The sequence below is a fragment of the Uloborus diversus genome, unplaced genomic scaffold (assembly GCF_026930045.1).
Source record: "Uloborus diversus isolate 005 unplaced genomic scaffold, Udiv.v.3.1 scaffold_12, whole genome shotgun sequence".
Classification (NCBI taxonomy): Eukaryota; Metazoa; Arthropoda; class Arachnida; order Araneae; family Uloboridae; genus Uloborus; species Uloborus diversus.
Genome location: NW_026557876.1, coordinates 789807 through 861895, shown reverse-complemented (window position 1 = coordinate 861895; position 72089 = coordinate 789807). Strand labels below are relative to the sequence as shown.

The following is a 72089-nucleotide window of genomic DNA, read 5'->3' as shown; positions in this document are numbered from 1 at the left end:
GCGGGAGTGGGTGGGGTTGCAAAAGGATTTTTGGTGCCCCGTTTCTTCAAAAATCTTAGTCGGGCTCTAGGGGAGGGGGTCCTGAATTAGAAATTTGCCCTCTCGTCCAATATCAGAATGATCGGGCTGTGTTTGTTGATAGTTTGATGTCGGCAAAATGACTTTTATGCCCTTATGCAGTAAACTTTGTACTTAAAATTTGGTATTTTCTGAAAGTCGAAGTCCCATTATCTGTGTCATTTGGCACTTGTCCCTTGCCGTAAAACCAAAACTTACTATGTTTCTGAAACCGGTCATTTTTTACTGTTTGCATTCACATTTATTACTTGATATGTAGCTACACAATTATTTAGTTTCGTTGACCTTTTTAGTTTCCATTACTTGGAAAGAATTTTCATTTTGTGCAAGTCCTTCACGGAAATGTAAGAACCTTTTTTTAATTAATTTTCAATTTTCTGTGTTTTATCTACGATAAATCTTTACTTTTGATACTGAAACGAACATTGCTTATTTGTTTTATTTGTATTTGTGGAATAAAACCTGCTGACAAAACTATTCTGAATGTAACGTTTCTTCCCACGGAAAGGACTTTTAATCAGTGATATTCCCACCAATTTTTCTGAGGGTATACTTCCAGTAATCCATTACGCACAATTTGTGTATGTGATCATATACATAGTATGTCATAATATGAAAGTTTATGAAGTTTCAGGGTGTACGCCGTGTCTAAAAAATGTTTGAGAGTATCCAGCGTTTATGGAGATGGGAACACCACTGCTTTTAATATCAATTTGTGAGCAAAATTTTGAAAAGATCGTAAGGTATGACTCTTTCCCAGGACCCCAGATAAAACGACTTGCCGATCATAGTTCATAGACGAATGAATGATGCCCTCAAAGATTCATCTTAATTCATAGGGTATAGCACTGTTCAGAATAAATTTAAGACCTTACTTATTTTATTTTTACTTCTGATTGTAAAATAAAATCAAAGGCTACAAAGTTAAAAAAGTGGATTCTTTTCATTTAAAAAAATCAACTCTTCTATTTAGCATTTTTGTGCTTCACAGTAATGTTAAAAGAGCTCTTTTTTATATGCACCGTCCGATTTTTTTAGTATAAAACTAAAAGGAAAAGTATATGACTCAAAGAAAAAATTTTTTTTTCTATGGGGCTTAAAAAAACTGACACAGGTTTTACATGAAATGTCATGTTTTTTTGTCACAGTGAATCTTCAAACTGACATAGATAAACGAATCAAAACATTTGAGCTAAGTATAAACATAAACAATGTTGGAAAATGTAAATGACTGCATATATGTGAATGAACGTACATCGTTGCATTGTGTGGAGGAAACTGCTTCCCAATGCATAAAAATGTGAGCCTATGGACGAAGAGACACCCGACAAACGCTCTTCTGTGCCGTCAAGTCTTCACAGCCATTTACCCACATTTTTGCATTCAACAGATTCTTAGCAGCTCCGAAACAGTTTCCTTTTCGGCTAAATGGATGCATGCTTTTCAACACATTGTTTACATACATTAGTAAGATAACTAATGCATTAAATTATAAGCTTTTTTTTTGTCATATCAGGCACTGCCCAATAATAAACAGACTTCGGTTGCAAAAGCTGCAAGTACAAATACCCAAAATTTTTAGTAGTAATTTTAAATCTGTACCTCAGAGCAAGACCGACGTAAGTCCAAAAAATGCGATTTTCAATTTTTTTGGTGAATTGCACGCAGAAGCATATTCTGGGGAAGATTTCAACACTTGGGGATCTGGCGATCTTTCTGCATTGGCGTCCATTTTTTGGCTCCAGTGCCAGAGGTATTTTACCGAAATAAAAATATTTACCCCAAAAAATGAGACGGCCGAGACAGATTCCCAATTATCGAAATATTCCCCGATGACGCATCGAGCCATGTGAACGTCATTCTCAGTTTTTTTTAGCAGGGTCAACATTTTCGGCTCACTCTACTTCTTTCGTGCCAATAGGGTACAATAAAAGAGATTTTATCAATGGCTTGAATATTCCTTTTATTACGTGATTGATACACACAAAGCATTTTGCACACGATAGACAAAGCCATTTGAAAGGTGTCTCAGAATAATTCTTGACAAGACAAACGAGTTCGTTCACGGAAACAACAGCAGATAAAGTTCAGTCAACTATCTCGGGCACTTTCTACATTCATAAACAATAGGTTCATTCAGTTCGAGCAAAGTCCTGTGATCTCTATTTTCCCATTCCCATCGCGAGGCACCCGAACGGAATCTCGGGGACTAGAGCTCCGCGGCCCGGGCGAAGTGCCTCAGGTCGTCGTCCGCCAGGCACGCGAGGAGGACGTCGGTGCAGGTGGGGGGCAGCGGCGGGCAAAGGAGGGGGAAGCAGCGCAGGAAGCGGTCCTCCAGGGCCCTCCTCTCCCGGACCTCCCCCAGCCGGACGAGGAGGAGGTCGCCGAAGAGCGGGAAGTCCCGCGCCAGGAGGTCCCGGTCCGAGAGCCGCCGGATCGCCTCGTCGGAGAGGCACCGGGCGAGGCGGGAGGGGGGTCGGCGGGCGAGGTCGCGGAGGGAGAGGCGGGACCCCTCCACCCGAGCCTCCCTCATCTCGGCCTCGCACTCGGAGAGAAGTCGGACGCCGCGCTCCTCGCCATCCTTCGAGAGCCGCATCTCCTCCCAATGTATCTCGCTGTCCCTCCACGCGTAGGTCGCCAGGAGCACTCTCGCCACACCGTCGTATCGTTCCGTTAAGGCTAAATACAGGGGACAATGTCCATCTCTATCTTTAAGCTTCAAACGCGCACCCCTCGACAGCAAAGATTGAACAATCCGCGGGAGACCTGCTCTCGCAGCGTAGTGCAGGGGGGTGCGGCCCCGACGGTCCGGCCCGTCGCATTCGGGGGCGGCCTCCAGCAGTACCTCCGCCGCGGCCTCCTTCCCCCAGGACAAGGCAACATGGAGGGGCGTCCATCCATCTCTGTCTTTCGCACTTCCGTCTGCTCCCCCCGCGAGCAGCATACGGATGACATTCACGCACCCACTCCCGGCAGCGTGATGCAGAGGGGTGCGACTGTAGTTATCCACGAGATCCGTGATGCAGTCCGCATTCACCAGCAGCTCTGCCGCGGCCTCCTTCTCATACAACAGGGCCAGGTGGAGGGGCGTCCCTCCATACACATCCCTCGCCCTCGTGTCCATTGCTCCGTCCAGCAACGCTCTAATCCTCTCCGTGTCTCCGCACCTTGCCGCACGATGCAACGCGGTCCGCCCGTTGTCGTCCGTCTCCGACGCAGCTCCGTCCTCCGGATGGCGTCTCCTGGAAGAGAGAGAGAGAGAGATTCACGTTCCGTTCAAACTGAAAGCGGGAGGAATTTCGATCACTTTCCCACTTCTGATCCCATGAAATCTTTTTGAATGAAATCTGGACTAGAAAACCTCCAAAGTGAAAGATAACTGTCAAATCTAAGCATATTTAGCTTGATGCAGGTACGGGACATTTGGATTGATTCAATGTCCGAAATTCTTACTCCATCATGAATTTGACTGGATTGGAGTTTGAGAGACAGCACTCGATTTCCACCAAACTAGATTTATTACTAGTGGTACCCGCACGGCTTTGCCCGTAATAGAAAAATTGAAAGGTCCTTTGGTTCGCCTGTATATTTACAAACAATGTATGGTGAATTTTCTCGCCAATTGGCTCGTGCCCGTGTTACGGTTCCACGTTATGATCATTTCGCATCTCGCCCATTGGCTTGTGCCCATGTGACGGTTCCACGTTATGATAATTTCACGTCCATCTTCTGATAATTTTGTTCTTAAAATTGGAATAAAAAAAGAATCACATCGAATTTTCGAAATATCGCTTCGAGGTGCACACCCCCATGCTGCAAACTAATTTTGTGTCAAATTTTATGAAAATCGGCCGAACGGTTTAGGCGCTATGCGCGTCACAGACATCCTACAGACATCCAGACATCCTCCGGACAGAGAGACTTTCAGCTTTATTATTAGTAAAGATGAGCATATTGAAAACATCGTTACAGTTTACACGTGCTTGAGTGGGAAAGTGAAGCAAAAGTCCCTGACCGCCACAACAGCTTTACACATTGGACAACACTCTGTGGCCACACCAAGAGCAATGGGGGTAAAAAATGAAAACAAGGTTCATTTGCATAAACATCAATGATTTAACAACGTCGGTCATTAAACATGAACACAAAACATGGAGAATATTCTATTTAAATTACCTACTTTCAGTTTCAACAACAACATTGATTTATAAGTTGAAACTAGGGTTGTTTATACGCAGAAATATTTTACGTTTAAAGTTTGTGCCCTACGATGTGATCTGGGGCTCCTCTCTTTTAGTGTTTCATTGAATGTGCAGAACGACTCGTACACACCCTACATGAAAATAGAAAGGTTTCTAAAATTACATTTAAATGCATTTAATTTGTTTTTGAGGAAATGAGTTGTGAAAAAGCTCAATTCCTTATTCTGAAACAGCATTTCGTAAAAATGAATAAAGATGCAATGTTAATAAAAAGAAATGCAGAGCCAGATATCCGAATCCGGCAGACAATTGATTCAGGCAGACAATTGACTTATATTGATTCTGGGCCTCTGAGCCTATTGGTCTAGCCCCCCCCCCCCAGTAAGATATCAGAGGTCGTTGGCCAAACACTTTCTCCGGGCCCTCTTATAGCCATACGTTGCAATTTTTGCCACTTGCTAAAACAGTTTTCGCCATTTGGGGGCCCCCCCCCGAATGGCCGGGGTTCTAGGTCATGGCCTAGCTGGCCTATTCAGTAAAGAGTGTCCCTGACATTAGGTGGGAAAATCGAATCAACTCTTGACCTCCTAACTTAAAGAAAAGAAATGGAATAGCTACTTTGTTTTAAGATTACTTTTTTTGCAGGCAATTGTTAATATATTACCTACTAAGTTTTCTCATTTTTTTCCCTCAAAACAAATAAAAGATACGGACTTTACCAAGAAAGTTAGGAGGAAGAGATCCTCTAAATAATTTCCTTTAATTCACCAAAAACAGCCTATTGTGTTTTTAAACTTCAATTTCGGAAACATTCCGGAAGAGAGTCCAAAAAAACCTCTTTCTTCGCAATATGTTCAAAAATTGCTTAAAACTACATTTTTTGGAACTTATATTTCGAAAAATTCCGGGGCCAAGTTCCGAAACCTTCCCAAAAATTTGTGATTTTTAAACTTTGATTTTCAAAAAAACTGGAGCAGTCCCGGAACCTTATCTCTTATCGTCAGGTCATCAAAGGTGCCCTAGAATCGCGGTTCAGGAGTTTAAATTCGGAAAATTTCCGGGAGCGAGCCTCCGAACCCTCAACCTTTTTGAATTACCGAAGATGATCTAAAATTGCGTTTCGGGAACTTTAATATCAAAACCGTTTTCCGGAAGTCTCATCTTTGAACAACTTCTCCTTACATCTTACATAAAATCCTCTAAACGCATTCGTGGACCACTTTGGATGAAGTTAGGGGAAGGGATGAGGGGGTTTGGAACTTTTCCTCAGAAATCGAAGTTGCAAAAAGGCAATTTAAGAATGGCTTACAATCGCAATTTTAAAACTTCAATTTCGCAAAATTTAGAAAGAAGGCCAACAAAATCGAAAAATTGTGCTTCAAATATACAGTAATACGATTTTTAGTAGGGGACCTTAAAATCAGATTTGCTGGGGATCAGAAAATTTGAAGGTACACAACTAACCAGTGGCATGGCTAACCGATGGTTTTTTAAAATTGGGCGGGGGGATTCGGCGGGCATTTAATTTTTCACTTTATATACATACTAGCTGTACCTTCACGGCGATACCCGTGCAAAGAATTTAAAGCTTAAACTAATGCTCCATAACATTAAACTATGTCAACAGTTGCTCCGAAGCATAAAATAATCCCCCAATTGTGTTATTTAACTTCACTAGAAAGTCGCCCGTCATGGTATGGGGGTTGGTAATTTGCTTCCATGTACATTTGAAAGCAGCGACTGCCTGTTTGGGGATATTTTGGTAGTTTTAAGTTTTAACCCAAACTCCAGTTGATGGACCCTTAACTCTGGTAGATAACAAATAACGATGATAGATAATGATGCAGTGGCTAATAAACATTTTTTTTTGTTTTTGTTTTACAAAATGATGTTTTCGTGTTTCACTTTAAAAAATGTAGCACTTCAGCGACTATTCGTTTTCAACAGGGAACATATTAAAAGCCTGGATATTCACCGTGGGGTGCAAAAATGTCAGTTTATGATTTGACTTATAAGAAAACCCTTAAAATATTCAAATGGAAAGCAAAAATGAAATTGACGCAAGAATGGCATCGACAGGGAGAGGAGATGAAGCACTCAGGGATGGTAAAAAAACCGGTTTTTTTTCCAAAAAAAACCGTTTTTTTTTTGGTTTTAACACTATTTGCGAGAAAAACAATTAATTTTCAGAAGGTAATTAAGGTTCCATGTAACTTACAGTTATTTAGTAGTCACATTATACCTAATTTCTTGATTAATTAAAGAGATAAGAACAAAATCTTGTAACTAAATTAAATAATTAAAATAGCTTTCTGCGGGGAAATGATGATTGAAATGTTTGACTTGATTAACATATTAGTATGCATGTATATATAGACCCTTTATGATACTTCAAGAAGTGGTTGTGATGCGGGTTAAGATAAAATATAATGAAGATCCAAGAAAAAAACTTCATAAAACCAACATAATATGAATAATTATCGAATAAAGGTAAAAGTTATATTTTTAAGCATCATCTTTTCAAAAGAACAATTTTCCTATTTTTTCTTTCTGATCTTACATAACGCTGATTTTTATATACACAGTGTCGCAAATATTGAAGTAAAGCAAAATGTACAACAGTACATGATAGAACAGTCAAAAAATCGATTGTTGTTGTACTGACAAAGTTTAAAAAAAAAAGTGCTGCCCTATATTCGACTCCTTTCTTGTTTTGGAAAGACTCGGGAAAAGATATCGACTATCGCTGAAACAAAGAACCGAATCAAAAATACAAAAATTGGTGTAACATGGCTTAAATGACAGCTTATTAACTGGCATACATGTTGCATCCAGCATTGAAGTTTAAAAAATATTAAATGCAAACTCTTTAGAACAAATAAATGTGTAGCAAATTCTATTTCAAGAAAATTTGTTTTGCCAAAAACATTATATCTTCTGCAACAGTGACTGAGTGGTGAAAAAGCCAGGAAAAAGAATTTGAAAAATGCAATGCAACCGTTTTTAAAAGTCTTCAACATTACTAAAACCAGCTTCAGAAGAGTGCAGTGCATATATTTTCGTCATTTAGATATCATTCATAACTCAAAAATTGATTAGGCTCTGGAAAAGCTTCAAAACTTGCTTTTTGTTCAAAGTACTAAATAACATAAAAATAATAATTTATAACGTAAAAGTTGCTATGTATTTATGCATATGTTATTGTGGTGTAAAGTTGATTTTATGTAATTGTAAAAAGATTTATACACATATATCTGAAATGAGTTGAATACATTACATATACAGGGTGTCCAAAAAGTCCTCGATACATAACAATGGTATTTTAGGTTAAATGTGTCAAGGACTTTTCGGACACCCTGTATATTTATTTATAAATGTATTTTTACAGTTTTTGTTTGTAACTGATTAAAAATATTTTGCTTTAAACCAAAGAACCGTTGTTTTCTCCAACAGTCTTTAGAAAAAATTCATTTAGTTGATTGTCTTGAACAAAAAGACAAGCTTTGAAGCTTTTTCCAATCCTAATTTGTTTCTTATTCAATATGTGTGAGGAAATCAATGTAAACTTGTAAAATGGATTTTTTTTTTTTTTTGGCCTTTAAAAAAAAAACATTTTTTTAAAAAACCGCATGGTTTTTTTTTAAAAAACCAATTGGTTTAAACCACGGTTTAAACCAAACAACCCTGGAAGCACTAAATAACAATTTGGATTGAGGAAAGCCTTGGAAATTTCAAAACCATCTGATAATTAAACTAATTAATCCATTAGAATGTGACACATTATTTGACAAAAAATTCTATTTTTCTATTTCCCCCCAAATTTCCCCCGAATTTTTTTTCCTTACCAACACTTTAAATTTTCCATAATTTTTACATCTCCAAATGTGACACAATAGGGAAGACTTCCCTTCCCGTTCTGAATGAACGACAGCACAATGTCACTTCATCCACGGACAACTTACTTGGGAGGTTTTCCTTCGCCATCTTGGGATTGACGCTTGGACGTCGATGGCAGCTCCCCATCTGCTCCTCGGCCACTCCGCTGGAACAGAGAGAACACAGGGCTCTTAGGATGGACAGCGGAATCGCGACTCGCTGACAGAGAAAACAACACTTCCAAAAGACAGTGGGAAAAGGACGGTTCCTTTTCCTGCGACAATTTTACAGAAAAAAAGTCAAAGGCTGTTTTCTTTTTTTTTTCTGGGAGGTTTTCATTGAAATGGGCCTATTTTGATGGATGTTCACTTTATGATGATACTAAATGGCTTCTCAAGTAATGACTCCCTTAGGAACCAGGAGATGAAATAGACTTTCTCTCTGTCTTGGTGGTGGCTCCAGAAGGGGGGCATGGCCCCCTACGAGAGCCGAGGAAGATTTTCAAAAGATTTCCATTGTGATTCTTTGCAAGTATCCCTTTTACCGCTATTTTCTTGATTCAAGAAATGAAGGACAAAGATCGAGTGTCGATGTATTTTAGCCTACGTTTTATCGACGGAATCATGACAAAATTTAGACACACGGCAGTGTGCGAGCAGAGTTCGGAAATCAGGCAACGCATCTGCCAGGGTGTGTTTTACCTTGCGTGGATCATTTCGAGCTTTGAGATCAATAATCCTAAATGTTATGAATTCACCCCTTATAGTTATAACGCAATTAAGATCTGAAAAGTATACTTTTTATGCTGACTGACTGACTCATGGCGCAATTTTGAAATGTTTCCTCAAATAAATCGAAACAAAACTGTTTGTCAAACGTTGCAAAAACAAGGATGCTAATGTTTAAAATTAAATGTGTAATTTTCTAACAGAACGGAGTTTGTAGCAATAGTTAAAGTTTCATTAAAGTGAAAAATGATCCATCAAGTAATTTAATTCGCAAATCTAAAGCTTGAATTCGCCACCTTGAGATGATTATAAGACAAATAGTTGAAACATTGAGTTCACTATTTTTTTTCAATTGTCCCTAAATTTGTGGACTAGAAAAAAAATAATAAATAAAAAAATAAAGACTGTTAAGTGAAAATAAAGACTATAGCTTTTGATTAGCTTTCAAAAAACAAATGATCCCAACAAAACAGACATGTGAACAATTTTTTACTTTCCTTCATAATGGATTAAAGACGTGGCAAATTGCTTTATAGTTGGAGTACACAAAGGTTTTCAAAATAGTTTATTGACGATTAAAACTCGCCGGAAGTTTAAGATCCGGTATCAAAGAAAGTTAAAAATTGTTTTCAAAATGACTCGACGAAAGTAGAACAATCTGGCATTCCTCGAAGAACTGCTGTGGAACTCGATACCCCTTAATTCTTTTATCGGTGACACCCTCTACACAGAACCTCACTTTGACTGATCTTGGCTCATTTTTTCATTTTTATAACCTGTTAGTTTGAGCTGTCTGTGTATCTGCGTATCTGTCTGTGGCACTCTAGCGCCTTAACAGATTTACTGAGTTTGAAAAAAAAAAAGTGTTCGAAAGGAGAGAGTTGATTGAGCGTTCTTAGCTAGGTTACTTCTTCGGATGACATTAATTAACGAAGATATTGATTAAAAACGTTTTTTTTTTTTTTTTTTTTTTTTTTTGCACTTGATAGAATGTGTTTGCAACTTCCAGGTAGTATAGAATTCCAATTATACCATTGTTATAATTTGTGTATTTCATATAGGTTGTTAAAAAGACGCTTCCCAAAATATTAACTAAAACAACTGACTTGAACTTTCACTACTTTTTACGGTGGAAGTGAAGCTCGGCATTTTCGTACATTTTGTGTTTTTAATGGGATTACAATTTACAAGTTGAAAAATGATTTAAAAGCATCTTCAGTGTGTCGGTCAATAGAGATTCCATTTTGCCAATAAAATCATATGAAATTAAGAACAGTTTAATTTTGTGTGATGAAACGATGTCTGGAACTCAACTGATTTATTCTATTACACACGGATACGTACCTTTGAACCTTATTACTCACGTGACGGAAGGGAGTTAGACAAAAACAAATAACTATGTATCAAGTTTTGGTTTATTGTTTGCATCATCCCAATACCAAAGTTGAGAACTTCGAACATGACTTTTGTCCACCCAGCCAGCACTAATCGAAGCACTGTGAGTTGTTAGCGTCCTCGAGAGAACAATGGACAGTTTGTTGTCGGAAGAGAACCAGAAGCCCTTTCGAATCTTTCGAATCTGTACTGCGTGTGGATTGTAAATAGTAGTTCCCTTAGCTCTTAACCAAAAAATTAAAACTGAACCACCCCAAACGCGTTGATTAGTCTCGACAGAATCTGAGAATCGGAAGGAATTCGAGGGGGCCTGCCAACAGAGGAGGAGAAGGAAGAAAAGAGAAGAAGAAAGGAAATGGGGTGAAGTTAAAAAAAAAAAAACTTAATGAGAGGAGCAGACACTGCGCAAGTTAGCATAAGAGCTGTTTACCAATAAAGGGCAGGTATCACAAAGACAAAAAACTTCCTCCAGAAACTCATGATCACTGTTCACATTTCGCAAACTAAGCCTTTCTAAACTGGACTTCTGTCATGAATCACAAGTTGTATTGGACGACAAAAAGATATTCACAAATCACAATCAGTACCTGCAGTTCCTTGCCAGTCTCCGCTTTTAGGAGGCCTGCATTCGTGGCCTGGGATCGTAATTTTGCCCCCGATTCCTTGCATCTCGTGCTGCAATTTTCAAGGTCACGCTGGGCCTGAAAGAGATTTGTAAAGAATCAGAACGAAATATGGAACACACAGCAGAATTCATGGCTGCACCCCCATCACTGCTATCAATCAAAGAAAGTTAAACACTTAAGTTGCGTTCTTTGAAAGTATATAAAATAGTTACGTTTAATCCAACTCCCGAACAGGGTTGAATTAAAACAATATTTAACTTATGAAAATTTATGAATGGCATCAATATCATGGGTCGATACAGATACAAATTGGGTTTGTTTTGCGGCCCCTTCACAAAATTTCATACTTCAAAACGAGAGCCGAATTTAGCTCTATGCCACCCCAAGAGATTTTAATTATTTTTTTATTTATCTTTTGAAAAATGGCTTACAAGTTTAATTAAAATATCAAGTTCAAAAATTATTAGCAAACACATTTCCACATCAACATTTGGAAATGAATAACACAACATTAAAAAAAAAGTAACAAACTAGTATGAATCCGTATCTTTGAGTGCTATGTGAGATGCTTAGATATTGCAGGAGAGCAAAAAAAAAATTATTTAATGCTACGTACTTGGCTGTTTGTATTTTTCAATTTTAGAATTTCTTAAAATTTACCTTACATTTTTAAAAATATATATAGAAAGAAAAATCCATTCTTTGAAGAAAATTATAAATTTTAGACCTGGTGTCAGATACCTAAATGTTTTTTAATTTAAATAAATGTTTTCTTTTGGTAAAAGTACATTTCGAGTTTCTAAAGAAAATTTTCTTCTGATTCGGACAATTGTACAAGTGCCGGTTCACACTTTCGGATGCAAGTCGGCAACAACCGTCGTTGTTCAAATTATATGAAACTGTTTCCCACAATTGTTTTGACGTAAAAGGGAAAATATAAGAGGGAGTGCGACTCGAATCAAAGTTGCCATAAACCGGCAACTTTGCTATCTACGACGTGTGCCTCTATTCCAAATAACAGATCCATTTATTTAAACTGTATTATCAGTTGAAAATCTTATTTTCTGTCTTTTTTGAGTCGTGTCACTATTTTTCTCAAGCGAGGAAATATTGTTTTGGCTCACAACTCAAAGAGAAATTACTTGCAAGAAGGAACTAAACGTTTTTTAAAGTTAAAAAGGGTTTCCATATTTTGTGTTTGTGATCATTTTCATGAGTTGCAACATTTTGAACAAAAAATTGCTTAAATTTCTTTACATAATGGAAATTCATTTCTGCAATCGGATTATGAGTACTTTAAAATATCGGGATAATAAGAAAACTGCTGGATATAAGTCTATTGCCTATTGAGGCTTTAAGATAAGAGAAATTAATTTTTTTCGCACCCCGATATTACGAACAACCCCGATTCAACGCATAAAAGTTTTGGTCCCGATTAATTCATTAAATCAGGGTCCGACTGTACTTCAGAGTCTAAATAGTGTACTCTATTCAATTTCATTACTTGTGGCGGTAACAAAAAATACTTCCAGGGAAAAAGCAACACATCACAATATGCAATGTGGCAAATGTACAATATGATGATATTTTTCGTGGAATAATGATCAGAATTCGGGCAGAACCGGTACAAATAAAATGCTTCGTACCAACAAAAATAAACGACATGCTTTAATGAAAACCTGAAGATCCTGCTGTCTGGTATGAGATACAACAAATATCAGCAATTGTTACTGCTTCCACTCTATTTGATCATACATAATCTCTAAGTTGTAGTGAAAGAAAAAGAGAGTGATATTTAAAGAATAAATAGTTAAGTTTATATAAAATTGCACATTAGGATGGTCACAAAAAATCTATTTCCGAATTTCTTCCGCGGCACCCCCTAAAATGTGCCAATGGACTAGAAAACACGATTTGCAAAGTTTCAGCTCAATCCGATAATATTAACATGTGCCGCAAAGAGGCCAAAGTTGAGAAAAACAGTGATTTTTAGCAAAAAATCGTAGTTTTTCTTCTTTAAAACCAAAACGTTTCATCCTAAAAACTTCGTTCTGGTCTCATTTTATGGGAAATTTTATTCTCTCGTGATGAGAAATCTTATCCATTTCTTAAACAAAATTTATAGAATGGTACTGGACATTTCCCAGGTTAGGTCACGGAAGATACCATCAATAAGGAATTTTCATACAAAGATCTAAAGCATTACAATTTTCAATTACATTTATTTGCTCATTGTCGATTTTAATTTATCCATTAAAAAAGGCTTCGTTTGGAGGTACTTTAAATATTAAATGCAACAAATTGTTGGTTTAAAATAAAATAACTAAGCAGTTTAGAAGAGAAGGCAGAGTTAAAAAATTACAAAAAGAAAAGAAAAAATCTAATATGTTTTATTGCTTACACTTAAATTATACATCATTATGTTATTACTTTTCATTGAGAAGTTAAAGTGGTAATGGCTTCGATATGACAGATTTTGATGAATGTGGAAAAATGTGCCTGCATTCGGACATAGCTTGTAATAGAAACTATCGTTAGTTAGAAATTAGTTTTACACTTGTTTCAGCTGTGACATTGACAACCCTTAAACTGTTTACTATCTTTTTAGCTTTAATATAATATTGGTTTTCACACTATTCATTCATCGAGGTCAGTATTTAAAAACTTTGTATCGATTTCGAATCTCTGTAAAAAATTGTATCTCTTAAAACGTTTGAGAAGAAATGAAAAAATCTACTTCTTTGTCCAGTAAACTAAGCTTCTTTCAGATTGAGTTGTGCTTTTGAATCCCTATCATCACAATCATCTTCATCATCTCCTACTTCGGATTTTAATTTTGCGGCCGTCTTTGTTTCGATCTCTTTTTTCTCCCTAAAGTATCATCAAAAAGGGAAATGCAACCTTCTCCGAGTTCAGGGACCACAAATGATTAATTATTTTAGGTAGTTCTGTGCCTACATCATCTTCATAAATACTCTTGTATTGAACCGAAGATTTTACTAACTGTAGATCTCGGTTGGGGGCCGATGCTGGATCGCAGACAGTAAACCATACTTTTTAATAAATATTGTTGATAAACAACCAAATATCTTCAACGCCTTTTATCTTTAAATCAATTAAGAAAATCTGATCCCTGAGAAGATATATTCTTAAAGAGTATATGAGGCAGTGAGAAGCAAAGGAATGTAATTGACAAAATTAAAATTTTCGAGATAATCATTACAAATAATAGAGGAACGTCTCCTCTGCTTAGGGGCAAGAGTAGTAACTCTGTAGCATGACTTAGAAAAAAAGTTCAACGAAAGCCTACCTAGGATCTGCACTTTAAACGCATTCTATGAGGAACTTTAAAAAGTCCACTTACATCCCTTTGCTTCTCACTACGTCATATGTGGTAGTGAGGGATTAAGTGGCAAAATTTAAAATTTGGAGATAACCAGTACAAATGGTAGGTGAACCTCGCCTCTGTCTTGGGGAAAGAGATGATACTTGTAGCCCTGGTAGGTCCTACTGTATAGAATGATTTAGAAAAAAAATTCAATTCTGATCTTTAAACGAGTTTTACTCGAAACTTAAAACAGTCCACCTGCGTCTCTTTGCTCCTCACTGCCTCATATGGCCATCCATCTCGTGTGATGAATAACGAAAAGTAACATTGTTTGGCGAAAGACTCCCTAAATAAGTTAAGCAAAGTGGAATGAACTTTTTATAGCCATCCCCAAGCTGCTACTGTTTTTATTTCTCAAAAAGAAAGCTTGAAATTTCACCTGGATTGCTTATTTTGTTTTTAATCTTCTATACTTGATTCGAATTGCCTCTTATCTATACCATTCATCCTCAAATACTTGAAAAATATCTGGTTGAGGACTAGTGGACGTACCTATTTCACAAATCAAAACCGCTTTCAAACTAACTTCTAAGACATGCTAAGTACAAAACCTTTTTCCGTAACAACTGCACTCGGAAAACGCAGGTTTGTACTGCAGAAAGGAGCCATAAAAGGACTGTCATTTTAACGAAAGCCCTAACAAGGCCTCGTCTGAGAACACAGGCCACTTTCCTGGGAATCGTAGTTTTTCCCTTCTCTGGGGGGGTCTAAAACCCTTACCAGACTGGGATTTTTAAGCTAGTTTTTAGCGCTGACCACCGAGGAGGAAAGCAACGTTTCGTCAGCTATTTCATAAGTTTTACATGCAGTTGTTTGTTTTAGCTTTGAGTTTTAAAGACATAACTATATTACAGTGAAATTCTGTTACAACGAACTTCAAATTACCAGAAATTTCCTTCGTTGTAACGAGGTTTTAGTAGCAATGAAATTCAAGCAACGTAATGGAAATTAAAACAGAGCTGAAAATTTCTTTCGTTTGAAACAGATATTTCCTTGTATCGGTATTCGTTGCAACAGGATTTCACTGCATATATTTCTGATAATATTACTGTTTTTGCTCTGATAGCTAAACATTGCAAGGGGGTTACAACCATTAACTAAAAGAAGCAATATTATAATGATTCATTCTTTTTACGCAATTTTGAGGATATTAGCTACGAACTGACTTGAAAAATCCTGAATAATGCTCAATCAATTTTTACAAGAATTTAGATGAAATCAGACTTAAAGAGAATAAAATTCCCTATAAAATGAGACCAGAACTAAGTTTCTAGAATGAATAGTTTTGATTTTACAGATGAAAAACTACGTCTTTTTGCTAAAAATTGCCATTTTCCGCAATTTTAGCCTCTTGGAGGCACGTGTTAATATCATCGAAATGACTGGAAACTTTCCAAATCACATTTTCTAGTCTATTGGCACATTTTAGGGGGGTGCCGCAAAAGATTAGTTGAAAAAAGTTTTTCCCCCATGTACGTTGTGACCAACCCTATTGCACATGCATCATGTCTGTCACACTGATAAATATTTGATATTATGTTACTGTTTACAAATTTCTCAATATTTTTTTCTCTGCTTCACACATCCTAGAGTAACTTTGATTCTTAAAAAAATTTAGACTTGACATCCGTACCAATTAAGAGCAAATGGTAATAACATATGGTCACTCAAAATCTATGTCGCAATTTTGTCATTATCTCTCACAGCAGGATTGAACCCAATTAATTAAAAATATTTGTTCTTGAATCAAAATTTTAGTGTTTTTTGCAACCATGGCCAATATTCCCATCACCCCCTGACAACTTTTTCCCAATCAATTAAAATTTACTACTTGAAAATCAACAAAAAGTTGTCTCATGTTCATGTCTGTCACAAAGGGAGTTTACCTTTTAAAACCCAATTGGAAGCTGGGAAAAAGAGAGCCACCCTTAAGAAAAGACTTTTGGTGAAAGTATGATTAATTATAATACATACTTAATTACTAGCATGAAATAGTTAATACGAGGATCATTCAATAAGTGTCCTTTTAAAGTTTTGTTCAGGAAAAAAATATTTTGCAAATTGCAACTGGGATTTGGAATAAAAATGATCCTTTCTAGATTCATATTTGAGAAAATTTGGAGAGACTTACAACTTTCCTAGGTCTTCCACGTCTACGTTTTCCAGAAGAGGCAGATGAACTACTGCTTGCCTAAAACAAAAACTGTGTAAGACACCAACCTTCAATAGCGAAGAAGCTTTGTTAGATCACATTGCGAAGAAAGGTACCTTTTTTGGTTCCTTGGCTGCAGCCTTAGGTCTTCCTGGTCCCCTTGTAGCCCTAGGCTCATCATTCTCCTGTTGGATGATATACAAACCAATTAATCAAAAGTAATCTGTATTTGAAGACAAAAAAAAAAAAAAAAAAAAGAAAAAAAAACATGATAATGCCAAGTACAGCAGAATACCAATTATCTCGGATTTCACACGTTTTGGCTACGTAGACCAGCTTTCGTCACTGCGCGATACGTCACGGGTGTCGACAAAAGCCATTATTTTGGTTCTCGGAGAGATTCGTAAAAGGCTTGAATGTATTTTTATTGTTTAAAACTTACCCGTGATTTCAAACCTATCCGAAAAAAATAGATTCCCGGTCTCAAAAGACGTAATTATCTGGCGGGCGTATAGAAATCCCCGGTGACTAAACACCCGACAAGTCGGTCACGTGTTTCGCCCATCGGCGGACGTGACGTCGGGCCTCGAGAGTCGAGGATTTTTCTGCTGGTAGCAGTGAAGAAGATAATTTAAAATATTAACTGTGTTTCGAGTCGCTTTGAGAGGCAACAGATGCAAATTTTGATGCCGTCACGTCATTGCATGGGGGTAACGGAGATGGTTTGAATAGAAAGTCAATCGATCCATCGATCTCTCATGATTTGCTTCCCTTCTGCAGACGGTTTGTTTTGATGTGAGCTCTGGTTGATTTGTCCACGCAGGGGACATGGAAGTTGATTAAAGAAATGTAAAATAAAATTCGTTTTGCCTGCTAGAAGTGCAGGAAGAGTTCTAAAACAGTACCCTATGTTTGGAAGGCGGTTTTGTGAAATTAAAATTTAGAAAGAAGCATTGAGAATTAGGCTTAACAGGACCGGAGGATCCGAAGCTGCTCGTCCCGGGTTCCGAGCCGGTCGGTGTGGGGTGAGGCATCTCTCAGACTGCGTGTCCCCTATTAGGGTGAGGTGACCTCTAATAGACTCTACTACTGAATGTTCTCCTGTTTTGCATGGAAACCAGGTGAATAATTTCCTGTGCTGCAAATGGTGAGGAGTCCTCTACTGTGGCAGGGGTGTGCCTGGAATGCAGTGACCATTGACAGAGGACGATCTGTCGTCGACGAGTGGACGTGGGTTTTTTTCAACTCCACAGTACATCCTATTGGTGGATGTGGCCTTCATGTTTTGTGTGTCAAGTAGTGATGTAAAATACCCGAGTATTTATTTTTAGGGGTAAATACATAGGGTATATGTTGGCATAAAATATTATTTTATTTTATTTTTTATTCTCGGTCCACAGCCGATAATTTAAAGAAAATAATTTAAAGTTAAGTGTACCTACTTTAAGCCCAGTCTGGTAAAAGTAGAACTTGTCAACTAGTTGGTGCTAACACTTCAATCGACGATTCCCCCACGCCATAATTAATGGCGACTGTTTACTGAAACCATCGAAGATTGCATGTCTCGATGTGTCGATTCAGAAGAGTTGAGTTGTCACCTGATTGATTCGAACTAATTCCACTTGTTGACCGCACGTGCTATGGAGAGGAGTACGAATATTCCGGCAGTGGAATAAACAAATGAGTGATGGTCGAAGTAGAAGTTAGTGTGGTGACGTCATCGAGGCATGGAATCTCATTGGTTGATATAACATATATATTGTGGCGAGTGGCTGGCAGCAGTCTCTCTTCTCTCAACGATCCCCAGTTGTTGTTTTGATCGTAAAGCCTAGTCCGGCTCACGTGTGGGGGGGTTTTTCCCCGCGATGCTAGCGGGGGTTTTTTGTGGTATGTGATATTAAATCTTCCAAGTCCTGGAATTAGTGAGTCCAGGTGAAGAAACACTTGTGTTGTGTCCGGCCAATTAAAATGCCGGGGAAGTGAGTTCCTACGTGTCTACCTGAGATGTTCACCGATCTACGAATTGTCTAATGTTGCCTTTCCATTACGGACATTCCTGAAGTGTGATCCGGCGGACCTTTTGTGTGACTTCAAGTTGATCCTTCAGACCGGCCAGCGACGACATCGACATTTTGGTGACATTTTTCTTTTATTTACTGGAACCACTTTTGTTATGATATTTTGGGGTTGTATTTTATGGGGATGTTATAAAATTCTAGTCATACTTAATAAATGTATTTTTCTGAAACATGTTTTTTTTGCTTGTCTCCAACTTGACATTACACGGCCAGTTAATGTTGGCTTAGTTTAAATATCTTAACCTTTGGATTTTAAACTTAACTTTAATTATGCCAACAGTATATACCTGGGTAAATACCCAAAATGGGTATTTACCCGGGTATTTATTTCAAAAATTTATATTCAACTAAAATACTTTTCTGTATGTATTCCACTACTATGTATATATAACCAACCATATACAAAACAATAAATTTTTGCCAAAAAAATGTATTTTGATCACATATTTAAAGAATTATTGTGTGAAGAAACTTAGCAATCTAATATGATATTAACATTAAATGTGTTGGATATGCCTACTCAATGTTGATAGTCAAACTTCAGATAGAAAAAGTCATTCTACAAAAAGTAAAAAGCTTAACTTGTTACAAAAAAAAGCAAACATACCATTTAAGTTTTAGAATAGTTCATTCTAAATTCTGACAGTTTTTTTTTAGTGATAAGATTTCATCAAGCATTTAAGTAAAAAAATTATAATACATAAATTTTTATATTTTAATCTTTCATTTTACGATTTATGTTTAAAAAAAAATCCTCACCTTTTGATACCACCCAAACATTTTTCGCAAAATGCGCAATTACTAGGGGATTTACCCTGCTTTTGGATGAATACCCAAAAAAATAATTTACCTTCCCACCCTACATCACTAATTGCGTGCATTAAAAATAGTTTGAATAAATCTTCATCATGAAGTACTGGGGGAGCAAATGCAAATGAGCAAGGCAACAGAAAACAATATTTTGATTTTTTTTTGCTTACTAATGTGAAAACTGTTTCTATATTTGCCACGTTATCAAATAAACAGCAATAATAACAATAAATAGCATCACAGTCTTTTTAAAATTCCTTATTTTATTTTTCCAAACATCCCTCATGCTTCCTTTTTTTTTTTTTCCATTTTGGATATGACTAACCTAGATTGTGATTTTGAAATTCTGAAGTTCATCATAAAATTGCTTATACTTCTCCAATTATGACATTGAAAAGAAAGATTCTTTGTATCACAACATGTTTCTTTCATAATTTCATCAAGTCTTTCAATAAAAAATATTATAAACTGTGTAATACATATGTATGTGTCAGTTTTACCAATTATTTTATATTTATATTTTTAAAAAAAATCCCTTTCACTTTTTGCATTTTTTTGTAAAATACCCAGTTTTTGGGTATTTACCTAGGCCTTGGGTAAATACTCGGGTAAATACCCAAAAAATATTTACCTACCCGCTGGGTATTTACCCGATCCACATCACTAGTGTCAAGTGCTTGTGTGTGGACTCCCAGGGGTATGAACTTTTTTCCATTAGTTTTTCCTGGACAGTACCAACAATGTGGCATTGTGTTCAGGGTTGTTTATTAAGGACGTTTTAGAACTGAAATTTAGAGAAAACGAATAATGTGATATTTCTTGCTGATGTATGTTGGGGGGAAATATTTAATTTGTTTATGGGAATTTGATTTTATAAATGTTGAATGTTTGTTTTTCCTATTTATACTTATACATTTGTTTTGAATAAAATATTATTTAAATTGAAAGTCAGTTTCCATTGCTTCATTTCTCCCGAACCGACCATTCCACACCTTCCACACACACACAAAAATTTAGTACCAAAATAAAGCGTGTTTTTTTTTTTTTTTTTTTTGAGCAATCACGATTGCTCATTGCTTTTACTTGACTGTCCGCAATTCGATTTAGTAAGGAATTCGGTTCTCCCTTACAATGACCTCTATTAAACTCGCTTTAAAAAAAAAAAAAAAAACATGTTTTTCAGAAAAAAGGTAAAATTTGACTTATTTTTAAAGTTTCAAAGAATCATTCAAACACATTTAGAATGCACAAGTATGAATTCACTTAACTGGCAGACAATTTGAATTATTATCAGATTTTATTTAATTTTCCCGAGGTCATTCTCGGAAATAAAGTTTCTCAATACTTTATTTCGTAAACTGTAAAGCTAGCACATATCACACCTAGTACAAAACCACCACATTTGCAAAAACTACTTTTCGAGAAAAATCAATTGAAATGTGATTGAAGCTCCTTAGCTTCAATTCTTATAGTAACACACTGACACATCTCAAAAATAAGGCCAAAAGTTTTGCACTAGGCAAATGCACCTGGCTATATATATAATTCAAAATCGACATTTTTTGACTTGTGGCGGTGTCGTATTAGGTGTGTGATATACTGTTACGTAAAATTTCATTTCAAAAAAATTAAGAAACTAAAAAACACATACACAGTGTATCATTTTCTTTCGAATCATAACGAGAGCTGGCCAAGTGTCATAACAGTTGCAGGAGGACAGACATAAAATCAATTCTCTGATGAAAGTTAAATCCTATTAAGCTTAAAAGGACACATATGTCAGAAATGTTGAAGCCTAACTATAGTCAATGCCTTAAAATGTGTTCAAAGCAACACCAGTTCTATTTCTGATGCTACAGCATAGTAGAAAAATTAACAATTTACGTTTGGAAAAAAAATGCATTATTCTCCTATCCTTAAGAGTAAACCTTGACTTGTGATAATTCTTGAGCACTTTTATTGAATTAACAACTGAAGACATTTGGCAAGTTGAACTAGGGCAACTTGCTTTTTACTACAGAGCTTTCTTTTTTTTTTTAAGTTCACCAAAAGGTCTTAATGTCCTTTCGGCTTACATAAATGCAAATTCAGTTATAATAATCTTCCAAAAGAAAAACTTTCAGACCTGGTTAATTTTGTTTTGTGATTTCACCCAGTCCTAAGTTCACTAACCTTTTAGATAGAGAATAATATTGTATCATGAATTTTATTTTGTTGTTATAAAAGTAATTTCTCTTTCTTCCCAAAAATATCTTTTGATAATATTTATTTTTAATGTTCGTATAATTCCTTTTTTACTGCAATAAGTAATTTTACAATAATGATTGATCCATTTATGAGTTGAATGAAAAATGAGTACAAATGCTTTATGAAAAAGCAAAAAAAATAAAAATAATAAACAAATAAAAAAAAAATGTGGTTAAGAAAATGTTGCAAATAGCTTTTTCAAGACCAGTCGTCAATGTATGAAGGAAAAAAAAAAACCTCAACCCACACAACAAAACAATTCTTTAATCGAAACTGTATGTGACACTTTTTTTCTCATTTAATTCAAATCATTTCAAACTGCACATGAGACTCACTGTTGGGAGAACTTCAAAACTTTTTAGCCTACTTTCCCAGTAAAAGTCAGAAAAAGAAGAAAAAAGCATGAAAGAAGGCTTAATGCATCTTAAAAATATCGCAAAAAACAAAAAAATTGTCAAAAATAAATAAAATAATTAAATAAATATTGAAAAATTAAAAATTGGAAAATAGGGTATTGAAATGGGGAAAAATGTCTGTCGGTCCGTCTTTCTGTCTGTCCCCCCCCCCCCCCCCCCAATAACTTTTGAGTGAATAGTCCAATTCGAACAAACTTTTTTTTATTCGAAAGATCTCGGCGAGGACACCTCATTCCCATATTTCACTTTTTGATTTGAACTATTTTTTGTTCAATTTTGAACAGTTCAAAAAAACTTAACATTAGCGCCTACGGGGAAATTCATGGCAATTCCGAACTGTGAGGCGAACTCGCTTCAAACAAACTTTGTAGGAAAAAGCTTTTGATAAAAAACTTGTATGTAAAATATATTTTTGATTTGAACAATTTTCCGTTCAATTTTGAACAGTTCAAATCCCTTAACATTAGCGCCTACGGGGAAACTGAAAGTCAATGTAGATTCCGTACTTGAAGGCGGATTTATTTCAAACAAATTTTGTTGGAAATAGCTCTTGACGCCAAACTCCAGACTCCGAGAATTTAGAGGCACCTGACTCCGACAATTAATCGGACTCCGACTCCCCGACTTCGTAGCTTTGGCAAAAAATTATACACGGAGGCCAAATGACTGACTCCGATTCTTGGATATTCGTCTTCGACTCCTTTATCTCAAAATGAGATTGACTTCGACTCCGCAGCTATGGTTTTAACTGTGAAATAATTATTGTTGATATGACTTGTTTTTATTTTTACGCTAAAGTTTCAATTTAGGTATTCAGTTTTTGGCGAATAAACTCGAAGTCATTTATGTTTCTACATAAAGATATGCGCAGACGATTGTTTTTTTTTTTTTTTGACAATGAAAAGTATTTCTTTAAGTTGACATTTTATTGTTTTTATTTATTTTGTTAAGTGCATTAATTCATTTAAAAAATTACTTTTGGCAACAGGGGAAAAATAAACGATTTTTTTTTTGATATGATGTATTTATTTTAATAAGCTTATTAATTTTAATTATTATTTTTTCGTTTTGAAAGCTGTTAAAGAATTTTTTTGGGGGGAAAAAAGTGTATTAGCTGCTTTGTTTAAAAGTACTTTTTTTTACGCATCTAATTTTTTTTAGATGTGTGAGGAATACTTTATTCCTAGAAATTAGCAAATATATGTTTGAAACAACTTGCGATTTTAGCTATTTTTGAGAATATTGATCAGGTAGTAGAAAGTAGTATGGATACACGGGAAAGTAGGCTCGTATAGTTCTAGACGGAACTTCTTGTGTAACTGTTGGTATAGTATTGAAAGGAAATTCCAAACACTACCTAGACAACTAACTCATTTCAGTTCCATACATAACTCAAAAGAATGTTATAAAATGTGCAATATTTAGGCGCGGAGAAAGAAAAAAGCTTAATGTTTTTGATGGTTTCTGCATGTAAGTTTTACATGATGTTTTAACGAAAATTCTTTTTTAAATCTTTGTCGATTAAAGAACAATAAATTGATGTTTAAATAGATGCACTAAAATTTTAAGAATTCTTTTTTTAATTCATTTTTTCAATATAATACATTCTGTAACTACATATTGAAAAACAATGGTAGCTTGACAAGTTTTAGAAACAAATTATTGGCCTTTTCCCAAAGTAGTTAGGCGGATGTTTTACGATTACAGGCGGATGTTTTAGATCCTGAAATGGCACCATAGCCAAGAGAAGAAAATCTTCACAAAGCTGTGCCAAAACTTTCAAATATATTTGTATTTTTCCTCCCTTCAGTTCCAAATTGTCACTTATAGCATTTTAGTCATTTATTGCATTATATTTTGAACATTTTCATTTTCACATGCACAAAAATGTTGAAAAATTTGGTTACTATTTTATTAGGGAAAAAACCGTGCGTACAAATTGAAATTTTTAATGAAGAATTCATGTCCCTTGTAACTAGATTAGAATCATCTATAAGTAGCAATAGGTAGGTACTTAATAATATAAGAGTCAATAAGTTACGTATATATTTATACTTGAATGTCCCTCCCCCCCCCCCCCCCCCCATTGAACAACTCTGTCACCCGGAGTACCAGATTACAAAAAAAAAAGTCTCACCAAAAAATATTCCACAGTACAGATGAGAACAGAAAATAAGTGCAACTTTTTTTTTATTGGAGAACAACATTAGACAGTAATAATCAGTAAAAAAAGAGAAGCACAATCAATACAGATGATAGGGATGTTATAGAAAACAAAAGGTTTGCCAGAAAAGTGATAAAAGCTATTTTTAGAAATAATTTTGGCGACAGAAAACGTGAGGAGAATTTTAGCAGGTGCGTGGGACAGGAAGTCGAATGTCCAAATATTTTGCTCGTAGCCCAAACAAGTTTCATAAAACATTACTGATGGATGCATTGGAAAACTGCAAATGAACTGCGAAGATTCAAGAAAAATGACAAATGAAGCCGAAAGTAAAAAAGTTGGAATGAATATACTGTACTGCAAATAGAGAAAAAGGAAATTTGACGTTGATTGAGAGTTAAAAATTTGAAGAAGAATGCAATTACGACAGAAGTACTGAGTACTCTGTAACTACTCGGTACACCGACAATATCGAGTAGTTGTAAAAAATTGAACATTGTTCAAAGCAGATTTTACAATTAATAAAAAAGTGCAAGCATATAATATACTGTAATCATTTACAATTCAAATTTAAAAGTGAAATTCAAATTTTGAAGATTAATGAAAGTTGTTATGCTTTTTTATATTATAAAATGGTTTTTTGAAGCATAAAAATACCTTTTCTTAAAAAATAAAACGACGTCAAAAGCACAAATGTGCAGGAACACTGCAGACACGTGTTTTGGCATTACAAGGAATGTTTTTCAATGCACAAAACGTGAGCTTGTAGATTTAAAGACATCCGACAAAAGTCGGATTTTTTCACATTCATTAGCTCACATTTTATGCACTGAAAAGGATGTTCCTTGTGATGCAGAAAAGCAATCTAGCAATTACCAAAAAAAAGAGGGGAGATTTCCTCACAAGTGCATCAACACAATGTTCCAAACTACTCACCGCTCAAAAGAAGAGTTGTTTATTTTAAGTGAACGAACGGCTCGGTTCATCTTGAGGATTCGTTCTTTTTGACCCGTTCGTTCATTGACGACCCAACCCTGACGCCTGCTATTGCCCAGGAAGTAACAGGCGGAATCAAATAAAATTTAGTTCATTTGTTGCCCCTAACAAGTACAGGTGCTGATTCAATTTTGGTGTCGATAGTTCAAACGGAGGCTGAGCTATAGAATGGTTTTCGTTGTCACTTGTGACTGCTATATCTCAAGAAATAATGAAGGGGCGGTGCAATCAAACGTTCTTTCTTTATCATTGAGAGTGCCATATCACCAGAAGTAATGCTACGTTCTGGATGAAATTTGGAATGAATGTGAACATATATGTAAACAGGTGTGGTTAAATTTGGCACCAATAGCCTCAAGGCTGTGTGGTTTTTTAAATTTTTTTGTGAACAAAAATAGTTTTATTAATGCAGCAATATGAGCGATTAATCATAACAGACTGTCGTCAGCATACATTCGCGTGATTTTCATTGATGGAAAATGACCGGAAAATCTCCGTGCTTTTGAAAATTTTAACTGTTGCAATAATCCTGTATTTAAAAAAATAAAATATATTAATAATTAATAAAAACAAGGCTTTTAAAACAACTTTCAATTTTCACTCTTTGCTTTGCTTTTCAGGGTTCGTACTCTATTTCGATCATGAAAAAATTCCATGACTTTTCAAGGAATTTTTCATGACTTCATAAAAATTTTCATGACCTTGTTACATGAGGTTTATTTAGAGCATTGAAATCCCCCTATTCCTGTGTTTTATCGCCTCAATTAAGATCTAAATTTTCTAAAACTTTCGACAAATTAAGACAAACTCGGATGAGTTCAGCAATGAAGGTTTTATGGGTGATAGAAATAAACTTGCAATGAATTGATTGTTTCATTTTTTCAGCGGGTGGGACAAAATCAAGACCGTGGAAAATCGCTACTACAGAACATAAATTATATGAAGAGTTGAAAATAATGATAAATTCAAAATGAGCGATGTCCAAGCAGTAAAATCACATTGCAAAGAAAATACGTGCGGCTGATACCGAAGTGGATGCAATCAGATTTCAAAATTCAGATTTCTTTTTGGGATCGTTATATTTCCCCGTTTTTAACAGCTTTTATGTGCAAAACTGTTAAATCACTCAAGATTTCTAAGGCTTTTTTAGCTACTGTTACTTTTCCCAAGCCCAGGACATTTTTCCATGACTTTGAATAAATTTCCATGACTTTTCCAGGTCTGACATTTGCTTATTTTTTTTCCCATGGCGGCAGCACAAACCCTGGTTCTATTCAGTCGTTACAATTCGGGGGGCGTCCATGGACCGACAGTAGTTGTTATCATTGCTCTAAGTTTATTTTATGAATGCATGCTTTTCAGTCACCATTTCATGAATGGTCGGCCCCACGTTCGTGACACTCGACGTGCTTTTTGATTCGTGACAGCGAACGAAACATTGTGTCACGAGGATCTGGCACCACCCATTTACAACGTTTGAACTTATTTCACAGAAACGTTTCGGTCGAAGATTTTATGACGCGGATCGTCGAAGTATAGCGCTTCGGGAAACGGATCGAATACAACGTGAAGTGGGAAAGGAATGGGAATTCGAAGTGTTTGCATTCAAACCCAAATTATGAGGAATGATGTCGTTAAAGAAAGTACGACAACCTGAAATTCAGTTTTGAGTGCGAGTCATTTCGACGCACTCAACAAAACTCAGCAGTGGAAACAAAAGTGCGTTTAGAAATTCATCGCCTTATTCGCTCTGCTCCGAGGAAGTTCGTTTGCAAAGCTTTTAGTACACAATGCTGTCGCAAAACATTCATTGAATTTAGTTCCATTTTGGGAGAGTAATAACAAAACACACAGTCTCACTTACCGAGTTCATTTCCACTTCAGTTTTTCTTTTTTTGACCTTCGCAAAAATACTCGATTTCTTTCTTTTTCCTTTTGAGGATATCCTGAAATTAAAATCAAATGAAACATAAATTTAAACATATTTTTCAACAATTCACAAATGAATTCTTCGCAAATCAAACATTTTAATACCGAAGCATTAAAGAAACTTAAGACTTAAAAACAAGGGATTTAAATCATTTATTAACATGAACACCAAAAAATTCCCCCCCCCCAGCCCTGCCTTAATTATTTGTTCTCACTAGTGATGCGACCAGTGCTTTGGAAAAATGCAGAATACCAAACATTTGGCCACGATACTTTCCAAATGGCTTCCTCCTTTTTGTCTAAAAATTCATTTCATTAACAGTTCAACATACATAATTAAAGGTTTGAAAAATGATTTTCAGCACGTTTTTAAAAAAGTATAACCTTCTTTTAAACATTAAAAGTATTTGGCCAAAAAACAACTGAAATGCAGAATATGCAATCCAACTCTAATTTTACATCCCCCAAGCCTGTATTTTCTTTGAACTTTACATTTTTTTTTATCGGGTACATTGTATTTGCTCAACAATAGTTCTTAACAATCACATTTCTTCAAAAAAAAAAAAGGGGAATTTCTCTTATGTTAGAGGCATTTTTTCATGAAGCTACTGAAATAAATAATAAAAGAAGATGAATTAAACGGAAGTGATTCAGCACGATGCTACATCACATAAATTTCTATCCTATACGCGTGTATTGAAATTAACAGTAACAAACAAATTTCTCAATAAGCAAATTCAATTTCTACTGTCATTCCAACAGAAAGAATATGATTTATATCTAGAAAACCCCAATTTATTGGGATAACCCATTAAACCCATATTATTTCAATGATTACCACGAAAGGTACTTGCGAACAAAATTTTGAGAAGCGACGTTTATCAGTTCTAGACCACGAACACTATATTACACCGCAACAGTTTCGAATAGGTTTAAATAGTTTCCTTCAACGAAGTTCGAGTCTTCGTCAACACAGAACTAAAATAAAAATTAATAACCCCGTTAAAACTAGTGACACCAAACTGGCAGAAGAGTCTGAAGACATTATTTCCAGCGTGATTGGTACGTTGTTTCGAACATAAAATTCTCCGTAGAAACATATTCACAAAGTTGCAAGTCAAACACAAAGTGAAGCAAAGTAAGAAATAATAACGTCAAATTGCAAATTACTGCAGACACGTGTTTCGGCTTTACGAGGGACGCCTCTTTCAACGCAAAAAGTAATGAGTTTATGGATGAAAAGACATCCACTTCTTGCACTGAAAAAGGCGGTCCTCATAACACCAAAACAGGTGTCTGCAAAGGTGCCCATCCCCCCCCCCCCGAGTGTTTTTGTGTCAGTGTGCAGGCATGAGCCTTGGTAGTTGTGTATATGAGTGCAGGCATGTGCATGGGGGCGGGGTATGTGTATGTGTGTGTAGGCATATGTGTTTGTCTCTGTGTGCAAGCATGAATGTGTGGGTAGTTGTGTGTACCTGTTTGTGTGTGTATGTGTAAGTGTTTGGATGCATGCGTGAGTGTGTATGTGTTTGTGTGTGTGTGTTTGTATGTAGTTGTGTATGTATGTGCATGTGTGTAGGACATGGATGCAACCTGGAGACGGTTTTCGCTATAGGAGCAGCATTGTGAGGAGTCGGTCGACCGTGATGCTGCAGAGGGTGGCGGGGGGGGGGGGGGGAATAAAATGATAGGAAGCCAAAATCAGTCAAATGAGAACAATAAGCAATCGTGATTGCTCAATAAAATACAAACAAAATGAACTGAAATATAATAAAATAAATTTAAATTGAAAATAAATCAATAAATAAATAAATAAATAAAACAATTTAAAAAACTCCCCCCGACCCAACAATTTAGATGGCGCAACTTGAGCCAAAATCTCCCCTCGACCCCTGTGGGCACCCCTGCATGTCTGCAGCAACCTGCAATTTGTGGTCTTTTGACGTTGTTATTTCTCACTTTACTTTTCAGCACCAAGGTATTTATTTATCTCACAAAGTGAAGCCTCCGCAGAAACCTCGGCTCAAAAGCGTTACGCACTTCACAGAGCAACGTAAGGCAGCAGAGGGATGCGGGTGGACTGTTTAGAGTTCAGGTCCTCGATGGGCTTCCATCAAAAGAAATTTCCAAATTATACTGTATGGCAGCGCCTACAGGGCTATTAGTACTGTCTCTTGCCCGAAGACAGAGGAGAGGATCCCCCCCCCCATTTGTTATTTCGTCATTTACACCCCTTTGCTTCTGCCCGCCTCGAGTCGTCTTTTAATGGATGCGAACAAAATGTCATATCCTATCTCGATTGACCAGAAAGTGTTTTTCAGAACATGGAGCTCTCTAATTGTGCACCAAATGTACTGTTGACTTATACGGAGACTTTATGTGATGAAAAAAAAAAGACCTATCTGCTAAAAATTCTGAATATTTCTTTTCTTTTCTGCATTATCATCGGTGTTTGTACAGAACTAAAAATTTGCAGCATGATCTTCGCAAACTGTAAACCTTGCATATTGTTGAAAACTATGTAGGAAATCATACTATTTTAATGATTATTTTTCGATTCTAAGTTGTCATATTTAACAAAAAAATGATGAGATTGGTAATCCCCCCCCCCCCATTTTTGTCATACTATTCAATTTTTACACTACTAATTTTGCACTGAGAGAAAAAAAAAACCTTTGCCCCATGTATGATTTATGCTTGTACTTTATCTACTTATGATTCCTTTTGTTTTTGTATTAAAAATTAGCATCAAAAATAAAATAAGTCTTAACCTTTCAAATATGTATTTGGTATATATATATGTATTCCAATATGTTTTTTTCGGACTTGTACGAAAATTTTGTATAAATTTATTGAGTGAGTCAATGAATGGTCAAGATTTGCAGTAGACATTTTTTGGAGCCAATCATTAAAGAAAACCCTTAAAAATGTCAATGTACTAAAACAGCCATCAAGCATGATAAACGTTTCAATGCATGGAAATAAATGTATTTTTTGCACTGTAGGTCTTCGGACGAGGCCGAGTAGTTAACGAGGCATTCTGACAGGGCCGAATATTTGTTGCATCGCAAATTCTTACATCTGGTTCTGCAGAGGTTGGAAGAATGTTTTTGGCTTTTCGTTTTTGTACTTATTTCATAAGAAAATCAATAACCGCTTCAGGCGTTTAATGTTGTTTGAGTTATTCGTGGTCTATACAGTCGAGCTATTTATATCCTTTTCCGATCCACAGCACAAAAAAAAAACTAATGATACAACCTTAAAGTCACACATTTACCAGCAATAAAAAAGAGAAAGTTAATAATGAAAAGAGCGCCGCTTGTTTTGATTCTCCCAAATGAAAGGGGCGGAAATAATAAAAGTCAACTTTTGTGAACAGTAGAAACAATTCTAACTTCATGGGATACGAACGAATCAGAAAATAAATTTTCCACTTCTTTGAAAAAATAATTGATTGAAACACTTACTTTGGACCTCTGAATTCGTAGTTAATTCCTTTCGACACTTCTAAACAGAAAAAATGGAGGCCGAGACTTGGCTGCCGGCTGGCTGGCAGCCTAGTCTCCACAGCTAGGATGCCGGCTGGTTCACGTGACCTGTTTGACGGGTTTTTCACGTCACTGTACGGCAGCGGAAACCGAACAGATGTTTGTTTACAGATTGGAAGTCGTATTGTAGTTACGTATCAATTCGTATATATAATTCAATGTTACTTATTTAATAAAAATATCGGCGAGTTCATGATAGTTTGAACCGATACAGGTTTGTACTCTGTGATTACGTACTGCTACCATTAAATTTGTTCTTTTGTTTGTGAACGAACGAGTCTATAAACTTGAAACTTCTCATGAAGCCTATTTTTTTTCAATTCCTTTTATTAGTGCTGGCATGACACTAAAAGGAGGCTTTCCGTTTGTTTGCTTGAATTGCTCACAACAGGCTTCGTAATTGTCCTGATTATCTTGATAAAAAATATTTTGTCATGAGTATTAACTTTTTGTCCTGATGATCCCAACAGGTTTTCAGTTTGTTCCTTGGGAAAAGTACCTAATTTATTCAAGGTCCTTAATCTGAACTTCAAAAGGTTAAAATTAGCAGTTCCCTAGTTAACAAGCAGTAATTAGTAGAATCCGGCAGTAATTGGTAATCCACTGCTTTGCTGATTTACCTACCCGCCATTGGAAACTGATTAATCAGTACAAACATTTTCATGTTAAAAGCAGTGGTGTTCTCCATATACGCTATATACTCTCAAACATTTTTTAGACATATAGCGTTTACCCTCAAGCTTCAAAAATTTTCATACTGTGGTATATTATGTATATGATCGCATACACATTGTGCGTAATGGATTACTGGGAGTATATATACCCCTAAAGAAAAAACATGACTGGTTAAAGGTATTATCGCATAGAGGATGTATCAATGCTTATTGAATTTTAGCCGATTAATCGATAGATTCTGTTTTATATTGTTTTGCTAAACACTAGAAATTATGTTGAATGAATTATTTACACCTAACCAATAGTTTTGAACTCCAGTTGGTATATTGCATCCAGCTGTTCTTTCACCATTTGATTCATAACTTTCAAGTATGGTAATGTTATTAACAATATATTGATACTCAGGGGCTGATACAGAAAACTATTTTGGGGGGGGAGGGTTAGCTGAAGAATGACGACCTCCGTGAACGAACCTACGGTTTTAGGTACGAAAAAATTTCAAAAACTGCTTGCGGGTAAATAAAAAGCTTCAAAGCAGCCTGGAATAAGACACCTAAATGGGGATAAACATTGCAAATTGATTTCATGAGGAATGAGATGAAGTAGTGCAAATGTTTACTTTTAAAAATAATAAATGAAATGTTAAGATACTGTAATCATCTACATTTTACACATAAAGTTCTCGATTGTTTAGGGGGGGTATGAGCCTCCATGACTCTCCCCTTGTATCTGCCACTGTTGATACTTTGTTTGAGAAAAAAATAGAAGGGGACAGAGGAATCACTGAGTAAAACTCGAAATGGAACCGATATTTTAAAGCTAACAAGGGCCTGAATTTGAAAAAAAAAAAAGGACTTTTAGAAACTTGTAACAGTGTCTAGTTGTGAGCCCTACAATTTGCATTGGTCTTTTTATGACAAATTTCCAGTGCAAAAAATAATAATAATAATAAATGAAAAACATGTGTACTAAACTTGTTTGCAATATCTGATGATATACATTTCATTTTGCTACTGAGTGCAATAGTATATATGTGCACTACTTTTTAAAAATGTTAAGTGTTCTGATATTTTTTTGTGTCCTGATTTTTTTTTTTTTTTTTTTTTAAGCCACTACAAAGTCTCTAGAGATATTTCAAGAATTCTCTCCTCAGTCATGGATTAAAGAACAGAAATTCACTACATAATTGCCACAATAGTCGGAGCTTTCCCGAGTCTTGCTGTGCTATACTCTCCTGTTTGAACAGATATTTGACCATAAGTAAGCCTTACACTACCTATTTAGTGCCGATTTTTATGATATGGTTCTATAATAACCAAGGACGGATGCAAGGGAGGAACAATCGGCTCCTCCTTGAGCCGAGATGCAGGAACTGTCCCTCAACCTATTTTTGTTTCTCAAGTTCCAAAAATGTAATTTTAGATGATCTATAATGTTGTGAAAAAGTGGGCTCTCTATGGGAATTTTTTCAGAATTGTTGTCTTGAAAATGCAATTGTAGCATGTTGCTTAACACTTTAGTAATATTAATCGGAACACAGGTAGTTTTTCAAAGTTCCAAAAACTCTATTGTAGATGACATTATGTGGGGTTTGGGAGATCCCCCTTAGAAAGTATAAATTGAAATTCAAAAAAGCAATTTTAGGACACCTTTGATGACGTTTAGTTAAAGGAAAGGGTTCAGGACGTCCCAATCCACTCCCAACAAATAGAAATAAAGCAAAAGAAACTTAATTTGTGACAATCATCGGTGATGTTAAAGGGCGGAGGTTTTGGAATTTATTGAAAGGTAATCATCTGGATCCATCCATGGCAATAACCTACAGTTACCATTGACTGATAACCCATGATCTTACTATCATGTCTACTGACTTAATCTTTTTTTTTTTTTTATGATACTAACCATTTGACAAACTATTTCAGTTAGCACATCTGGAAAATGTATGTGTATAAAGAAGTGGTCATTTGTTGGTGCTAGGGGGTGGTGTTATTCAGAGGGGTTATGAAAAACCAGGCTTATTTTAAAAGAGGGTCACAAAAAAACCCTCATAAAGAAGGAGCATGAGAAGTTATCCAATTCATTGCAGAAAAGGAATTGAAGCAATTATACATGTTATGCTGAATGTTTTTCGAATGAATTAGCAATAATTTTAGCATAAAGCTAAGATCTCTTCCAGCCTTCAAGTTTTTTAAGCGGCCTTGCCAGTCAATTACAATTTCTGCTGAAAATTTTTTAATCCTCATTGTATGCATTCAAAATCTTGCAGGTGACTAAACCAGCAATACCGGATTAGTAGCTGATAGGCTGCTTGCGGCCCATCAAGCTCTTTTGTTAAGCTAACCATAAAGACTAGTGATGGGCATAATCAAGATCTCGGGAATCAAGTACTTCTGATAATCGAGACTTTTTGAAATCGGGAACTCGAGTGATTGACTGCTGGGGTATTTTGAATTCATATCTCACAATGTTTCAAATTGAGATCTTGAAATGTTTCAACTGCATTTTTGAGTAATTAAAACTCAAGTTTTTTAAAATTGAGTTGACTTCTATAGGGGTGCCCACTAAAAAGAGGGGGGGGGGGGTCTATAGCACAAACAGCACCACTGAAATTTAAAGGGGCTTTTTATTGAAAGGGTTGTTTTGTCTTATTTTTCGGTGCGAGATCAGTCTCTTTCTAAATGAATAATCTAACATTTGAGAGGGTGTGCACCTTTGTACCTTGGGGGAGAGAGATGAATTGAATTCTTAAGTTGTTTCTGCAGTAGGGAGGGATGCCATCAACCTGTCATATAGGGACTGTGGTGGCCTGATTGGTGAAGCTTCTGACTTGTGACCAGAGCCCCTCCCCCCCCCCCCTCATTCTTGAAACCAAATCTGGAAATCCACTGAGCGGTAAAATCTGGAAACTTGCTACTTTGACGGAGTTTACTTTAGATGCGGAATTTAGTAATTATTCAGTTACAAGTTTTGCAAATTCAGCCTGCTGGTGTATATTAGTAATTTCGGTTTAAACACTGGCATTTTTAGTACCAAAGCTGACAACCATGGCTTAATTGTTTTCTTAACAGATCTTTATGATATAAAAGGGATAAGAGATTGAATCTCAATGGGTCCTTGCTCCAAATTAGTAAGCATTTCAGAAGTAAGGAATTAAGAAGTATTAGTTCTACAATTACATTCGTTCAAATTATTTCGATGAATATCAATGTGTGGTTATTATTTCTAATACTCACTATGCTAAATTTGTATGCTGTATCAAAGGTCAAATATGTATTTCGTTGAGTTATTTATAGTGCAAGGATAAAGGTTATGAAGATTTCAAGAATAGAATTATTTAGTAAGCACTAGAAAAATAAATTTTTGTAGTGTAATCAATGCTGTAGTTGAGAGAAACATGTTTGAGGGGGGACCACCTTTTTATATGTACTCTGCACTAATTTAAAGCCAAAGAAAAAAAATCTCTCTGAAATATTACTACACAGTAGCTTGTACAATTTATTTGTATATTTATGATGCAATGGGACTTGATGGCTTTTGGTAATAACTTTTATGTCAGTTTCAGTTTTTTTTTTGGGGGGGGGGGAGTTGTATTGATGTAAGCAATTAAGGTTAATAAAACCAACCCCCCCCCCTCCGAATCCTTCAATTCATTTTAATTTTTTACTGGAATTGTTTGCTATATATGTTGTTATGCCCTTTTCTTTCATTTCCATTTTTTACTCAGTAAAATTTTAATACTGGTCGAAATTTCAGATTTTATTAGTCACTGTGATTCTAATTGGAGCTCATTCAGTTGCAAATGATTGACAAAGTACTATACCCATTGTAGTGACTGCAAGTTTTTTTTTCCTTGACTTGTCTCATTGCAAAAAGAAGTTGTTCTAAGCCATTTCATGAAAGTAAAAAGAATCATGTAACGTTACCACAGCATAAAAATAAAACTTATTTTCATCTAGTATTTATGCTGTGCATATATTGTGTTGTTAGCACTATAACTAAACAAACTAGTCAAATCTTATTCAGAAATAAAACACTCCTGATTGTAGTGTCTGGTTCTTACTATATCACATGCGATACATCCCCTCTAAGCCCACCCTCAAATAGAAAAAAAAAACATTACTCTTTTCTACTTTGTACTAATCAAAACAATTATTCAAGTTCATTGTACAAAATATTAAGCTTTCATTCTTTGCTTGGGTCTGAAAGGGATAATTTGTAAACAATGTTACCAGGAGACACTTTAAGAATAAATTCTGTCAGTGTAAGTGTATGCCGGATTTATTTCCTTACTAACATATTTATATCTATAATTGTATTTAAATTAAATATTCACTCTTTACTTTAATTGTAGAAAAATGAAACTGCTTCTTGTAATTTCCTGCAACAGTCAGATATCTCTACTAGAGCAATCTACTGCTGTGAATACTTGTAAAGAGGTCTCACACTCAAGAAAGGTGTAAGTGTAGTTTTTATTGCCTTAACATTGAAAACAGCTTTTTTTTTTTTCTAATTCAATTCTGGTCCAATTGACCTTTTTGCTAAGTGTTGACTTTTGAGCTGAAAGTTAAAATCTACTACTTACTTTAATAACATTGTCACAGGGTTGGCGAGGTTTTTGACACTACGGTAAATACCATGGTTTTTACCATTCTGTCCAAAACTGCATTTTTAGTGAAACTGTATTTTGTGAGAAAGTATCAAAAACAGAGCAAAATGTGTCAAAATTATGTTTTAAATTGAATATTTATTCAATGTGGACTAAACATTCAAGTATAAATAATATATATATAACTTATTTGTACAGCTTAATCTATTCTAGGAACATAGAAGTTTAATTCTTTATTAAGAATTTTAATTTGTTCGTCCGCATGTTTTTTTTTCATAATAGTTCGACATTTATGCATGCATGCAAATGTAAGTTCAAAATATAGTGCAATAACTGACTTAAATACAATAAATGACGATTTTTTTGAAATTGCAAAATGTATTAAAAATATGAATTTCAAAAAGAAATTTTCACAAGTTAAAAAATATAAGTGCATATTAGGGTGGCCCTTATTTTTCAACTTTGTGAAAATGTAGCTCCCACCCCCTATTTTGTTTCAATGGACAAAAAAATAATGTGTGCAAATTATTAGCTCAATCGGAAAAGTTTAAAGGGTGCCTCAAATAGCATGAAATTGTCGAAATTTCACCGAAAAAACATTTTATTCATATGTTTTCAAGTTTAAAAGCAAATTTCTAGCAGATCTGGATTTTTTATGGCCTTATTTCCTGTCACAAGTGTTATTTTATTCAAACTGCTTTTTCTTGAGATTTTGTTCAGCTTTCCCGCTTTTCATCTGATTCTGACTCTTTCGAAGCTTTTTCCCCAAGACAACGCTAGTGACTCATGACGTTTTTGCAATCATTTCTACAACAATCTAACCAAAAGCTTCTCTGTGGATATTTAGCCGAGTTATTTTTGTAAAAACACATAAATTTATGAGTGTATTTAAAATTAAGTAGAAATTTAATTTTGTTTCAGTTTTATTAACTTCGTTAGCATGCAGTGTTTTCTATAACATGGCATTTACTTTTGTTGAGTGAATGTAACAGGGTGGCGACAGATCAGGGAGATCAATGAAAAGTCAGGGAACTTTATTAATCAGGGAAAAGTCAGGGAAATATCAGGGAATTTTGAAAAAATAACAAAAAATCAGGGAAAATTGATTTTATGAAGAAAAAAATTTTTTTTTGCTTTACAAAATTAAGTACTCTAATTCCCTACGCATTTTCCGCCAATTAACTGTTCAAAAAAAAAAAAAGTAAAATTAATGAGGTGAGATTATACACTGCCGCATATTTGTGCATGTTTTCCTCAACGTCAAAGTATTGAATCTTACTTAATTAACCACAGGATGAATGTCCTAAGATTGCTTTTATGTCTGTTAGGTTGTTTATTTTACCTAGGGACTTGAAATTTCCTTTTACGCTTTCAATGCTACGTAAAATAAACAACCATACAGGCAAAGAGAAAGCCTTCATTAATGCCTTAGCTCCTTTGCCTTTATTCCATTGTCTCGAAGTAATTAGCGTACTGTAATCACGATTTCAAGAAGAAATCTTTGGTTCTTGAATTAATACTATGAAAGCTTAAAAGTTATTACTTCTTCGCGTTTTTAATTTAGTTGCTAAAATTGAACTTTCAATAAAAAAAACTTTGTTTTTTGCCGTTATACTATTTGATGTCACCACGGATTATTAAAGGTTTTCTTTTCTTCAGGCTTAAATGATTCTTTTATTTTAAAACCAGGTTGTATTCCTCTTTTATATATTTTGAAATTAACTAATTGTTTTTTTTTCTTTTTTTCTTGCATTTCAAAGTTGTTTGTTACAAAAGCAATCCAAGATTTTTTTTGTTACATACTGAAATCATTTGAAATAGAGTTAACATGTGTACTTAAATAAATATCTTAATTTTTTTACTGTTAAAATGCTGTATTCATTCATTAAAACCTATGTTCTTGATTAGAGAAAAACTCTCTATGAATAGATGTCGAATGGTTTCATCTGTTTTGCATAAATATGTCAATTAGTTATATAAGAATAACTACATTACTTCTATTCTTTCACTATTACTTGTTATTTTTGCAACAATTATTATACTCTTTGAAAACTTAGTTCAAAATGATTTCAATTACTTTTTAGTTCTATCATAAATACACATGTTTTTATGAGTAATTTTAATAGTTTCTTAAAATTCTTATGCTAAGTGATTTTTGAAAGTAAAGTAGTTTTTTTTTTTCTATAACCTTTCCATTGTAGAAAATTTAATATACTGTTTTGTAGGTTCCTCCCCCCCCCCTCCCAAAAAAATTGACTTGATATGTTTTTTTAACCATTTTATTAAAAAAGTGGCATTTTTTTAAAATATATCTTTAGTTCAACAACTTTACACAACTTAAAACGTTTAAAATACTGCATTTTATGCAAACATACAATGGATTTCAAGTAGAGCAAAGAAAGAAAACCATTATCATTGGTAACATAAATCAGGGAAATTTGGTGAACTTAATCAGGGAAATCAGGGAAAAGTCAGGGAACTTTTTTTCACAGTTACTGTCGCCACCCTGTGTAAGAAAACACTTATGATTAATGTATAATTGATATTACAAAATAAATCTATATATTTTTTTTCATGTGGTTAGATAAACTAAATTTGTAACTCTATTTTTATGAAATGTGTATCCTTTATTTAGTTTCTAACTAAGTATAACATTATCTTTTAACTTTAATTTTCACTTCGTGCGGTAACTCTATTTTTACAAAATGTGCATTGTTGACTTATTTTCTAACCAAGTACAGCATTGTCTTTTATCACTAATTTTCACGCTGCTGGTAACTTTGGCCTGATTATTGTGACGATCAAACTAGGCTTGTAACCTAGCACCAACATTTACAGGGTTCGTACTCGATTTCAAAAATAAAATGAAAACATTTTGCAGGAGTAAAATGAGATTTTGAAGAAGTACTATAGTGCAGTGCATAAATATCACTTTTTTTCAACATATTTGACCCCCTTCCCTCTTTGTCAAAGTGTCACACTACACTTTACTCCTGGCCTAGTCACATGTCATATTTTTTGTAAACATATTGTGTTAATAACTGTCGTGTCACTTTTTCTCACCCTCTCTCTCCCCTTGTCACAATTTCATGAACCTGTCTCCCCTTCAATGACATCACTTGTGAAGGATCCCATTTATCATGTCAAAACTGCTATTTACTAAACATTTTTTTTTTTTAACACAATCACTAAAAAAACTTCATGTATTTTTAAACATTTATACAGTAATTAGACAAACTGACTTTTACTGCTGAGAGTGTGGTAGGGGGAAAAGCAATAATCATAAAACTTTAAAATATAAGCGTATGAGAACTATAGTTTCATATAAGTCATCTTAGTCATCTAATGTAATATTTTCATTTTCAAATTTTATGACTTCTATAAGCAATTTGTAAATCACATCCTTATGAAAAATAAATAAATATGCGAAAATACTACATTAAAATTTCAAAATAAAAAGCTGTAATTTAAGAGTAAAATACACTAAAACATTGATTTACTTTGTAAATCTTACTTGATCGACCTACTAAATTTGAAAAAAAAAAAAAAAGTGTGAGCTGTTGACATTTGTTTCCTTTCAGTCTTCCTCAAACTGTTCGATTGCAGGAATAATTATATGTCTTTCTTAGTTTCAATGCCCTTTTTATGCTCAGTGATGTCTTTTTACAGGCAAATGTTTTTCTCCTACAAATAATTATTTCTTCCAGATAATATTACTTTTCAAGTGACAACCTAAGAATTTCTCTTAACCTTCAAATTTTATGAACTCTGTTAATCAATCTGTAAATTACATCTATATAAAAATTAAATAGCAAAATATACAAAACTGCTACGTTACATTTATTTATTAAAAAAAAAGAAAGTGTTTAATTTAACAATAAAATGTGCCAAATCTCAACGTGTTTATTTTTCTTTCCCAGCTGCGATCAACTCAGTTGAGACAGAATTCCCCCCCCCCTCTTTGCCCTTGTGGCGAAGCTAATAGTTCTTGATCAAAGTATTTTAAAAGACTGTCATAGAGGATGGTTATGTAGGAGTGATGAAGGAGTTTGAAGGGCCCTTCAAAACAATTTCCTAAATGAAGAAGTTTTGAAGGAGTGTACGAACCCTGGTCTACCGGTAGCTGTTCACGCAAGTTAAGAAGAGATTTTTATGTAGATCTTCTCGATTACCTCTCAAATTAAATTATTGTAGTAAAAATGCCATCAAATAGGCAAATTTTAAGCATTTTTTTATTTTTTACAATGACAAAAAAGCAAGAAGTACAGCATTATTGCTTCAAGAATTTCTGTTTCCTGGCAAAAACTCACCAATTCCTACTAGAAGGATGGACACTGAATTCATAAGTTAGCCTAACTCTATAATGCATGAAATAATTACAGATTTTTTTTTTTTTTTTTTCAATAATTTCAGGTTAAAAAAAGGAGGAGAAAAGATCTTTTTGAGGGGAGAGATTTGAAAATACGGATTATTTCTCTGACAGTGCATGTACATATGCTTTGAAAGACATCAAAAATGAAAATAATAGGAAATTCTGAATTCTTCAGTGCAAAAAAGGACGCCCGGGCTCCAAAAGGGAGTTGTTCAAACGAAAAGAACTTATGAAGAAATGGAATAACAATGTCTCATCAAAAGCTTATGATTTAGCTTCTAGTTTCAAACATCTCAAGCAACGATGGTTTTGACGACAGTGACAGAGAACCAAGACAAAATTTGACAAATAAGATATATATCTGGTAACTATGGAAGTACTTGATGATATATTCTCAACCATGCTCGAATTTCTTGAGCAACAACTTTCTATTTAGAAACAACAGCGTGATGATCATCAAGATTTTTTAGAATTAGCTATAACAATATTACCGGGATTTTAAGGAATGGGATATCATTTTGTAAGCCAGGAACTATAAAGTCATGCTAGGTGGATCTCAAAGGCTCTTTACGTATTCAAGATTTAACTACTTTAGGGTCAATTTCAGCTATCTAAAAGGGAGAGGAACGCTTTAAGAACATCATGTATTTTTCTTGGGCTCGAGTCTACATTCGAACCTGCTTTCTCTCCCCAAAAGCTGTAAAAGCTCCCTATCCGGATTTTCTATTCATGTGTCACATGATCAATTATCAGGATATTGATCCAGAAATCAGAAAGTTACTCTCAAAAAAATTTTAAGCCATGGCTTAAATTTGGTTCACAAAACTATGACTCTTTCCTTATTAGATGATATTATTCCAACTAGGGTTAAGAGAATTATGACTCAAATTATGCTACAAGCTGATAAATATTTTGAAATACCTGTTACAAAATATTTCTTTAGCCGACAATCAGCTCTGATTTCTTTAACAAAGGCTTCAACTTGGAAGGATGAATTTAGATATTATATTATTAATGGAAAAACTTGACAAAACAATTTTTGTGAATGATGCTGCAGAAAGAGGTGTAAAATTGATTCAGAAACACAATAATATTTTCAGAGAAGATGAAAGGGAGGAAAAAAAATTGCTTCACACATCATTGCTGAAGACCATAAAAATTGCACTTCTGATACTAAATCCTGACTTAAGAAAGAATAATGTTCAACATTGGTTTATTCTACTATGTTTTGATTCTATAAAAATTATTAGTCCTAATAAAATGTATTTATTCTCTAGAAATTGTTGTGATGTTAAAGAAAAATGCAGTTTCAATTTTTTTTTACTATATTTCTAGGACTTTGTGTGTGTGTGTGTGTGTGTGTGTGACTGAACTTCAAGGCATTTGAGGTACCCCTAGAAATTGTCCAATTGAAGGGAAATTTTGCACAGGCTGTTCTTTTGTCCATTGGAACAAAATAAGAGGGTGGGTATCAATGCAATTTTAACTTCTGAAAAATGTCCTATAGCTAAGGGCCACTCGAGTGCATATATTTAATGATCAATGTCTTGTTCGTTAATGTATGAGTGAAAAAAGAATTTTCATTAAAACTTCATATAAAACTTAAGTGCAAAAACTATTTTAAAAAATCAGATTTTTCTTTGCACACTTTACTTTACACATTTAGTAACATTCTTTTGAGTTTTAATGGAACTGAAATTAGTTATCTTGGTACTGTTGTGAATTTCCGTTCATAACTCTACTGACTGTTACATAAGAAAGTTTTTATGTAAAGCGTTATTTGCAAATTTTTTTTTAAGTGAAATATTTCGTAAGTGAACATTTTGAGGAAAAATATTATCAAATACTCATTAATTAAAACTAATTAATATTTATATTTATGCATCACGAATATTGCAGTAAATATGAATTGATTAGATTACACTTTAGTTTTAGCATACTTTTGGGCAGTTTAAGACACTTTCGGACAGTTTTAAACAGTAAAAACCACTTGTCCTGTCCTAAACCAGTTTTGGACAGTCCAAAACCCAACCCTGATTGCAACACATACATACAGTCGGATCCCGCAACAACGCCATCCGACTTTCGCGAAATGACTATAAGGCGAGTTTTTTCCAAAGTAATGAATTTTTTTATTGCTGACGCAAATTGCTTGCCTGCAACATGAAATTTTTTGGAAAGGAGCTGCGTAGGCTTCGTTGACACTAAATATTGGTTTTGTGAATGGACTTTCATCTCTTTAACATCACTGAAATCAGAAGTTCACACACTGTATTAGTCTAAACCTAAGCAATGCTTTTAGTTTATACAAATAACCTGGGCCAGATTTAGACTTAGCGGGGCCCTAAGCTGTTTCAGGCATGGGGCCACCTGATGTAGTTTGGACAATGTTTCTCTCAGTGGTGTAAGATGCAATTTTTTAATTTTTTTCTCCTTTACTATGTTTGTCTCTTTCATCTGCTACATACAGCAATACTTTTGCTTTTTTGATTGCTTTTTCCCTGGTGTCCTTTTGGGATTGGCCTTAAGAGGGGGAATGATTTCAAGAGCTGGAGACCCAGGACTCCTCTTTAAGTTGAGTATAGAATATCCCCAATTGTAGGGGGTGCTGGTGTTTCTCCCCTGGAGGAAAGTTTGAAAAATAGATATTAAGTTCTGCACTTTGAAGCCTTATAAGATGTAGTTGGAACTACAAAAATACCAGGACAGAAATAGGCAAACAAAACGTTTTTAAAGTTATATACTTTAATTAAGATAATGTACAGTAGAAATTGTTTTTGATTTGACGAATCAATGACAGAAGTTGACAGAGAAAAAGAATGTGGGAAGAGAAAAGACAATACATTGGCTTTCGATACAGTTAGTTTTTAATTATCATTCCAACCCACCAACAAATACAACAAGTTAAATATAAAATGATCAATTGTAAAAAATGCTTTAAAACATATGGTGTACTGATTTAGAAAATAGGTAACAAGACAGTAACATACTGCCTATTTGAACAATTCCTAATGTATGCACTTGTTAAGAAATAAAATTGGAGCCCAACTTTGCTTCGGATTTTCAAAGACTTACTAATTATTTTCAAGAACTCTAAAACAATTAAAATTCTTTAGCTCACTTCATTTGTACTTTTCTGTCTGATATTTTAGCACTTGATCCTAAATTTTTAAACTCCTGTTCTAACTTTGTAAGAAACAGCTATTTCAAATGTAAAAGAAAAAAAAACTATAGATTTCTCCTTACAACAACTTCTCTTCAGTTGCAAGTGGGACAGAAAACAAAGAGGAATAGAAGTAGAGTGTAATTTTATTTTTGGGCTAAACAGATTGACAATATGCAGAAGTAAGATAAAAGCAAGCAACACCAAAAGGATTTCCAAAATTCTGCATTCGGAGTTATATAAATAGCAAGATATGAAACATGTGAGTCACAAAAATATTTAATATGTTTCAGAAACATAAGAACGATGGTTTTTACATTTTTTTGTGCAGGATAAAGCAAGGAGCTGAATTTGACATATATTGGCATTCCTTCTCCATACACCCTCCCATTTGTTGTTTGTAGCTACACTTTTCAAAGTTTTCAAGTACTAGAAAATAAAATTTATTTTTCAAGTACTTTATTTTTGAAACGAATCATACAAATTTCCGGCAGTTGGGGGCCCTAAGCTATAGCTTGCTTAGCTTGTAAGTAAATCCAGGCCTGCAAATAACCTCTCCGATTCTTAATGGGTTTTTTTCATTCTACATATGAACGTTGATAAGATAGAATGGCTCCCAAACGCACTTTTTCATCTAAAGTTGGCGAAAATGGAAAGAAAATGAGAAAGCTTCTGACCATTAAAGAAAATGTCAAGATTCTCAATATGCTTGAACAATTAATAAGTGGATTCAAAGTAGTACAGCAATCAGGTATGAGTGTATCTTTGATACGTGCAATTAAAATTCAAGAAAAGGAAATCCGTAAAAGTTCAGAACTTAGTTTTGATACTGAAACTCGCAGAGTAATGTCTGAGCAAAATACAATCATAAGAATAGAAACTGCTCTTTCATTGTGACTTAAAGAGGCCAGAAAGAGGGGTGCTCCCACACTTTCATAAACCATCATCTTCATCCTTTTAAAAATTATAATTACATTTACGATATCTACTGTTCAGTGCTAATATCAAAGACCATATAGCTTCGCATAAGACTGGACACTCCCGTAGAGATCAATGCTTTCGCGTTTTCTCCCACTTCAATGAAAGTCGTTGAGCACATAAAAAAAACTTCACAGGCGTGTTGGCGATTGAATTTTGGAGGAAAAAATGTTTTATACTGTGTGCAGCGATTAATCGCCAAGTTCAGCCACTGTGCGTCGTGCGCCGTGTGCCGTGTTTGAATCAGTTCTTCTCCCCTCCCTCTGGCGAAGGGTGGTAATTATATGGGCATTTAAGCCTCAGAAAGGGTCATTAAGAAAAAATGAAAGCAAATAAATAAGCAAAAGGAACACAGAAGTGTGTTGTATCAATAACAGACTGTTTACGAAGATGCAAAGATCTTTCTCATTTCTTTTTTTGCTGTTTTGTTTATTTTTATTTTCCTTTTTTACTGCCTATTTATTTTTATTTAATTCATTGACTTTGTATTTATTTACTTTGTGAAGCGAATGCAGAGATGTATTTTCATTTTTGTCACAATTTTTTAACTTATAAATTTTATAATTTCTCTATTCACATTATAATTTTTATTTTTTTCATGTCAACAAATCTTGTATTACATTACAATTAAGTTCAAGATGTCAAACTAGCAGAAAGAAAAAGATGAAAATATAATGTATTTAAGTTAAGGAAAAAGTGTTTGAACACAACATGGGCTTATAATCTGCCGACGGTTAGAAAAGGGTTATGATCCCCATGACTCTCCCCTCGTATCCCCCTGTTTAATACCGAATATTGATCGCGTCAGGGCCGGATTTAGAAGAGGGAAGGCGGAGCAACTGCCCCGGGGCCTCCACAGCAAAGGGGCCCCCACAATAAAATTTTTACAAAATATCCTTTTTTTTTTTGGTATTTCTACAAAGAATGATTGCACAAGATAATATTATTATGGATATATCAGAAAGGGGGGGGGGGGCTCCACTCCTTCGTTGTCCCGGGGCCTCCACACTTCCAAATCCGGCCCTGGATCGCGTGAATAACAAATAATTTAAAAATAGAATGGCTAAGTATTTTGTATTCAGTTCAGATAAAATTATCGACGAAACTAAAGTATTATTAATGCATATTTTTTAATTTTTCGCTAATATTTTAGGTATTTTGAAGAGTATTTGCTGTTAATGATTTTTTTAATGCACATTACACGACTCTATTCATAAGCTTCTTGTACTTACTATTAAGGAATCGTGTTCTATCACGTGTTTTATCCTTCCAGCTGGTTTCCAAGTGTAGCAGGAAAACAATGTTTTAAATGGGGTGGTTTCCTTCAGTCAAAAATACTACTTTTATTTATTGAAATGGATAGAATGAGCGAAAAAAAAACATGGACCCAAAAAATACTTTCATTTTCCCAACAGTTATTTTTTAATTAATTTTTTTAAATGCCAGATTTTACAAACGAACAAATGACTTTTTCGGGCCCCTCTCCATATTGTTTACCCGTATTTTCACCCCTAGTCATAAAAATATTGGGCCCTCTTCAGGCTCGGACCAACAGGTGTTCCTTCTCCCCCCTGTGAACGCCCCTGCCTCCCCCCCCCCAAACTCTTATAAAACTTACACTGCACCGATTTCGAGCCGGGGACTCTCCAAGGACCGGGCCCCAAGTTTCTGATTAGGCTATCATCTGGTTACCAAGATGTGCCAAATTCAGCTCCTTGATACATTCTGAGTAAAAAATGTAAAAATCATGATTCTCGCGTTTTTGCAGCACATTTTTCCAAGATGATTTTTTGTGACTGATGTGTTGCTATTTTTTTAATATCGGATTCAGTAGTTTGGAAGTTCCTCTGCTATTCCACCACATGGGATTTCAATTCGACACAGGCTCTTAACTTGACAATGTTCTTATGGGATGAGAACACCTAAGAAATTTTTTTGTGAAGGAAGTAAATTAGTGTGGTCGACGATAAGAGTTTATAGATTCTTTTGTGTGAAGCCCAGGGTAGGAAAAACTCTTCTGCCCCTGCTTCTGCGCTGTCTTCGGCTGCGAAGGAGAAAGGACAATAATAGGAGATAACAAAGAAAAATTGGTGACAATGAGGCAGATAAGCAAAGCTGTGGACAAACGCGGGAAGATTTCACGCAAACGGCTACTGCACTTTGAAATACTGATTTACACCCTGAAGATGAACTCAATCCTTTGAAATTTGAATGCAAGGCAGTTCGGTATGGAGTTAATGTTAGCAAGCGTAAGTATAGAATTATGAAAATAGTTTTGAAAGTCTTGTGATTAAAAAGAAAAAAAAAAGTAGGTTTCATCCACAATTACGGGGTTGCGTGACATGAAATTTTTCAAAATGTTAACTGAAATTTTAAACTTAAAAATATGTTTTTCCAAATTAGATTTATCAACAAATTAATTAACATTTACGCAATTCATGTACATACATGTGCGTGTGTTTTCCTTTCAAATTTCACGAAATCGTAATTCTAAGCGAAGGAAATTTTTCAAATTGAAGTCGTAAAGTGCGAAAAATGCCAAAGCAAGCCATCTTTTGTAACAAAGTATAGAAATTCGAAACACTCTTCCTGGCATTCATTTGAATTTTGAGGTCTTGAATTCAAATTACGGCCGCGATAAAAACCATTAGTAGAAACAAGAAATCCAATGAGCAGGGTCTCAAACTAACCCCCACACTCCCTTAGTTCTATTTTTACTATTTTTTCTAAAAAAAGGTCTATGAAATAGTTTTAAAAAATCAAAATTTTTTTGGGAATAACGTTTTGAAATTTCCATCCTGTTCGCTGTTGCGCCCCTGGAGAGAGTTACTCCGGCCAATCCCTATTTACGCCACTGTTTACAAAGATTACTTTCACAAATTTCTCAAATGTAAACTATATTATTATACACAGGTATACCATTATTATATCAGGAAACCCATAATTTATGGAGCCGTCTCATATTTTGGCGCCCGGGATGATCCCCCCGCTTGCTCTCCTCTTCGCTGCACTATTTTGCAGAAGTTGATAAGGTTTAAAAAACTTCTCAGTCATCGACTACATTACTTAAAATTTTTTATCTCGCAAGATTTCCCTTCAATTTTCACTGTGAAGTGGGCGACAAATTCGTTAGATTGAATGAATTTACAATTATTTTTTAAATTCTCACTCCTGTTAATTTTGTACTAGGGGGCTCCACTCCCTGCTCGTTTTGTTCGCCAACCTCCGCTCGCCACTTGTGGCGCGTAACGATTGGTAATTTTAATGCTTACTCCTTGGTGTCCTCGGGACATACAGGGTTCATGATATTCTCAAGACTGGATGTTGAAAGCCCAAAGCGGAATGGCTTTCTCTGGATGTTCGATATCCAACGAGACCAGTTTCGACCTGAGACATTCCTAATCCAGAGGAGATTGGGTTAAAAGACACACAGACAAATGCGTGTTTACCTAAAAATTTATTTCTCGTTAAAAAAAAAAATGTCTACAAAACTGATTCATTTTAAATCTTAATGTAACTTTCTTGAATTTTTCGATCTCTTCTATTTCAATTTATTTTTCTTTTACTTTGTATATTAATTGGGTTAAAAAAAACGAACTATAAGTCAAATAAATACTTATGTGCAAAAAGTAAAATGAGAAATAACAACGCCAAATAGCACACTTTGCAGATTACTGCAGATACGTGTTTCGGCGTTACAAATGAATGTCCTTTTCAATGCAAAAGAAATGAGCTTATGTTTGAAATAAAATAATAGTTTAAAAAACTAAAAAAACACGCTTTCGTAGCAAAATGAACTAAAAAGCGAAAAATAATCTTTGGAAGATAGTAGTTGACCAATCACTTAATTTTAATGTAATACAAAAAAGCGTGGGGTGCTGTCTATTTACAATTTTGCTTGGACAACAAATGGAAGAAATTCAAGCAACTGATAAGAAGCCCCCCACGCTTTTTTGTATTACATTAAAATTAAGTGATTGGTCAACTACTATCTTCCAAAGATTATTTTTCGCTTTTTAGTTCATTTTGCTACGAAAGCGTGTTTTTTTAGTTTTTTAAACTATTATTTTATTTTTCTGTTTTTTAGTCTTATGTTGGAGAATTATCAGACGACGAAATTATTTATAAAACGAGTTCGAGGTAATATCTTAAAGTTAAGACAAGGGCACTCCGATGGGAAGCTACTGCGGTGAGTCATCGATGTATGTTTGCTGAAATCATATTTATATTGCTTTGAAAATTTGAGATGCATTTGAATAAAAGCTTTGTTTAACAATGGTCTGATCAGCAATGAATTTCCAATTGAAGGCTCACCTAAATTTTGGCATGAAATTAGTTAAAAACAATTATATTTCATGTTCTAATTACTTTGGAACATTGGAACAAATTTTGTCTGATGCAGAAAAATTAAAGGTTTTTGTAGATATTTTTAAATAATTTTTGCGAGCATTTTTTAATGTATTTTTTTAAATTTTTCTTTTTTCACATTGTTGGATTTATGCCAAAATATTGATTAAAATTGGAGGAAACTAACAATTAAAAGAGTTAATTAATTTATTTGATTGTAGAATATTGCATTGTCATCGGGTCTGAGGTCGCGTGCCAAATTTCTAAAGAATCCGATCGCAGGAAGAGGGCGAAATTTGAGCTGCAAGATTCCGTTACAAGATACATACATACATACATACATACATACATACAGGTGAAGCTAATAAAAGCGTGTTAAAAACATCGGAGAAATGGTTAGGTTTCTTTTGTCGGGTGTCTTTTCAACCAAAAGCTCATTTCTTTTGCATTGAGAAAGCCGTCCATTGTAACGCCGAAACACGAGTCTGCAGTAATCTGCAATTCAGTCTGTTTGACGTGGTTATTTAATTTTCACAAACAAATGGGGTGGTTTCCTTCAGTCAAAAGTAGTACTTGTAGTCACTGAAATCGATAGAATAAGCAAAAACTATAACTTGGACCCAGAAAATACTTTCATTTTCCCAACACTTATTTTTTAATTATTTTTTTTAAATGTCCGATTTTTCAAACAAGGCGTGGTTTTAATGGCGTCACAAATGATGCAGTTTGCCGCATCTTTCACAACGTTTCCACGTTGTGATAATCAAGAAGCGAATTAAAATTGCGCTCTATGCTTGCCATCAACCATATCGTTGCCAATACACGTGAGTAAAGATTTTTGTTTAAAATATATTTTGATATTTGATCTATTACTGCATCTTTTTTTTTTGGCACAGTTTGATTTGATCAAGAAGAAAAAATTTGAACTTAAAATTAAAAAATTCTTAGTAGTTCACAACATCATTTTTTTTTTTTTTTTTTTTTTTTTTTTTTTTTGTTTGTTCGCAAAAACTTAAAGCATTAATAAGAAAAAGCGTTGGAATTAAAGGGGCGTGTAGAAAAATTATTTTGTTTAGTTTTAGTTTTTGACAGCCCACTCCAAACGTATTTGTACTTTAGACTTTCTATGGCATTATGAAGAACACATCGCCGCTTAATCAGCGTCCCGTTAAATAGATTTTCAAAAGAATGGGAAGAGGATGTAAATTGAGTTTCAAGATTCCGTAGATAACATCTGGAATCAATTAGGTTTTGTTATCATTGTCGCGGGAACTGAAACCGGTGGTTAGTATCCCCGTCCTTTCTCCCCACTTTTTCTAAGAATTCTTAGTGTTGTAACCTTTACGCCAATTCCAAGAATCTCCAGTTCAACTTGGCGGCTATAGCTCTGAATGTCAGTTTTTTTCAAGCACCAGTTTTCATTCTACTTACGCTTGTTTTCCTTGCCATGCGTAAAAACCGGTCGTCGAGTGTCCAATCTTCACTAGTTCTATTATCTTTGCTAATATAATGCAGCATGGTAAGACAAAACAACATTAGAAGAAGCACCAGTTTGCAAATTACAGCAGACACGTGTTTCGGCGTTACAGGGAATGCCTTTTTCAATGCAAAAAATAATGAGCTTATGGATGAAAAGACATCCGACAAAAGATGGTTTACAAAGATGCAGTATGGTTTGTACGGTACTTAATGTAAGTACCGTACTGTTTTAATTCATGTCTCTCATTGTTCATTGATTTTGTGCTTTGTAGTAGTAATTTATGTTAAATTGTAATGCTTTAATGCTTAGTTATTTAACGTTAAAATGCGGAAAAAAATCATTTCTTTATAACAGATACGGTAATATATAGTTAAGAAATGTTTTTAGACAATTTAAGGGACGTTAACACTTGTTTGAAGTAATTAGGTATGCTTACAAAAAATTTCTAAACATGCGTTGTTCCACAACGCGAAATTTCGACTTGTGCGAGGGGTCTTGGAACGCATCCCTCGCATAAATCGGGATCCGACTGTATTTTTATTATAACTTGATGCCTTTTTAAAAAGAATTTATTTCCCTTTTAATTAGTTTATAGTTCTGCAAGAGATTTTGAATCTTTTGGCCAAGCTTAAAAAGACGGCAAAAAGCTGAAAAGAGAAGCGAAGTTGCTACAGGAAAAGGTGGAGATGAATGTGATATCCAAGAAAGCTCTCAAGTTGCAGCTGCAATTGGCGATATTAATGCTGCAGAACATGAATTTGTTTTGTGTCTGTCAAGCATTAATGGTTTGATGCAGTTAAAAGTGATGCATTCGTAAGTATATCAAAATTCCTGAAATTGGTACCTTATAATTTTGTAACTTACCTTTTCTGAAAGTTGTGTACTAGTAAGTAGCTAAAAATTCCCCAAACTTTTTACTGACGAGAGTTTATTCTAGGAATGCACCAATTCGTTGGTAATTAGTCATACTGCCGATTTTAATGGGGAGGAAAATTATTTTTTGAATAAAATTATATATTAAGTATGCCTAGAACAAGAAACTATGGTTGAATTTATTATACATAAGTAAATATTTTTTTTTATTGTTTAAGAACCATAGTAGGTGGTTATATGCAGCCTGACTCAGTTCCCTTCACTTCCTCTCAAACTTTTGACAGAATACTCCTATTCAAGCAAAAAAAAATGTTTTTCAGTTATTGTACTCTCTTTTTATACACATAACTACAACATTTTACAATTTGCTTTCAAAATTACACCCTTTAATTGAGCAAAAATGTTATTGTGTCATATGTTTTTGTTTTAATGCAGGTATTTTTTTTTTCAACTGAGAGAGCAGTAAAAGCCATTATGATTATAATTAATCAGCTAATGGTTAATTGGCCAATTTGCTTATCAGTGCATCCCTAGTTTATACACTGTAATGAACTATTTGATGGCCAAAATAGCAATAAAACTTGCTTGAGCATGTTTTCAAAGTCACAAGGAATCTCTTTTTCAATAGAAACACATGTGAGCTTATGAATGAAGAGAAATTCCGCAAAAATAGATTATGCATATTTACGAAAGTCTCTGAACTGAAAGTTCTAGTGAAACATATCTTCATTAATTGTGACCCACCATGTTATCCTAATTGAAATTTAATAATATATGCCTATTTACTGATTGAGGAAATTAGGATCATTCAAAGAAAGATTTAGAACTTTTTTTGAAAAATGTGAAAGCCCATACAAATTTTTGAAAAAGAAAAAAGTATGTATTATGAAGTAGATTTATTGCATACCAAAATATATATAATGACCTGTTGACCAGTGGCGGATCCACAGGGGGGGGGGGGGCGATTGGGGCGATCGCCCCCCCCCCCAACAGACTTCGTGTTTTTTTTTTTACTATTAGGTTGCATACCAAAATAAATCGTTTTTGTTTGAACACTTTCTGAAGAATAATCTAATTTTTTTCAAATTCAAAATTTATACATTAAATTTTTTTCATTTATGCTCAAAATTTAAATGATAAATGTTAAAAATTGAAAGCGTATTTCCTTCTCAGCGTTTGTTTTATATCGTTCGAAGGTGTAATCATTCCTGCATATTTATAACTGGTGCCATACATACGTTTTATTTTTGCTCCAGGGGGGGGGGTATTACATATTCCCTTAATTTGCGATTTTTTAGTTGATTGATATGAAAATACGGGTTTTTTTTCTCCTTTATCTATTTGACAAATTTAATTATTTTATATATAAATGTGAGTTGATGAAGTCAGTAGCATTGCTACGGTGGCGCGGATGGGTTTGCCCCAGGTGGCACCTGAAATTGATCTTCAACTTTTTTTAAAAAATTTAAACGCTTCAATTCTAAAAAAAATTCCCCAACATTTCAATTTATATTAAAAATTATTTTGCAGGGCGGGGCTAAGCCGGGTGACACCCCCTAGTGTGTTACACTAAAATGAATATGAGAAATTTCGATGTTTCAATTCTGAATTTTATTTCTAACATGAAAAAAAAATATATTTTTTCTATCAAACATATTGTTCTCGCTAGAAGGGCATTTGAGGCGGCTGGTACTCATATGCAGTCTTGCATAATATAGACGAACGCGCGAACGGCGTTCGCAGAAAATTCTTTGGCTCTGCAGAAATTTTTTTTCAAATTGCTAACGTTAATTAAAAAAAAAAAAAAAGAAAAAAAATTCTTTTTTAAAGGGAATTTTTAAGAAAATCCCAGAGTTTGTTTCTGTAAAAGCCTTTCAGCACACGTGTAAAAAAATAATGGCTTTGGCAGTTTTCTTCAGTTGGTGAAAAATAAGCAAACTATATGTTATTATAAAAAAAATTAAATGATTTAAAGCACTTTTTTTTTGTCTCTTTCTTATTTGAATATAAATTTAATTTTTTACTCAAGGGCGAGTAAGGCAAAATAATTATTTGCAGAAAATTTTCCAGTTAAGATTTGTGTTCGCAGAAAGCTTTTCATTTTATCTAAGTCTGCTCATATGGAGTGGGGCGGGGGGGGGGGGGGGCGGAGACAACCAAAACGCATGTAAGAGTTCCGGAAAAATGTAAATACCAACAGAAATTCGCAGATGTTTTATAATTTCTCAAATGCATTGGTATCAATACGAGGGAAACGTTTATTTCGGATGATATCCCTCTCGGGGGGGGGGGGGGAGGGGACACAATTTCGTTTTGTTTATGAATATTGTATGAACTTCGTTTCTTTCATCGAACATTGAATAAGGTTTTTTTTGCCTCCGGTTGATGGGGAGGGGTGAGGGGTGATAGCCCAGATTACCACCCCGGTTGACATCCAAGTTTGCTACGCCACTGATTAACTGTAATTTAACAATGCTGTAACAGAATATGGTTTTTTAACAGATCAATTTTTTTTTAATTGTTAAAAGATCTTTTCTGTCTCTTGTATTTCGCATTTCCTAGTAAAATCTTATTCAAACAAAAGTAAACTACACTTAAAACGTTTTATTTTGATCCTAAATTTATTTTTATACTGGTTAAATAGTGGAAAATAATGTTTTGTATAACGAAAATTAACCGCTTTATTTGCTTCTGGTTCTATCATAAAAGCAATTTTTGTTACAAGATTTATTTCGATATATCTTTATTTAAACTTTTGTTTCGCGTTTTTTACTGCCGCTATTTGTAGTTATAGTGAACTTTGGTAGTTGCTTGTTTTCATTTTTTCTGCAGTCATTAGACATTTTTATTCAAAAATGTATTACCGAGGAGATTCATAGAAATGCCTCATAAATCCATGTCATATCGATCTCTGAAAATCCCACGTTACATTAGAATGGTTTTTTTTTTTTCATTCCATAATAGGATGAGAGAAAATATATAAAAAATGGCGATATAAGGGAATGTATTTCCTTTATTTGTAAGATTCAATTTAAAAGCTCATGAATGATCTTCGCAACGAAATAGCTTTTGTGCGTCCGATACTTTTGAGCGCATGTGAGAACGGATGGGATGGAATCATAGGCGGCTCGTGGGGGCAACTGCCCCTCCTTTTCAAAAACAAAGGGGCACTGCCCCTCCGTTTTTCTAACTTCAAAGTTATAGATCGACTGGAAAATGCTGGTGCTGATCGATTCACGTGTTTAAAGAAAGAAGAATTGACTTAATAAGGGTACTTTAAATGTTTGTCACGTTTTTTGATGAAGATTAAATTGGAGCTTTGAATCGAAAGAAGGAAGTCTACTGTTGATATTTGTCTCGAGATTTCAAGTCGTGTCCCTAGGTTTTTTTTTTTTTTTGAGACGATCATTTAACCAACAACAAAAATACCATAGCCCAATTTTATAAAATTTAAAATAAAATAATAAATAAATAAATAAGGGCGCTGCCCATATCCCCCCTCCCGTGACTTCTCCGCCCCCCCCCCCAAATTTTTTATGGACCAATCGCCCATGGATAAAATTGCCCCCCCCCCCCCAAAACAGTCCTCTGGATCCGCCACTGCTGTTGACAAAATGTATAATATACTCTTACTCACCAATAAAAGGTTTCTAAAAAACTTTGACTTTTGTTGGAGTCATATTTTTTATTTAAGTTTTAAAAGGGGCTCTCATTGGCTGTAAGTCTTTAAAAGAACTTCAGTTGCAAAAGTTTTCAAAATCTATTCAGGCAGTCAGGGCCGGATTTGGAAATGTGGAGGCCCTGGGGTAATGAAGGAGTGGAAGCCCCTAATCAGGGTTCCAAAAGATCATCATATTTTCGAAAATATTAGATACTTTGATACATATATCCGAATATTTTGATATATATGTATATATCCGATATTTTCAACCCTTGAAAGTTAGGATATTTTGTAAAAATTTTATTGTGGGGGCCCCTTTGTTGTGGAGGTCCCGGAGCAGTAGCCCTGCCTGCCCTCCCTTAAATCTGGCCCTGTAGGCAGTATCCTTTACCTAGGAAAATAGTCCATCTACTAGACCATCACTCACATAACTGGTTCCTTCATTTAACCAGTTACTATTTTCCTTGTTTGGCAACTGTTTTGCAGACTTTTTTATTTAAAATTCTACTTAAACCACTATTTTTAGACCATAACTTAGTGGCAGCCCTGTTCTGTTTATCACGGCAGCATCAAAAACTTGGCAATCTGATATTTATCAATGGAACAATGATATGATGAAAAAGGATGGCTTATAAAAATTGTTTTTGGTTGAGACTTTTTTTTTTTTTTTTTTCTCAATTCTGGTTCATATTTGATCTACCATCGTAAAAATGTTATTGAAGAAGGGCTTGATTTGGAAAACGTTCAGTTAGGCCTTAATCATCGATGAAACAATTTTATGATCTTAAATCATCTCTTGAGAATTTCTCAGCCAGGGATTTTACCTGGGTGGGAAGGCCGAAGGACCTAAGTTTTGTCATGTTTTTGACTACTATCTTAGAATTGGTAATATATATTATAACGAAGGGCTCTGGGGACTCAAAACTCTCTTTGCTGCCCCATTACTTAAGTCATATTAATAAATTTTGTTATACATAATTTGTATCTTTTGTTATGTGTAATATATAATTCTTACTATGCATTTATTTAGCCTATTTCACTGTGTAAATTAATGTGTAATTATATCTTAAGTGACTAATTGTTTTTTTTTCTTTAGCTAGTGTAAAAATTAAGTACTAACAAGCAGAGACTAATTCCATTAGCCATCAAGTCAGTAAAGTGCTAGCTGGTGCTGCTGATTGGAACTTGCATCGTTCTAGAAAAATCGAAAAAGGATACTAGACTTGCAAATCCGAATAAGAAGAAGAAAATGTATAGATGCAAAAAAAAATGTATAAAACTTTTTTATTCATAATAAATTTGTAAATATATAAATTGCTCCAAAATATTCTTTTTGAAGAAAAAAAAAAGAAAACAAAGAAACAAACTTCCTAAAATAATAGTGGCTGCTTACCGTTGGAAGCTCCCTATTAGCCATTAGAAAAGTTTTTATAACCTTGTAGTGCATGAATGCAACATGTTTCCTATTTTTTGTTTTAATGGCTTTACTTTTATCATTTAGAGAAAACATTCTTACAGAATTAAAATATCAATGAGTAGAATAGGATGTTCGCATCTGATACTTAATCTTAATACATTCAGGGCCTGGTTTAAGCGTAAGCATGAGAAGCACAGGCTTTAAGGACCCCAAAAATTACAAAAAAAATATATAAAAATTTCATAATGGGTGTTTAAATTTGTATTGCACTATAAAATTTTTCTAAACATTTTTATTCAAGTATAAGTTTATTGCTGGCTCTGTTTTAACGAGGTTTACGAGTTCAGTGGAAACCTAACTCTCTCCCCATGGATTGATTAAACTATTTGGAGTGATGTCTACTCACTATCTGGAGTGATGTATGAGATCACTCAGATGTAACTCTGTGTTGGTACGGATCAAACTATTGCTGCTTAAGGCATTTATTTTGTTTCTGTTGATTTACAATGTTTCAAAATGTTTGAATCTTTTGTATTTTTTTTTTTTTAATGTAAGTTTCAAGTTACAAATACAGAGCTGTTGATATTTATCCGGATTATACAGGCTGATAAATTGACTAGCACCTAATTTGCTGGGCCCAGAGCCTGTTCTGAGTTTTCACTTTTGTATCCGTAATGTAAAAACAATTTCTTATTACTATCTAGTGTTTCATTTAGTTAGAAGCAATACTTAACATGCAACTAACAAAATACATGCTGAGCTTGGAAACCAGTTTGGGGGAAGGAAAAGACTTAGTTTAAGATATTCAGTGACATTATCAAAACAGATATACCCCGAAATTTTTTGAAATTGCTGTTGCAAAAACCCAGTTTTGGGTAATGTTTGAGGGAAGAAAGATTGGGGCCAATCCCTGGGAATTTTTTGAAATTGAAATCTTCAAAACACAATTGTGATAATATCTTGGGTAACGTTTAGGGGACCGGCAATCTTTTCCCATTGAAGCTCTAAAAACGTAATTTTGGTTGACTTTCAATGATGTTATGTGGAAGAATTTTCGGAAGCTCCTCTCCTGAAAATTTTCAAAATTTAAGCCCTAAAAACTAAATTTCAAACAATCGTTAATGGTAGAGAAGGGGGGGGGGGCGAAGAAACATTCCGCCGAAAATTTTTTTAAGTTAGCTTTTGAAAAGGCAGGTTTTAGAGGATTTTCGGTACTGTTTGTGGGAGGAGAGATTTGGGGCCTCTTTTCGGTAATTTTAGGCAACGCTCTCCCGGAATTTTTTCCAGAATTGAAGCCCTGAAAACGAAAGTTTGAAAGATCTTTGGTAATATTGGAGGGGGGAAGGGGAGGTCGAACACAACTCGAATTTTTCCGAATTGAAGTCCGAAAAACGAAATTTTTCGCAATTTATTTTTGTGAAGGTTCGAAAATTCCCCCCCCCCCGCTGGCTGCGGCCTTGCTTGAAAAACATCCCAACATTTTAAGATATAGAATTAATCCTTCGGGGTGAATGACACCCAAAATGTGTCTTAAGAGCGTACGAAAAAATACATGCTCAAAACTTGCTCCAATATTTAAAATTTATAGAATCCAACAAACGCAGTAGCATTACTACAAGAAGGGGGGGGGGGTGCTACTTGAATGGGTTTAAAAGTTAATTAAAAGTATAAAAATTTCATTTCCGAAATTATTTTCAGATTTTTTGGTTGTATTAAACGTTGCATATTTATTTTGATTAGGCAACATCCTTGCTTTAAATTACTTTAGAATTCTCGCGAAAATCTTCAAAAATCCCGGAATAAACCCAGTTTTTTCTTTTCTTTGCAATACTACTTATGACTGAAAGGTGGAGGGTGAACGACCTTGGAAACTAATACCAGCGAAGGCAATATTCCACAACAGTATTGCCCAATAATATATGCAGGGCCAATGTCACCTGGTTACCAAAGTATCTGCCAAAGTTGCGAAAAAACTTGCCGGCAGTATTTCCCAATATAATTACCCAACATTGTGAAAAACTTTACCTTTTGGTGGCGGCCGACCCAATTAGACCGATAATGACGAATTTTGTTCTACAAAATTGGCCAGCCCTGCTTCTGCCAGTGTTGCAAAAAGCTTGCCGGCATGCATTGGCTAATTTTGTTCTGCCAGTATCAGCCAATACTGGCGTTGTGTAGTGCCCAATATTGTATAAAGTAAACCGTTTGATGTCAGCTATCCTAACTTTACGTGATATTGGCCAATCTTCCAAACATCTTGTTTGCGACATTTTTTCATTGCACATTCTTTGTCGTAGATGGAACAAAACCCAGCGCCGGAGCGGCAACTTATGAAGGAGAAAATTTTTAAGTGCACTGCGCACCTTGACGAGACCTGGGAGAGCATAAACATGCGTTTAAAGGCATTTAGTTTCGAAAAATTTCTGGGGTACAGGGTACAGCCTCCTGATTTCCTAGCCCCTCCCTCTCTTGTCAGAAAAAGAGCTAAAAACCCTAGTAGCACATGACGTACGACAATATCGTAAAAATACCAATGCTATATCGCTGTGTCATCGGGTCACAATATAAAACGATGTCTAATCTGACAGAGCGTGCGCTATTGTGACAGTATCGTTACGCATCATTGTAACGATGACGCAAGTGTCATTATGCAGTCATCCTTTCCCATAGTTACGATATCTTCCTATATCGTTTATGCGTCATTGTAACCATAACGTAAGTGTCATCGTGTCGCAATGAGAGAGGGGTGTAAAATTTCAAAAATTTGAAATTTTTAAATAAAACTGGATTATTTTTTATTTATTCCATTTTATTCATAAAATAACAGTACAGCTTTGAAATATGACTATAATAAAAATAATTTTGTAAAATATCGTTTCTCGTAATATCGTGACGATGACGCGCTATACAGCAAAAACAGTATACGGCAATGACGTACAGATGACGCCACGATATGGTGTGCTACTACGGAAAGCTATCTTTTTAAAACTTGAGCTTAGAAAGGTTTCGAAATGGGAAGTTTGAGCGACGAGCATGTTGGGTGCTGGGAACATTTTGGGCTCCCAGCACATTGGGCCCAATGATCCCATCGCCCAAAATGCTCGGCGCCCAATGTTCCAGGCGCTCAATATGCTCGGCGCCCAAAGTTCCTAGATCGGAAAGGTTTACGCTGGAGAGTCACTTACCTTGCCTCTTCTTCTCTGACCTGGCTCAACAGAGCCTAAAATGGCGTTTTTGGGACATCAGTAATTTCTTACAATTTCCCAAGCGATTCCCCCTCCCCCGTCTTGTAATAAAGCCAAAGATAGCTTTAAAATGTTTTAAGGTGTAGGTATAAAGACTCCCAAAGTTAATTATTACCTAAAGATAGCTTTGTTTTTAGAGCTTAACTCTTCCTTGAACACCCCCAAACCCTTTTACGTTGAAAGGTGTCCGTAGGAGAGTAATCTCACCCTTCCAAAGTTTCGCTTATACAGGCTAAAATTGCGTTTTTTAAAATTCAATATGAAAAAGTTTCAAGAGCAGCGCCAACTCTGACCTTTTAAGTAATACACTATAAAAATAATTAATAGGCCTTGAATTTCAGAAGTTTTTCGGGGGAGGTGTTCCTTTATTCCACCTCCATTTCTACCAAAAAAAAAGAAAAGTCAGACATTGCATGCTTTTGATTTCCATTATGAAAATTTCCAAAGTAGATCCCCCTCTCATTTTCTTCAAAGATAGCGAAAGATATATAGCAGAAAATTGATTTCAGTTTCGATACCGTTACAAAACAAAGTCCCGTTTTAAGGTGCAATTTCAAAAAAATTCCGGACTAGAGCCACTTAACTTCTCTTTCAGTAACAAGACATCCCCTTAACATCACCAAAAGATCATAGGCGGCTGTACCAAAAAAGGGGTTAAACGAAGTGTAGAGGTTTGGGGGGGGGGGGGGTTAACCACTGAAGCTTTTTTTTAAAATTATTATTCGTGAAATTGGGCTTTAGTATTCCTGGCTTTTAATACTACTGATTCAATTTACTTCTTAAACTGCAAAATATGGCCTCGAAATTCGGGGCGGAGAATCACTTTAGATTTTTCCTTTCAATTTTAAAATTCTTTTTTTATGAAATAAGATGAGTAATGTCCCTTTATTTGGAATATTTAGTTCATACTTTCGTGAAATAAATCAATTTACTCTATAAAAAATTAAAAAATCATTTTTCAATCGGTGTCTTTGTTCATCCTCTTATATTAACGAAAACCACCAAAAATTGCAATTTTAGTTTAACTCGTTACCTTCAAATTACTAATAGATTCACCTCCCCCCTCCCCTTTTCCTGCGATTAAATCTTAAAATTTTATTAAAAAACTTGAAGGAATCAAAATGGTGGATTCAGGGCCTGGTTTTAGTGGTGGTCCTTTCCAAAAAAGGAAGGGGGAGGCCGTCATTTAGGGATTCAGGAGAAGCAATTGCCCCCACCCCCCATGTGCTAGGTCGAATGGTCGAATCTTTTTTTTTTTTTTTTTGAAGTTCGAAATTTTATGTCAATGAGACGTTGCCCCAGAGGCTGCGACTGGGACTGAAAAGTGGGGGGGGGGGGGCAAAAAGAAAAACCTAAAAGCCATAGGATTTTTAGCGGCAGCAAAAAAATGAAAAAAAAAAGTGTAAAATTTTGTTAGGGTTGGTTTTGAGAGCAGATGAGGGGTAATTGATGTGAACTCACTTATTTCTTAAGATGTTGATGAATTTTGTACACAATAACTTTCTTCGAAGAAACACTTAGACTTACAATAGTTACCAGAAGATTTTTGAGATGTCACAAAAGGTTGGTAAAAATTTCATTAAACAACTACAGTCCTGTTTGTGAACATTGCAACACCATGAAGGAAGCATCATAGTTGAATAAAATTCAATACCCAGTTGAGTGATAATGGTACAAATAAATGATTACATTTTCAAACCAAACAAACAATAAAAAGAGATAGAAAATTTTGTGGGGCCACCATGCGTCGCAATAAGAGCTGCTACACGACTCGACATGGAGTGAAACAAAGTTTGAATATCTGCCTGCGGAAGAGTATTCCATATTGTTTGTATGCGCAACCAAAGTTCGTCTGTCGAAACAACAGGACGAGGATCACGAGCGAGACGCCGCCCAACGAAATCTCACACATGTTCAATCGGTGACATATCCGAGAAATATGCAGGCCAAGGAAGAAATTGTACCTGCTGCGAATCAAGGTAGGATTTGACAGTCCTGGCGACATGTGAACGGGCATTATCCTGCTGGAATACAGCCCCTGGCAATCCTTCAGGAAAGGAATAACTTGGGGCTGTAAAACTTTGTTTATGTACCGAATACTGTTCAAATTGCCCACAATTCGTAGCAATTGTGATCGTCCATGATATGCTATGGCACCCCAGACCATAACTCCGAGTGTTCGTCCATGTGGCGTTCGATAATGCACTCCGGAATGTGCCGTTCACCGGCATAGCGCCTGACACGAATTCGGCCATCATGGTTTCACAAATTGAAGCGGGATTCGTCTGTAAAGACGAGCTGCTGCCAATCAGCACGCCAGCTCCTATGCACATTGGCTCATTGTAGCCTCAGGCGGCGATGGTTTTGCGTAAGAGGAATCCTGTATAAAGGAATCCTTGCGCGCAGCCTACGCTGTAGAAAAACGTCTCCGAATTGATGAAGCACACAATGAAACACCTGTGGCTGTTGACCACTGTGCTGCCAATTGTCTAGAAAAAGCTGTGCGGTCTGTCAGCGCCATACGCACCAGGTGTCTTTCATCGCGAGCTTACGTCACATTTCGGGATCCACTCCCAGATTTCCGAGCTGTCCGACCTTCGTCCGTCCACTGCTTCCAAACATGCATGATTGTGCTGCTGTTATGCTGCACAAGAGCGGCTACTGCACGATAAGACAATCCAGCTTCACGAAGGTGAACTATTCTGCTCCATTCAAACTCCGAAATTTGCTCAAATTTCGCTTTCTTTCGTCGAAGAGGCATAGTCAAGATTCAGTTACTCTAGCATATAACCACCGATAATCATACACGCCTCGCTACAACCGTCTACTTATATTCGGTTCGATCCGCAGTTCAGAGGAAGCTGCTCAGCATACGCATGCGCTACCGGTCTGCAATTCTGATCATTTGCATATCATGCCGTACTTTACATTTCCTGCAATTTTCAGCTCACTCGCGTAAGTCATTCGTGGTGTTGCAATTTTCCCAAACGGGAGTGTATTTAAGTAAAACAATTGATTTACTAATATCTAAACTTGTTTAGATAGTAGCAAATGAATACATAAACTAAAAGTTACTGCTTGTGATAAATAATGTTCCGTAAACAGATATACAAAGTAAAACAAAGAATTGTGTTCAAAAAATTTTGACATTTCTGTTTTTTTTTTTTTTTTTTTTTTTTAGATTTGGTTTCTAAATTGGAAAATAAAATAAATAAATGAACCATAGAAAAATAACCCCCATTCCCCCCCCCCCAAATCGCCGCCACTGCGTTGCCCTTATAACCTCACATGCGCCACGAAAATATTTAGGCGTCCAGCAAAAGGTATAAAATTTATAATTCTTTTCAAACAAGTTATTTAAATAAAATATCAAGTTCAAAATTTAACTTAAATTTGAAAAAGTCTATATATTGAGCACCATGTGGGAGACATTAATATATTGCAGGAGAGCTAACATTTCTATTCAACGCTTATCGGCTTGACTGTTTATATTGTTCAGCTTGATAACTTTTTGAAGGAAATTTCAAAATATAGGTCTCTTGCGTGTCACCTAAATATTTTTGTGGCACATGTGGGGCCAACTATTTATCTTCATGAAATTTCGAACTGCAAAAAACTTTTTTTTTTTCGATACGGCCTAGTACAGTGCTGGTTCACACTTTCAGGCTCAAGTCGGCACGGATTGTCATTGTTCAAATTATATGAAACTTTTTTACAATTGTTTTTGCCCAAAAGGAAAAATATGAGGCTGTTCGTCTTGAAAAATCTACTTTCGTTTTCTTTTTGGGACACCCCAAATACGCATGCGTGTGTGTACACACATGCGATATTGGCATTCTTTCCATCTTAAAATTTTGAAGCTTTTTTTTCGATTGGGGTCAAAGCCCCCCCCCCAAGAGAAAAACGTCCAATTCCCTCCCCCCCTCATGCGGGGAGGACAAGGCGATCAAGCGCTCTCTCGCGGAAATTTAACGTGGACCAAAACGCATTTTTAAGCAGGCTTTGCTTAGAGGATGAGATTATTATAGGGCACTTAGCTTTTGTAGCAAACATATAATATAGGGAAAGTGGGATCCATTCTCTTAAACTTATTAATAATACTTAGTGCAAAAATTCCTATAGAAGTGTGCACTTTAGGTGAAACTATAATTGAAGTTTAATGAGCATAAGCAATAAACACTAACCTGGAAACGCTTCTGTGAAAAATGTTACTTGAACTTATTCTTCGAGTTTACCCTGTGTGAGTAGCAGCATCACAACCGAGCAAACACTAATCCAGTATAATTTCGATTTAACGATATCAAATTTACGGATTCCCTCAATTAAATGATACATTTCACTGGTTCGGATTTAACTTTATTGAATATATATATGCTGCTCGATTTAACGATAATTTTCTCCAGTCCCTTGGCAGTTGTTAAATCGGTGTATTTGTATAAGAAAATGAATGTCCTAAAAGTTTCATAAAAACTTTTAGGACATTAATTTTCTTTTAAACTTTTAAGACATTAATTTTAGGACGGAGGGAAAATATAAATTAATAAATTAAAGAGGAAATGAAGAATTCATTAAAACTGAAATAAATAGCATGGTGACTGAATATTTATATATTTAACTTTTTATTTTTTTTTTAAAAAGGTCTCTTTAAATCATTCATTGCTTGTACCTTAAAAGAAAAACACTAAAAGTTAGCAGAACAGTATATTGAAGACTAATCACATGATCTCTAAATTAAATTAGCATAAAATTCAAGATGCATGTCAAATAAAATATTCAAGACCATTTGATTTTACGATAGATATTTTAAAATTTACTCAAACAAAAACCTGGGGAAAAAATGTGTATGTTAAAGCAAAATTGATTTTTATTTTAGTCTATTCATTTAATTTTAACTTTTATTTAATTATTAGTAGCTTATACATTTAGCAATTTTTGCAACTTCCATTTCTGAAACGTCCTGCATTTTAAGAAAATTTGCAAAATTCCCTAGTTTTTTCCTTTTTTTTCGCGGGGGGGGGGGGGAGATTTTGAATTCCTTGTATTTTCTGGTTTTTCTATGGTATGGCAACCCTGCGTGACATGATTAGTGTAAATAAGTACAAAAGCTTGATGGATATTTAAGTTTCACGGGTGTGACCCACTTTCCCCAACGAACAAAATCTAAGAAGACATAATATAGTAAACTTTATTCTTCATTCTGTTTTTAATAACGTAGTTGACTCTCTTTTGTCCTAAATGATAAATAGCTGAAAAAAAACTACCAATGAAAACAATTATTTATTTTTTATTATGTTATTTTTCCATTATATTGATTAAACTTTTTGGAAAACCAGAACTAGTTAGTGCTCCAAATATTTACTGGCGAGTTAGAAAACATAAAGCATAGTAGTGACAGAAATGTACATAATGTGATTTTGTAGAAATGGCAGTCTCTGGAACCTTGAAGTGAGAATCTTTACTTATCCTTATCAAAAGCTAAAATTGAAGGAAACTGACATCCTGAGTTTCCAGTCAAAAGAGTCATTGGGATTCTACCTTATTCCCGAAATATAGCCGCCAACCAATTGTTTTTTCGTTTATCATGATGGTTGTGTAAAGTCATCCCTGGCTATTTGATAAAATTCTTGATAATTTAACTTTATCACTATCTTTTTGCACTGAGGAATTCTTTTCTCAACTTCTCTGATAAAGAAAAATTGTGACAACATAAAATAGGTCAGTTAGAATGAGTCAAAAAGCACAAGCAGAGGAAATGGCAGTTAATGAAACCCAATTTCTCTGCTATGTGCCATTCAGTGGGTACAAAAATATAAGCTTCTTGGGAAAGTGGAGTGAAAAAAAACATACATTATGAAATCAAATTTATTAATATATGAATACATTTTAACAGAATAGAATACAGTAACGGCTTTGCAACTTGTTCAATCAGAAAAAAGGATTTTTAGTAGTAACTGCAACAAAACTATCTTTTTTTTCCTGCAATTGTTAGTAAACAAGTTCCTATACTAATTCATCCTTTACACTTCCAGTTAGTTCTAATTTGGTTACAGTACTTTTACTACTGTTGCATTTTTTCTATTGCTAAAGCCTTTGGTAAATAAATTACCTTTCGTAGCTTTCTGCCATTTGCACCTATCATCATTATTGCATTTTTTAAAATATGTTTACCTACTTTAGAGAGTTTATACTTTCTACTTGGGGCTAATTTCTTCAATATTAGTGAAATTAATATTGCTTGGAGAGAATTATAACGTAAAAAGATTTATAAACTAGTTCACACAATGATTGAAAATATTTTTTTCATCATACAACAAATAGATAAGTGTGAGGCATATAACTATATGATGTTTGCTGCAATATATTTAAAATGTGTTTCTGGAATTTCTAGAAATTTTTCTAGGTCAATCTTTATCTATCCAAAAATTAAAATTCAAGAAATTGATGCCAGTTATAGTAGCTTCAAGTTAAAAGGGTTTCTGATAATTGACATTCTGCCCCACTTCAAAACAGCTCAATAATCTAAACAACGCTAACTTTCTTACTAATCTAAACTCACCAACTTATAAAGTATTAATTGTAATTAAAAGAAATACATAGGATTAACGTAATTTAAAACATAGAGTACGAGTATTTAAAACACAGTATTATATTAATAGGAGTGACTTAACAGCATGCAGTAAAGTGAAATATAAACTGTTATAACAATAAATAAGATGATTTAGGACATGAAGACAGCTGTTTTTTGATCCAGACCAAGAGCGGAACACGTCCAGGGGTACCGCAACAATACTTTGAATGTAAGGCACCAAGAGAAAATGTGTCGATGAGGATGCACTGAAAAATACAAGCAGAGGAAATAGTAGCTAAAATGAAACCAAATCTCTCCACTATGTGTCATTCAGTTTTGAGCAGTCACAAAATTTCAGGAACCTGGAGGGTAAAAAAGAAAGCATTCATTTTTCAGTTAAAATATATAATAAATATAAATCAATAACATATAGTTGATCTTAATTTGTTCAACCAGAATTTTTTTTTTGTAGTTTTTGCATTAAAATAGTTTTTTATCTGCTAATATCAGAAAACAAACCCTTTCTAAAATTTAATATTGATTCGAAAGATCTGTAGTTTGAAAAATACACAAAGAGAAATTAGAATGGAAACAATATCAACAAAACAAAGGTGTTATGCAATTCAGTAAATAATATAATTATTATTCAGTAAAACCTTGGATTCCTGAACAAAAAATTTACTTCACCTATAAATGAAAGCAACACAGCACCATAAACTAGCATAGAAGGATACAATTTTGAAGCAATGCATTACATTTTGTAATCAAGGGTCCATTGTACATGTTTTAGGGCCCTGAAGACCACTGTTCCTTGATCCAGACCGAGAGCCGCGCACCCCTGGGATAGAGAATAGAATAATGCATGGCACCAACAGAATATACGTCGACGAGGAAGCACTGAAAAACACAAGCAGAGGAAATGGTAGCTAAAATGAAACCAAGTCTCTCCACTATGTGTCATTCAGTTTTGAGCGGACACAAATTTCAGGAACCTGGAGTGTAGAAAAAAAGCATTCATTTTTAAGTCAAAATATATGATAAATATAAATCAATAACATATAGTTGATCTTAATTTGTTCAACCAGAATATTTTTTTTTTTTTTTGTAGTTTTTGCATTAAAATAGTTTTTTATCTGCTAATATCAGAAAACAAACCCTTTCTAAAATTTAATATTGATTCGAAAGATCTGTAGTTTGAAAAATACACAAAGAGAAATTAGAATGGAAACAATATCAACAAAACAAAGGTGTTATGCAATTCAGTAAATATAATTATTATTCAGTAAAACCTTGGATTCCTGAACAAAAAATTTACTTCACCTATAAATGAAAGCAACACAGCACCATAAACTAGCATAGAAGGATACAATTTTGAAGCAATGCATTACATTTTGTAATCAAGGGTTCACTGTACATGGTTTAGGGCCCTGAAGACCACTGTTCCTTGATCCAGACCAAGAGCCGCGCACCCCTGGGGTAGAGAATAGAAGAATGTATGGCACCAACAGAATATATGTCGACGAGGAAGCACTGAAAAACACAAGCAGAGGAAATGGTAGCTAAAATGAAACCAAGTCTCTCCACTACGTGTCATTCAGTTTTGAGCGGACACAAATTTCAGGAACCTGGAGGGTAGAAAAAAGCATTCATTTTTAAGTTAAAATACATGATAAATACAAATCAATAACATATAGTTGATCTTAATTTTTACAAACAGAACTTTTTCAATAAAATATTTTTTTTTCTGCTAATATATATGTCAGAAAACAATTTTTACAAACAGAACTTTTTCAATAAAATATTTTTTTTTCTGCTAATATATATGTCAGAAAACAAACCCTTAAACAAAATCATTCTCTTCACTTCCAGTTGTTTTATTTATTTCATTATACCAGTTGAATTATGTTGCATTACTTTGATTTCAGTTATTCTTTTACTTAAGAAAATTTCAGTAATTTGCACCTAACTCATGCTTTTGCAAATTTTTAATCTGATACTCTTCCTAGACCTAGAAACTTCTTTGAGCCACTTTTTTCTATTCTAAAATTTAAACTTGATTCGAAAGATCTTTAGTTGCAACACAAACTAGCAAAGAATCATACAATTTTGATGCAATACACTACATTTTATAATCAAGGGTCCACTGTATATGGTTTAGGGCCCTTTGACACCTGCTACATGTTGCTGTGCTTGAGTCCCAAGTGGAGCTGATATTTTGTTTGACTCGGGTTGCACTTTCTGAAGAAGAAAGGCACCCTTTATGAGGAGAAACCCCTCGGCTCCCCTCATGTGCCAGTCCATCAGCAACTTCATTTCCATAAACATTTACATGTGACAGTATCCACTGAATAGTAAGTTTAGGACGTCTGTAAAAGTAATGTCTGTCTACCTGTTACTATCAGAAAGATTTTCGTAACATACAGCACTAGCCAAATGTATATAAAAACAGCACATTTAAGATCCATTACAAAATGACATCACTATTCACAGAATACAGCAAATTTCTCATTAAAGAAAGTTGAAGAATTTACAAAATACAGCAAGAGAAACAAATTGAAAAGAAAAGAGTATTAACAGAATAAATGTATTTTCCAATAAAATAAATACACATGTATTCAGGAAGAATTGCTTTTTATAATCAATGACATTTTAGTAAATTAAGGTAGCACAAGTAAAGATTATGTATTAAAACAAGGATAAAATAATTACTAATGTACACACAATTGTTCATACTATATAATTCACATTTCAAAACTATTTCCCCCAGAAATATTCCAATTAAAAAATTTGTTTAATTAAGCTGCGATGTCTATAAAGTAACACACACAGGTAGTTTACAGGATTTTAAATTTCTCCTTATTAAAACACATAATTAAACAATAATATTATCGAGACAATTCATACGGATTGACTTCCATTAAAATGCAGATACTACTAAATATTTCACTTTTTACACATATTAATTTCGTTTGAGATGTTAATAAGAGCAATTAAAATGACTTACATCGAATAACTTTAAATTCTGGTTCATTCTTGAATTGCAAATATCAATTTCTTACTTCAGTCGTTACATCGGAATGACGGGTCATAATCAAGAAAAAACACACACTTGGTTTCGTAGTTTGTTCAATCAGGTTTTTTGTATCTCTCACTATGAGATAACACAAACCCTTTAAAATAAAAACAATCCATTCTCTTCTCTTGAAATTGTTTTATTTGATGATACCAGTTGTACTTGTGTTGCAGAACTTTGACTTCAGTTGATTCTTCTGCTAAGGCAGTTTTCAGCAATATGTACCTAACTACTGTTTCTGCAAATTTTCAATCTGATCCTCTTACTAGAGTGAAAATCAACTCTTGGAGCTACTTGTCTCTATACTTGAAAGACCTGCAGTTTATAAAATATACCAACAGAAATTAGAACGAAAAGAATAGCAACATAACAAAGGTGTTAGGGAATTCAATAAACAATATAAATATCATTCAGTGAAAGCTGATTATCTTAACATACAACATTTTCCAAAAATAAATAAAAGCAACACAGAAATATAAACTAGAAACACAGAGCATATAATTTTGAAGCAATACATTACATGACAATCCAAGGTCCAAGTGCCACAGTTTAGGGCACCGAAGAATGCTGTTTTTTGATCCAGACCAGGAGCCGAGCACCCCCAGAGGTATTGCAGCAATATACGAATGGACGGTAACAAGAGAAAATACCTCGATCCATGGATGAGAAAACACTGAAAAAAACAAGCAGAGGAAATGGCAACTAAAATGAAACCAAATCCCCCTGCTGTGTTTCATTCAGTTTGGAGAGGACACAAAAAACGTACTTCAGGAACCTGGAGAGGAAAAAAAGCATTCAATATAAATCAAAATTTATAATCAAGAAAAAACACACACTTGGTTTCGTAATTTGTTCAATCAGGTTTTTTGTATCTCTCACTATGAGATAACACAAACCTTGTTTGATTTATTTCACTATACCAGTTGCATTTATGTTGCAGAACTTTGATTTCAGTTTTCATTATTCTTTCGCTTAAGAAATTGAATAGAAAAGAGCATTAACAGAGCAACAGTACATTTCAATACAATAAATACACGTAATTTCAGCAAGACTTGCTTTTTATAATCAATGACATTTTAGTAAATTAATATAGCATAAGTACAGGATTATGCATTAAAACTAAGATAAACTAATTACTAATGTACTACATATAATTGTTCAACGTTCATACTACATAATTCACATTTCAAAATTATTTCCCACAGAAATATTCCAATTAAGAAAATTTATCATTAAGCTGTAATGTCTATAAAGTAGCACACACAGAGGCTACAGGATCTTAAATTTCTCTTCATTGAAACACATAATTAAACAATAATTGAGACAATTCATATAAATTGGCTTCTATTTAAATGAAGATACTAAATAGTTCACTTTTTCTACACATATTAAATTTGTTTGAGATGTTAATGCAAGTAATTAAAATAACTTACTTCGAATTACTTTACATTTTGATTCTTTCTTGAATTGCTAATAGCAATTTCTTACTTCTGTCGTTCGGGCAGGAACGGTACCTGGAAATAAAGAATATTTTAACAAAACAAATTCCAGAAATTGATTCCTCACCTAAATCAAGTCAGCAAAGAGAGCAATGAAGTTTTTTTTTCTGATATCATAAAAGGCATAATAAAAGATAAGTAATTAAAACAAAAGTAAAAATAATTAAAACAAAAGAAGGTACCTTGCCGCTACCCACAATGCACGTTGGACAAAACAAAGGTGTTTTGCAATTCAGTAAATAATATAATTATTCAGTAAAAATTTGGATTCCTGAACAAAAAAACATACTTCACCTATAAATAAAAGCAACATAAACTAGCATAGAAACATAATTTTGAAGCAATACATTGCATTATATAATCAAGGGTTCACAGTACATATTTTAGGGCCCTTTGAGACCTGCCACATGTTGCTGTGCTTGACTGTGCGCACTTCGTAGTAAGGTTAGTACCATTTGATCTTCCCAGCTGATTGCCATAAGTAAAGCAAAAACAGGGTGGGTTGCTTTTTACCCATGTGCAGGAGCCCGTCTCTAAGCGGAGCTGATATTTTGCTTGACTCTGGTTGCATTTTCTGAAGAAGGGCACCCTTTACGAGGAGAAACCCCTCGGCTCCCCTCATGTGCCAGTCCGTTAGCAACTTCATTTCCATAAACATTTACATGTGACTAACCACTGAAAAGTTTTTTTAGGACGTCTGTAAAAGTAACGTCTGTCTACCTGTTACTATCAGAAAACAAATCCCCCCCCCCCTTTCTAAAATTTATCCTTTTCACTTCCGGTTGTTTTATTTATTTCACTTTTCTAGTTGCTTTACCTTCTGTATTACATTATTCTTTTGCTAAAGCAATTTTCTGAGACTTGATTTTCATAACAAACAGCACTAGCCAAATGTACATAAAAGAGCACATCCAAGGTACAAGATTAGTTACAAAATGACATCACTATTCACAGAATGCAGCAAATTTCTCATTAAAGAAGGTTGAATAATTTATAAAATACAGCAAGAGAAACAAATTGAATAGAAAATATTATTAACAGAACAAAGGTATTTTTCAATAAAATATATACACATATGTTCAGGAAGACTTGCTTTTTATAACCAACGACATTTTAGTAAATTAAGGTAGCATAAGTAAAGGATTATGATTAAAACAAGGATAAAATAATTAATAACGTACACACAATTGTTCATACTACATAATTCACATTCCAAAATTATTCCCCCCCCCCAAATATTCCAATTAAAAAAATTTGTTTAATTATCTACAATGTCTATAAAGTAACACACACGCCTAGGTTACAGGATTTTAAATTTCTCCTTATTAAAACACATAATTAAAACAATAATATCGAGACAATTCATATGGATTGGCTGCCATTAAAATGCAGATACTACTAAATCTTACACTTTTTCTACACATATTAATTTCGTTTGAGATGCTAATGAGAGGAATTAAAATGACTTACTTCGTATCACTTTAAATTTTGATTCTTTC

The 72089-nt window shown here is 34.6% G+C and overlaps 1 protein-coding gene and 1 long non-coding RNA gene across 2 annotated transcripts; one reads left to right on the top strand and one right to left on the bottom strand.

Annotated features, from left to right (window-relative positions):
• Positions 1 to 1952: 1952 nt before the first annotated feature.
• On the bottom strand, positions 1953 to 27079 carry LOC129232386 (ankyrin repeat and protein kinase domain-containing protein 1-like). Its single transcript, XM_054866535.1, has 6 exons — positions 27021 to 27079; positions 16562 to 16630; positions 16425 to 16484; positions 10867 to 10980; positions 8243 to 8322; positions 1953 to 3320 (listed from the first exon to the last, which is right to left on the bottom strand). Exons 1-6 carry the CDS (start codon positions 27027 to 27029, stop codon positions 2288 to 2290), a joined length of 1365 nt encoding a protein of 454 aa, XP_054722510.1. The 5' UTR covers positions 27030 to 27079; the 3' UTR covers positions 1953 to 2287.
• A 14574-nt stretch (positions 27080 to 41653) lies between these two features.
• Positions 41654 to 56092, top strand: LOC129232392 (uncharacterized). The gene is made up of 3 exons (XR_008581347.1): positions 41654 to 41750; positions 50843 to 51067; positions 55885 to 56092. It is a non-coding gene; the product is annotated as an uncharacterized LOC129232392 (long non-coding RNA).
• Positions 56093 to 72089: the final 15997 nt, after the last annotated feature.

Bases quoted from the DNA above. Each gene is read 5' to 3' on its own strand.
- LOC129232386 (XM_054866535.1), bottom strand. The intron at 16,485-16,561 runs GTACCTTTCTTC...TTTTTGTTTTAG, and splicing joins CAGCCAAGGAACCAAAAAAG to GCAAGCAGTAGTTCATCTGC. The intron at 3,321-8,242 runs GTAAGTTGTCCG...TCTCTCTTCCAG, and splicing joins GGCGAAGGAAAACCTCCCAA to GAGACGCCATCCGGAGGACG.